This window comes from Schistocerca gregaria, chromosome X (assembly GCF_023897955.1).
Source record: "Schistocerca gregaria isolate iqSchGreg1 chromosome X, iqSchGreg1.2, whole genome shotgun sequence".
NCBI lineage: Eukaryota > Metazoa > Arthropoda > Insecta > Orthoptera > Acrididae > Schistocerca > Schistocerca gregaria.
The window spans coordinates 709,653,557-709,725,645 of NC_064931.1; positions in this window are offsets into that span (position 1 = coordinate 709,653,557).

The following is a 72,089-nucleotide window of genomic DNA, read 5'->3' on the forward strand; positions in this document are numbered from 1 at the left end:
CTCACAGTGCTGTATTCCTGGACTTACTGCCAGCAGGCCCTTCTTCACAATTGGTCTTTTGTATTTTGGAATCTTTGCTCAAATGATTTGATGCTCTACAGCTAGTCACAGCTTTATGGGTGTCTGACTTACGGTGTGACTAACACACGATATAACGCTTTAGGAAATTTCTGAGGTAGGAAACAATGAGAAAAGTTCGAAAACATTTCACTGCGTCATCAAGGAATGGTCTGAAATTAAAATTAGTGATGGCCGCAAGCGAAACGCTTCCTAACGTGACCAGGTATTCTATCAATTACACGCTGCAAGTACTTCCCATATGAGTACGCTGATGCTTTTATATCAAGATCACATTTTGGTCTATCAGGAACTAAATTCGACGGGAGCTGGTCCAACTTCACGGCACTACATCAAACCCTCCACAAGCTCGCTATGGTCAACTTGCTCCTCTGAATATTATTTTCTTTCATTCGGTCTGGAGTTTGCTGCAAATTGAAAGGCTCGTTCTGAACTCTTTTATACGCACAGTTTCCTTATTGCATCACGGTGAACAGTACTTGTAGATGTTATTTCTCTTTCCTTGGTGTATAGCCTTTAATAAAAGGGTAATGAGCAGTAGCAAAATTAAGTAAGGCTATGTAGAGGGTATTAGGTCAGGAAATGAGACGATGGTAGTCATAGGCGTGGTTTCCCAAGTGGGCAGCAAAATAACTGCTGCGGCAGAAGTAAGAAGGACATGCAATGCTCAAAAAATGGTTCAAATGGCTCTGAACACTATGGGACTTAACTTCTTTGGTCATCAGTCCTCTAGAACTTAGAACTACTCAAACCTAACTAACCTAAGGACATCGCACACATCCATGCCCGCGGCAGTATTCGAACCTGCGACCATAGTGGTCGCGCGGTTCCAGACTGTAGCGCCTAGAACCGCTCTGTCACTCCGGCCGGCTATGAAATGTTGTCTGGAAATAGAAACAATAGCTTTATTGAAAAAGAAAATCTGCTACATCCGAAAAACAATTCAGATATCAAGGCGTCTACTCCGAAAGTATTACTCTCCGTTCCTGTTGTTATTTAATGATGTAGGTAATAGTCGGTAAGCACGAACAGTGGTAATAAATGGGCATTAACCATGATACGAGTTACAGACGTGGTAATATTACTGAAAGGATTAGCAATTAGTTTTTTTGCTCTTTTTAGACATAGAGAAATACCGCCATATCTGTCATTCGGATTGCATTGCATCCGCATCCGTTCCTGAAGAATTCCTGGTAAGAAAACGGAATCTTCTTGCCACTAACGTCGTGCGCCTTATTTGGCAACTGTTTTGGTATGAGAATGATTTGCGGCTGTGGCACTGTGTTGTATCTGCTACATCTATTTAATATTTTCTTGTCAAAAAATGGCTCTTAGAACTATGGGACTTAACTTCTGAGTTCATCAGTCCTCATGAACTTAGAACTACTTAAACCTAACCAACCTAAGGACATCAAACACATCCATGCCCGAGGCAGGATTCGAACCTGCGACCGTAGCGGTCGCGCAGCTCCATACTGTAGCGCCTAGAACCGCTCGGACACTCCAGCCGGCTCTTGTCATCTCGATAAAATATTGTGAATAGTCACCACAGAAGGAGTGATTTTGAGTTAGGAAACGTATTTCAGTTCAAAATGGTCGCTTCATGCAGAAGGTGGCCGTATTCTCATGCTTCACGTTGCGAGCTGTAAACGTCAGCTACGATTATGGTAAGGGCAGCATTTACTACTGTGCGAACAAGGCACTGCTGCAGTAAAGTGTTCAATTTACATAACTATAACTGTTTTTTTTTCATTGATTCCAGTTTTTCTGCAAAAGCTTTATGTTATCAATTCCTTCCGCTACTGCTCTTTTTCAAGTTCTAACTGCTAGGGTCATCAGTCCTTAGATGTAGAAAGTACTTACACTAACTTATTCTACGGAAAACACACACATCCATGCCCGGGGGAGGACTAGAACCTCTAGCGGATGCGGCCGCTAGCTCTGTGACACCCCGCGCGGCAACTGCTGTTCTAAAGGTCAAAACTAAGGGACTATTCTTAACCCTCCGTATCATATTTGTTTTGGAAACCTCTCAAGATTTGCGACAATAGTATTCTTTAAGAATACCAATTTACATCCACAATAAAACAAGACTTAGTCTGTGAAGACACTAGAATTAACTGAAAGTGAAACAAATTTGTATTGTTTACATCATCTAGGTGTGAAACAAGACGGCAAAAGTTACTGAAGCAATAAACGAGATTATTATTGATGTATTAACTATGGCAACTAAAAACGTATGAAAATGCACATCGGCGCATTTTCCCATTATTTCCTTTCTTCTTCATTAGTTTCACATTACATTTTTCTTTGTGTATCCACCATATGAGTTCGATGTGTTGCACTACTATCCATAATAACACCTGATGTTCTAGTAATGTATAACACAGATTTCACTGAAGCTGATCAGTATAAGTACACAATTCGTTCGTAGATTTCAGTAGTGTAATGTGTAATCGGGTTGGCGTGTGGCAGCACAGCTCCACTAGGACTGACAGGAAAAGGCTGTGGACAGCAGTGAGGCCTTCCTGGTCTGTCCAATGCTTTCTTCATATTGCTACTGTTTTTGGTACTTGGCAGACGTTTTGAAAGTGTTTGGCACTCCTGTGGTCATTCACCCTCTTTCAGTACTGGCGCCGAGGGACCTTGCTCAATTCCCATTATATTGTATTTTTATATTGACGAGTAATCTGGATAGTCGTCACGTTCGAGTGTCATCTAAATCGCACACTTAATATTAAGATCCTAGGAACTAACCTGGAAATACTTTTTGTATTTCACAATCGGAATTGCCTGCATTAACCGTCATCAGAGCAATGTCAGGGAATAGAATGCAGCAGTGCGTTGTTAGCTACTTGGGGACCTGCTTGATTCGTGTTGTAAGGAAAGGGTAGTTACTGGTTCACATTATATTACACTAGCTAGAAGTATGTAATTTTCCTTTCTCTCTGCAAACATCCAGTACTAAATTCAGTAACAAAATGCTAAGAAGATATTTGCATTGTGCCAACTCATCAATCAACCTATTTTATAGATTTTTATTTTCACAGCCATTCTCGTTCTGCATTGCAATGAACTGCGTTCTTTATATGCTTGTTCTTTTACGATTATTATTGTCATTCTCTCACTCGCAAGAGTTTTCACATCCCTATTTGGTATTGATGCACATGAAGAGTGGCTACGAAAGAGGGGAATACTGAATGTTACGTCATATAGAATACACTCATTTACTCCGGCACCTCGTCATCAACGCTACAGGATAAGTGAGATACATAAAGACGACAGTGGGAGGCCAGATACGCTGGCAAAAGTCTGCAAATACTCCTTTTGATCTAACACAGTGTTACCTGATAAACTGGTGCTGTGGAATCGAAAATCTACTACAGACTTTCCGAGAGTATCAGAGAGCTGCTAATTTCGGACCATGACCCTGAAGTACCCTTGGGTCAGCTGTTGGTTAGAGTGTTGCAGCTGTAGATGGAAGGCTTTGTTTGATAGTCTTGTACTGATGCTGTCTGAACAAATTATGCCACTGAATAGAAAACGGTTTAGTTTCGAGACATATCCCTCGACGGGGGGAGGTACAGCGGATTGCTTCATGAATTCCAAGCGAAAAAACACAAAAGAACGTAGGATCGTTTCAAACAACCATATTCATCCAGAGACCTGCATTTGGAATCTGTTCATCGTTTAGTGTCCAAACAAGAGGGTAACATTACGGAAACAATGACCATGTTGCTTAGTATGTATTAGAGCATACTGATTTCTAGGAGGAAATGTATGAAGATGCAGGCTTCCTCGTTATCCAAATGTGCGGCACATCTTTCGAGTTAACGAAAGTAATACCCCGCTTTACCTCTTCTTAAATTTCAAATGAAATGAACGACATGAGGAATCGAATATTTTTTGACTGCGTCTCTTCTTGGTTCCATCACTACTAACATATTTCTTCATTCTCGTGGTATACATGACGTTCCATATGTATGCTGCAAAAGATTGCACGTGGAAACATTCGACATCGAGGTGCAAAGCGTTTGATATTTTACATTATATTCAATTCAAATAAGCTCTCGATGTATTTTTCGTTCGTTTGTATTTTGAGACGATTATGAACATTACGGAAAATTATCTCACATGAATGAGAAACACTGAAACATCCGTTTTGCTCCCCTACGTTGAAATGATATGATGTCGGCGTCAACAGCCTTCTTCCACGCCGGTTTTTTAAACTTGTATCATTCTGGACTAATGATAATTGAACGCCTCAAATGTATACATAGCCCACAAGGCGACGGCAGAAACTATGCCGGGAGAACGCCGTATAAAGACAAACATGCTCGCGCGTCTCCCATCTGGACAACCATATTGTACAACCACTACAAGCATTTCGCTGAAGAGCTGCCTTGTAATACAGATGAGAATTAGTAGCATCGTAACAGGTATTTGTCAACACTGTGATAGTGCATTTACTTCCGGATGCCGCCCGGCGTTACCTCGCTAAATACAATTGGCATTCGTTTTTCAAATCGAAGACTCATACGATATAATCAACTGTAAGATGTGACACTTTGAAAGTATATTTAATTTCTGGACTCCAAGAACGGCGTTCTTCACTTACGTAACGCCTGTTCGTGTGTTTAATGTTGCGTTTTGAGCCTCAGGCAACATTTCAGTCGTTACAGTCTGTCTGCTGCCGCCAGTGTGTCGTTAGTTCACAGTCTGTTGGCAGCAGTGCTGCAAGGCGGTCACGCGCCAGAGTGTTGCAGGCGAGGCAAGCACCGTGTGGTTGTCTTCGGCCACTGTAAGTGTCATTTTCCTTGTAGACCACTATGGTGCACAACTATCGGAAGAAGTGATTACGTTTCAACTTTTGTTCAGACTTCGCCCGACCCAAGGCCCTGGAGGTAGAACGATTTATTCACGACGAAGTTAGAGTACCACCCACGGATCCCATTGGTATCCACTTATTCATAGTTAGCAGTACCGCATACGTCAAAATGATCAACGATGGGGCGTGCGAAAAGGTGCTTCTTGACGCAAAACGTGGATTGCGCTTCTGTCATTCCGAAGGCAACGTCCGTCCCGTTAACGTCGATCACGCAGGTCTCGGCACACGAACGATAAGGATCTTCAAACTACTAGCAGACGTCGTTATCGCTGCGCTTCGTCCCTATGGCTACGTTCTGGAGCATGTCGCCGAACGACGGGTACAATTTCAAACCTATCCCGTTTTAAAAGGTGTCAAACAGGTCCGCATCGAGTTGCAGAAACACGTGCCGTCCTATCTACGTATTGGAGTCTGCCGTGCCATTATAATGTACGACGGCCAACCATGGACCTCTTCCGGTTGCGGGAAAGAAGGTCATCTACGGTCTCAATACATTCAACGACATATCGCGCAGCTCGTGGTCGAAAGGGTCCGTCTCATCCATGATGACCGCCCTACCAGTCACTTACGCAGCGGCTCTTGCCACGTCTACAGTTTTGTCCAGTCCGTCGCCCGGTCCTTCCGATCGGCACGTCCCACCGTCCCAGTCACCTATGGACGGTGCGGACGTCCCACCTGACATCCTTACCGCCGAACAGGCTCCCGCACCGGAAGCTGAGGAGAACAGTACTTCTTCACAACAACTGTTTGACAATTTCATTGTACCCACCGAGGCCTTCGAACCATGTCGACGCTCCTCCTTGCCGTCGTCCGACACTGAGAAACAAGTGCGCAAACAACGCTCGCCACGTAGGCACAAACGCCGCGGCCGTTCATCCACGGGCTCTCAAAGCGTCACCACCCAAGTCCACGAAGACGACACCCAACCAGCCGACATTTCCACGCAGAGGTCAACGGAAGGACGGGACCACCATGGCGGTCACCACGCACAGTGTAACGATCGGTGCGCAGATTGAGACGCCTGTCTCCCCGCCGTCATTTCCAGATCTCTCTCACCACGATGCAATTCCCATGCACACTGGACAGACCCACGGCACAGGAGCATGGGCCGACGACGTTGAGGAAGGTACGCCCCCTGCTCAGGATGAGTTGCCTCCCCCGGACGAGGCAGCCTGTTAACATCAAAAGCGAGGCACTGCAGCAGATGGCACTGGACTTCCTGTCGGTACCCTCCTCATACTTCCATTGTTGATGGTAGATACGCATTCACCACCACTAAAACAAATGGACCGTTTCGCCACACTAAGCATCAAAATGGTCAGCACTGCACCCAAAGTCCGATGGACGTAGCAGTCTGGTCCCTTCAATCCCACAGCCACTGCACTGAAGTTGCAGCTTCTGTGTGACATGCTACGGGCCGCTGACGTCAACGTCGCTCTTCTGCAAGAAGTACGCGTCGCCACACTGCCACCGGTCTACGGCCACGACTCATACACGTCCACATGTGATCAGTCAGGACGTGTGGCTTTCTACATACGCGAAGGAATCCCACTCACGGACACGACAATCCTTCCCTCTAGTACGGGCATGGCTGTTACCATCTCCGTCACGAGCGTCATCAGTATCTACCCTCCGTCTGGCTCCACGAACCGTCGGCAGCGGTCAAGTTTTTTCTGATATGACGTGGCGACCCTGTTTTCTGGGCGCTATGATCGCCTTCTCATGGGAGGCGATTTCAGCTGCGTCCTCCATCCGCAGAACCAAATGCCTGCTTATTCGTCATGCCCGGAGCTGCTCACCTTAATCGAATATTTTCATCTAATGGACGTTTGGGAGAAAATTCATGGCAATTCCCCCGGTTTTAGCCATTATACAGCACATTTTAAGAGCCGACGGGACCGGTGTTATGTGTCTCCCCAGCAGAACAATGGCCTCTCACATTTTCGGACCATTGCGCCGTCATTTGCTCCCTGGCTTTGCCACCTCCGCCAGTATGGCGCAGCAGAGGTTTCTTGAAGCTTAATACTTCCCTCCTTAGTGATCCACACTGCCACTAGGTGCGTTCCCAACGACAGGACCTCCTCCATGACGAAACCAAATCCACAATCCATGCCGCATCCGACCATCGTCGTCGACGTCGACTTTTCGTCCCCAACATCACGACCTCCGACGGTGTTCACCACACAACACAGGCGGCAGTGGTTTCTGCCTTTGCTGAGCATTATCGCCAATTTTTTGACGACGAACTGATGACAACACCAATTCCTGATGATCTCAGGCCTTCCCCTGATCGGACCCTCACCGTTGCGGAATCAGCGTCTATGATGTCTGCAGTCACCGCAGAAGAGGTGGTTGAAGCTATCAACAAGGGGGCCAAGAACAAATCAGCCGGACCAGATTGTCTCCCAGTGGAGTTTTACCGGGCATTCACCACGTTAATACTTCCTCGTTGGACGGACATGATTCAGGAACTCATTACCTCGGCCTTCCCAATTCCACCTGAATTCGTCACTGGCATTCTTCTACCTGTGCCTTAGCCGAAGGGAGGGTCTCATGTCTCTGCATATCGGCCCCTTACATTAATGAATGCAGACTATAAAATTTGTGCATGCCTCTTAGCAGCGCACATACGCACCGTCTTACCTACGGTCCTTTCACCGTACCAGACTGCACGTGGTTGTGGGGCCACCTTACAAACAGCCCTAGGAGAATGTCGTGACCTCATCTCGCTGACGGCAGTGTGTCACCTTAGTGCAGCACTGGTATCCACCGATTTCACGAGTGCCTTTGATCGCGTTCGACACCTATTCCTTCTCATGGTAGCGACACGTATGGGGTTCCCATTACTCTTTGTCGATGCCATTCGTCGGTTACTACTTCCTGCGGTCTCGATGGTATAAATCAATGGGGGGCTTGCCGCTCTGTGTGTCAAGGATGCCCTATGTCTACTTTACTATATGCCATCGCACTTGAGCCCCTCATCACTAGTCTTACCTCTAGACTGCAGGGTCTCACTTTGCGTCATTACACCTTTCACTGCCGAGTTTATGCGGACGACCTCCTCTTTCTCACGTCCTACTCCACGGAACTCAATGACGCTATCTAATGGATCCACCAGTATAAACGTCTTTCTGATAGCATTCTTAATGTCCGTAAATCGACTATGATGCACATTGGGCGCGGCCTCCCGGTTATGGTGCCGACACCACTCCCAGTCAGCAGCACATTTCGTTACTTGGGTATCGAATTTACGAGCTCCACACACCGCACAGTGGGGCTTGTTTACCGGTGGCTTTTGCAGTCGATTCGGCACCATTTCTGCGGTCAAGTGCACCGTAACTTAAACCAACTCCAACGTGTGTCCTATGTCAAAATGTAAGTCGCCCCTAAAGTGGTACACATCGCCCAGATCCTCCCAATGCCGTTACTCCTTGGCCGCCACATCCAATCAGCCTTTGGATATTTCGTGTCAGCAGGGGCACATGTCAAAGTCCGCTATAACACTCTAACACTGCCTCCTGCAAAAGGTGGCCTACGACTCGTCAACGTGCGGGCACGATCTTCTACACTCTTTGTCCATACTATATTTTTCTAATATTTTTGTTTATCTAAGAATCATTTGCCGGCCGGTGTGGCCGATCGGTTCTAGGCGCTTCAGCCAGGAACCGCGCGACCGCTACGGTCACAGGTTCGAATCCTGCCTCAGGTATGAATGTGTCCTTAGGTTAGTTAGGTTTAAGTAGTTCTAAGTTCTAGGGGACTGATGACCTCAGATGTTAAGTCCCATAGTGCTCAGAGCCATTTAATTTTTAACAACCATTTGTATATGTTTAAATGGTACCTTGAAGAACTGTTACATTGTTTATTTACAACTACTGTTAGTTTGTTCAATAAAGTTTATTTGATCCAAAAGAAAAGAGAGAAGGAAGAAGACAGATTATGTTATATTTTGTTGTATTTACTGTTTTCTACCATTTTTAACTAACAATCATTTGTATATGTTTAAAAAATAGTGGTTACCTTATGTACTAGATGGCAGTTCCAATCTCAGCGAAAGCTGCCGAACACAACCTTTTACTTTCCATTTTAATTAATGGAGTTGCAAACTGCTAGTAAAAATTGCTTATACGAAACCTGAAGAATGCCTTTACAATACATCTTCGTGCAATTTCGACTTAGTAAATCGTGGTAATATCATGGATGTCTGCCTTGCAAATGCCAAGGTGCTTCACTGTAAAATAGTTTCTGAAAAGATTCAGACCGACTGTCAACCATACGAATTTGAACTTTGTGCGTCATATAGATCTAACATGTCAGGAGGTGGTTTATGAAGTGAACATGTTGATTAATATAGTTCCTCTCTTCTAAATTTAGCAATAGCATTTAACTGTAGACGTTTTCTGACACCGGCGTTATCAAATCCGTTCCGTTCGCTGAAACCTCAAAGACAATAACATTTGTCTCGTTTAAATCTGATGACCTTAACTATCGCTTCCGATTCAACATTAAATACGTCATGTTCCATACATGGAACTCCAAATTCGCGGTGTTCCTCCATTGCTACAGAGCTTGCATTGCAAGGTATTCACACAGTTTATAGCATAGATTTACCATAAGAAATGAAACAAAAACTGTAATACACTTTACACCACAGACGCTCGATCTGGCTTGACGAAAAGATCCGAATACTGACCAAAAGTTGCACAAATAATTGACTTTGAAAGCAAAAGAAACAGGTGTAAAGCACTTTTAAATTCATCGAATGAAGTGAGGTGGTTTAATTTCGTCCCAGTATATGAAATTAATTTCGGGCCATACTCAGCTGTTGCCGATTAATGTAATACAGTACCCTACTACTAATCAGGGCGCCTGTCTCCGTTACTGTAGAACGCGAATGGAAATCATAGACATTTTCTGTGGAGCAAAAATTAATAATAATAAAGCGTTTAAAGTATCAAAAGCGATGAGCGGTAGCAGGCGCTTTCGAATAAGAACAGGGAGGGCAGCGCCGCTGCTGTCTCCACGGCCGCTGATAGTAGCCAGCAAATGGATCCCGGGGCTTTGCTGCATATGGCGTCCAGAGAAAGACAGTCTGCAAGAAATCTGCCGCAAAATGGTTGTTGTTGTGGTCTTCAGTCCTGAGACTGGTTTGATGCAGCCCTCCATGCTACTCTATCCTGTGCAAGCTTGTTCATCTCCCAGTACGTACTGCAGCCTACATCCTTCTGAACCTGCTTAGTGTATTCATCTCTTGGTCTCCCTCTACAATTTTTACCCTCCACGCTGCCCTCCAATACTAAATTGGTGATCCCTTGATGCCTCAGAACATGTCCTACCTGCCGGTCCCTTCTCCTTGTCAAGTTGTGCCACAAACTTCTCTTCTCCCCAATCCTATTCAATACCTCCTCATTAGTTATGTGGTCTACCCATTTAATCTTCAGCGTTCTTCTGTAGCACCACATTTCGAAAGCTTCTATTATCTTCTTGTCCAAACTATTTATCATCCATGTTTCACTTCCATACGTGGCTGCACTCCATAGAAATACTTTCAGAAACGACTTCCCGACACTGAAATCTATACTCGATGTTAACAAATTTCTCTTCTTCAGAAACGATTCCCTTGCCATTGTCAGTCTACATTTTATATACTCTCTACTTCGACCATCATCAGTTATTTTGCTCCCAAAATAGCAAAACTTCTTTTCTACTTTAAGTGTCTCATTTCCAAATCTAATTCCCTCAGCATCACCCAACATAATTCGGCTACATTCCATTATCCTCGTTTTGCTTTTGTTGATGTTCATCTTATATCCTCCCTTCAGGACACTGTCCATTCCGTTCAACTGCTCTTCTAAGTCTTTTGCTGTCTCTGACAGAATTACAATGTCATCGGCAAACCTTAAAGTTTTTATTTCTTCTCCATGGATTTTAATACCTAGTCCGAATTTTTCTTTTCTTTCTTTTACTGCTTGTTCAATATACAGATTGAATAACATCGGGGAGAGGCTACAAACCTGTCTCACTCCCTTCCCAACCCCTGCTTCCCTTTCATGTCCCTCGATTTTTTTAACTGCCACTTGAATTCCGTTAAAATTGTAAATAGTCTTTCGCTCCCTGTATTTTACCCCTACCACCTACAGGATTTGAAAGAGAGTATTCCAGCCAACATTATCAAAAGCTTTCTCTAAGCCTACAAATGCTAGAAACGTAGGTTTGCCTTTTCTGAATCTATTTTCTAAGATAAGTCGTAGGGTCAGTATTGCCTCACGTGTTCCCATATTTTTACGAAATTCAAACTCATCTTCCCCGAGGTCAACTTCTACCAGTTTTTCCATTCTTCTGTAAAGAATTCGCGTTAGTATTTTGCAGCCGTGAATTATTAAGCTGATAGACCGCATCTCGTGGTCGTGCGGTAGCGTTCTCTCTTCCCACGCCTGGGCTCCCGGGTTCGATTTTCGGCGGGGTCATGGATTTTCTCTGTCTCGTGATGGCTGGGTGTTGTGTGCTGTCCTTAGGTTAGTTAGGTTTAAGTAGTTCTATGTTCTAGGGGACTCATGACCATAGATGTCAAGTCCCATAGTGCTCAGAGCCATTTTTTTTTATCAAGCTGATAGTTCGGTAATTTTCACATCTGTCAACGCCTGCTTTCTTTGGGATTGGAATTATTATATTCTTCTTGACGTCTGAGGGTATCTCGCCTGTCTGATACATTTTGCTGACCAGACGGTAGAGTTTTGTCAGGACTGGCTCGCCCAAGGCTGTCAGTAGTTCTAATGGAATATTGTCTACTCCCGGGGCCTTGTTTCGACTTAGGTCTTTCAGTACTCTATCAAACTCTTCACGCATTATCATATCCCCCACTTCATCTTCATCTACATCCTCTTCCCTTTCTATAACACTGCCCTCAAGTACATCGCCCTTGTATAGTCCCTCTATATCCTCCTTCCGCCTTTCTGCTTTCCCTTCTTCGCTCAGAACTGGGTTTCCATCTAAGCTCATGATATTCATGGAAGTAGTTCTCTTTTCTACAAAGGTCTCTTAGCCATTTTGCACTTCCTATCCATCTCATTTTTGAGACGTTTGTATTCCTTTTTGCCTGCTTCATTTATTGCATTTTTATATTTTCTCCTTCCATCAGTTAAATTCAGTATTTCTTCGGTCATCTAAGGATTTGTACTAGCCCTCGTCTTTTTACCTACTTGATCCTCTGCTGCGTTCACTACTTCATACCTCAAAGCTACCCATTCTTCTTCTAGTGTATTGCTTTCCCCCATTCCTGTCAATTGTTCCCTTATTCTCTCCCTGAAACTCTGTACAACCTCTGGTTCTTTCAGTTTATCCATATCCCAGCTTCTTAAATCCCCAACTTTTTGCAGTTTCTCCAGTTTTAATTGACAGTTCGTAACCAATAGATTGTGGTCAGAGTCCACATGTGCCTCAGGAAATGTCTTACAATTTAAAACCTGATTCCTAAATCTCTGTCTTACCATTTTGTAATCTATCTGAAACCTGTCAATATCTCCAGGCTTCTTCCATGTATACAACTTTCTTTTATGACTCTTGAACCAGGTGTTAGCTATGATTAAGTTTTGCTCTGTGCAAAATTCTACCAGGCGGCTTCCTCTTTCATTTCTTACCCCCAATCCATATTCACCTACTACGTTTCCTTCTCTTCCTTTTCCTACTATCGAATTCCAGTCACCCATGACTATTAAATTTTCATCTCCTTTCACTATCTGAATGATTTCTTTTATCTCATCATACATTTCTTCAATTTCTTCATCATCTGGAGAGCCAGTTGGCATATAAACTTGTACTACTGTCGTAGGCATGGGCTTCGTGTCTATCTTGTCCACAATAATGCGTTAACTATATTGTTTGTAGTAGCTTACCCGAACTCCTATTTTTTTATTGATTATTAAACCTACTCCTGCATTACCCCTATTTAATTTTGTATTTATAACCCTGTATTCACCTGACTAAAAGTCTTGTTCCTCCTGCCACCGAAATTCGCTATTTCCCACTATATCTAACTTTAACCTATTCATTTCCCTTTTTAAATTTTCTAATCTACGTGTCCGATTAAGGAATCTGACATTCCACGCTCCGATCCGTAGAACGCCAGTTTTCTAGTTCCTGGTAACGACGTCCTCTTGAGTAGTCCACGCTTGCGATCCGAATGGGAGACTACTTTACCTCCGGAATATTTTACCCAAAAGGACGTCATCATCATTGATCGATACAGTAAAGCTGCATGCCCTAGGGAAAAATTACGGCCGTAGTTCCCCCTTGCTTTCAGACGTTGGCAGTACCAGCAGAGCAAGGCCGTTTTCGTTAGTGTTACAAGGCCACATTAGTCAATCATCCAGGCCGGCCGCGGTGGTCTCGCGGTTCTAGGCGCGCAGTCCGGAGCCGTGCGACTGCTACGGTCGCAGGTTCGAATCCTGCCTCGGGCATGGATGTGTGTGATGTCCTTAGGTTAGTTAGGTTTAAGTAGTTCTAAGTTGTAGGGGGCTAATGACCACAGCAGTTGAGTCCCATAGTGCTCAGAGCCATTTGAACCATTTTGTCAATCATCCAGACTGTTACCCCTGCAACTACTGATAAGGCTGCTGCCTCTCTTCAGGAACCATTTTTTGTGCCAGCTGGTCTCGATTCACAGACATTGTAGACAGAAACAACACACACCTCAGCTTTTTTAACTCATTTTGTTCGCTTTCGTTGCATCTGCTTGGGGCGGATGTCGTAAGACACCCGTTTAAATTCGTTGTTGATTGATTAACTCAGTTTTGTTATTAAAGAGTTCGGCTAAGCCTTTGACCTTCTTTTATCCCGTTTTGCTCTCTTTTGTTCGTTGTATATGTTCGGGGCGGTCGTCTCATGACATCCGTTCAGGTTGTTCGTTGATCCGTTCACTCAATTTGTTTATTACAGAGGGTAGCTAATCCTCTGATCGAACATGCTGAGATACCGTGCCCGCAGCTCACCGAACTCGCTGAGCTTCCATGCCGGCACCGCTGCGCCACGGGCGTAAACAGTCTAGGTTTGTGTAACATGGGACAACACATCCTCCAGGAAGTGCCGCAGTCTACGGTGTTGCCCGATTGTTCAGATAGTCGGACTTACCGAATTAGCTAGTTGCTCAATTTATTTGTTCCATTTCGCGATCGGTGCGGATTTAGCCTCTGCAGCGGCCGGACGCCGGTCGAGTTTTATGTCAAACAGTGTACGTAAGCATCCTATCTTATCACCTGTATCCATTTATATCAATTGAGCATTCCGACAGACTTGGGAATTTCCAGTAGGACAATGCTGCTCCCCATGCGTCCAGAATTGATACAGAGAAGCTCCAGGAACACTGTGCTTTGCTTTTAACACTTCCGCTGACCATCAGACTCCCCAGACATGAACGTCATTGAGCGTATCTGGGATGCCTTGCAACGTGCTGCTCGGAAGAGATCTCCATCCCGTCGTACCCGTACTGATTTTAATTATAGCTCTGCAGGATGCATGGTGTCAATTCCCTCCAGCAGTACTTCAGACATTGGTGGAGTTCATGCCATATCTTGTTGCAACACTTCGGCGTGCTCGCGGGGACCCTACACGATATTAGGCAGGTGTATCAGCTTCTTTGGCTCTTCAGTGTTTCTTAACAATTGTACCACCTTGAACACTAGATCAAATAGTTAACATAGATGCAAATTGATTTTTAGACGCAAATTTTACGAAACGTAACTAATAAACTGCGAAACGTCTACACTTGAGTAATTCTGAACACGGATACTCCGAGATGGGCAGTTCATATGAACAGTATTTTGGTTGTATTTCAGGAGCAAAACAATGTAAATCACACTTTTATTTATCTGTAATACCAGTTTCAACCGAACTATGTCGGCTGCACATCTTAAACTAAATTGTAGAAAAGCTGGCATCATCTACGGACGGCCATTGCAAATGAGTTGTTAAGTTAGCTCTGAAGAAATTATTATTAATTTTGGAAGATGTCTATTATGGAGGGAGCTACTCAGTAAGCTCTTGGAATCTGATTCTTTTTATGGTCAAAAACAGGATCGTCAGATGCCTGAGTGTCAATGATTGTACAAATAGAGATAGACTGATTGGAAGCTATTTATTATTTAAAAGCAGATTTTCACTACAGAACTATCACAGGAAACAATGTCTCTCACATATAAGTTGGTCTTGGGAAATCCATATTCAAATGACATGTGATCAATTGACTACTCAAATTGATATTAAGAATAATTCAGTTACCACAAATACATTTTACAAGACCCGTATTCACGGGAAAAGCTAAACATGGCGAACGTCTTCGTCAAAGTAACTACAGAGCCATTAAGTATTAAACTGTCTCAGTAAAAAGTAAAGAATATGTGGAGAGTCAACAAGTTACTGTGAAATACAGTGTAAGAGAAGTTATACTTCCATAGATCGCGTTTGAATGGGCTTTATTTGGTATGACTGGAATTGTTGCGGTATCCATGGTATGAAGAAGAGATTAGACATGCACCAGAATTATTATGTGCACCAGGAGAGTTAAGGAGAAAGTCAAAGGTAAACAAACATTCACAGCAACAAATGTTACCTCCTGAAAAGCGAATGAGTTGAAACAAAATGTTAAAAATGGTTGATGACTTGGTTTTGTGTGATGTCCTTAGGTTAGTTAGGTTTAAGTAGTTCTAAGTTCGAGGGAACTGATGACTATAGATGTTAAGTCCCATAGTGCTCAGAGCCATTTTTTTTAAATTGTTTGTGAAACGACTTCAAATTGTTCATAAGGCTCCTAAACTTCACACAATACCGATATAAGTTAAATCCTAAAACTGCAGCATCAATACTGACCATTCTCGCTGCCGTCTCGGATATCGAACAGAGCCAACAGTCCCCCAACGATCTGGAATCAAGAAGGCCGTTGAAGCTTCCTGGCAGATTAAAACTGTGTGCCCGACCGAGACTCGAATTCTGGACCTCCGCTGCAGAGTGAAAATCTCATTCTGGAAACATCCCCCAGGCTGTGGTTAAGCCATGTCTCCGCAGTATCCTTTCTTTCAGGAGTGCTAGTTCTGCAAGTTTCGCAGGAGAACTTGGAAGGTAGGAGACGAGATACTGTCAGAAGTAAGGCTGTGAGGAGCGGGCGTGAGTCGTGTTCCGGTAGCTCAGATTCAGTCCGGCTTTCGCCGCCGTGCAGTGCGGACGTGTTGTTGTTTCCGCCTGCGGAGCGCGCGCGCTCGCTGTTGTTTACATTTCAGCGGCCGTCACTTACGTGTCGCTTACGTGCACTAGAGCCATGGCCAATCGTTTTCGAAAATCAACTTTACGATTCAACTTCTGCAACGGTTACGCACGACCAAAGGCCTTGGAAGTGGAACGCTTCCTACGCGACGTTGCTAAGATCCCAGCTTCCGACATCTTGGGCATCCATTTGTCCATATTAAGCAGTACTGTGTACGTGAAAGTTGTCAACGACGCGGTGTGTGAAAGAATACTTCGTGACACCAACCATGGATTACGCTTTTGCCACGCCGACGGCAATGTCGGAGCGGTCACTGTCGACCATGCCGGCTTAGGAATGCGCACCATACGAGTTTTCGAACTCCCATTCGAGCTACCGGCGGAAGACGTTATCGCGGCTTTCCGCCCCTATGGTACTGTACATGGCCACACTGCCGAACGCTGGGCGCAATTCCAAACGTACCCCGTTCTTAACGGTGTACGGCAGATCACCATCGACCTCCATCGCCACGTGCCATCCTACCTGCAAATTAGCGGGTGCCGAGCAGTTGTCATATACGACGGCCAACCCAAGACCTGTTCCGGGTGCGGAAAAGAAGGCCACCTCAGATCTGAGTGTCTTCAGCGACGGATCACCCAATTGCCAAGCGCTACCGTGGCACCTACGGCTCCGACGACGATTTTACCGATCACCTACGCATCGGCACTCTCTTCTCCTCCCACCGGCCGCCGCTCATCGGACCATGTACCGGTGACCCTTCCAGCTGCTATGGATACCGCCGGGGCCGACACGTCGCGCTCAAAGCCAGACGCTACTACGGCGCCACTACCAACAGCGACGACTTCCGACACCCACCAGCCTGAACATATGGACACCCCTTCATTTGACGTTCCCGCGACGGCCTTCCTCTCAGAGCGACGAGACTCCCTTCCGTCTTCCGACACAGAGGGACGAACCCGCAAACAACGTTCACCTAAGAGGCGCAAGAGGAGGCGTCGTACGGTCTCGGAACGAGACGGATCACCTCCCCCTGATGCTCCAGAGGCCGTCCGACACGACGAGGCCTCAGAGAACCTACACGACGATACGAATGACGACAACATGACGCCGACTGTGGATGTTTCGATGCCAACTCTACTGGCTCGCTCAGGTGCTCCTGAACCAATGGACTCCACCGATGCTACTGCCGCCGAGACGTCCTCCGCCTCTACGACCGAAGTGGAACGTACGACCATCACAACGACAGCGCCCTCAATGGTGTGGAGTGAGGACGTCGATGAGGACCCGGACCACACGCTGGGGACAGAGTTACCCCAGACGGAAGCATCGTTACGCCGCTGATAACGCCGTCAGGTGGCGCACGGCACGACTCGCCGTTGCCTCGCCCCTCTTCATCCTCCGCCGGTGGAGTTCCCCTTCACGGCGGGGGACGGCTCCAAACCTACCGAATAGCGACGATCAACACTAACACCATCAGCTCACCCGTGAAACTTCAACTGCTGCGAGAGATGATATGGGCGTCAGACGTCGATATAGCACTACTACAGGAAGTACACTTGGCCACACTTCCAGACGTCGTGGGATATAACACTTATCCTTCTCCTGGTGACCACCTGGGACGCGGCGTAGCCATCTACGCCAGAGAAGGCATTCCAGTGGCCGATATCACATACCTTCCATCTGCCAGAGGCATGGCCGTCACCGTCATGGGGACGTGTATCGTCAACATTTACGCTCCGTCGGGCTCCACCCGCAGACGCGACAGGGCACTCTTCTATTCAGAAGAAATCGCTCCTCTGTTTCTTGGACGCAGCGACCATTACTTGTTTGGGGGTGATTTTAATTGTGTCTTGCACCCTAAAGATCAAGTGCCCCACTACAACACCTGTCAAGAACTGCGTCTTGTCGTCCGAGATCTGTTGCTCCGCGACACTTGGGAAGTTCAGCACGGCGACGCCCCTGGACATACTTACCAGACGAGTCACTCCGCGAGCCGCCTGGACAGAATTTACGTCTCTCGGGAACTCACACCTGCAGTCCAAGGTGCAGAACTTTGGCCCCTGGCCTTTTCGGACCACTGTGCCTACATCTGCAACATTCTCTTCCCCAAGCAAGTGGTCTGGCGTAGTCGTGCACCGTGGAAGCTAAACACCTCCCATCTTCATGATCCCGAATGTCTTCAACGTGTCACCGAGACATGGGCCACCTGTGAACGTCGCTTACCTAAATACTGCACGACCTTGACCTGGTGGCTGGAATATGCCAAACCTGCCATTCGACGTACTTTGATTCAGTATGGAAAGGAAGTTGCTATGTGGCGCCGGCACACTACCGACTATTTCTACGCCGTTCTCCGCGACCTGGACGCCCAACCGCCCACACCCGACACCCAGAGGGAACGCAGCAGGATTAAGGCCCAAATTGTAACTTTGACACGCCGTCGACTGCAGGGGGCTATGGTGCGAACCCGATATCAAGATTCGGCGGAACAGGAACATCCGACCATGCATCATATCGCCTCCGATAGGAAACATCGGCGACAACAACTCATCACCGAGATCACAACCTGTCGCGGCCATCACGTCACTTGCCAGGCCGAAATCGTCAGTGCCTTTGTTGACCACTACCGCACAATGTACCAGGAGGAGACTACCAACAACCACGCTGAGGAGTCTGTGTTACCACACGTAACTCGCACCCTCACCAGCGACGAAACGGATGAGCTGATGGAGCCCATTCCGCGTGACGAAATCCACGATGCAATCAAAAAAGGTGCTCTGAATAAGTCACCTGGCGTCGACGGATTGCCGATAGAATTTTATCGCGCTTTCTTCACACTAATGGCGTCACGGTGGACAACGATGTTTCATGAACTGCTGACGATGGGGAACGGCGTACCGCCGTCCTTCGTCACGGGAATTATTATACCCATCCACAAACCGACACCAGGTGTGACGACAGCACATTACCGTCCCCTGACTCTGCTTAACGCAGACTGTAAAATTTTTACACGCCTCCTGGCAACGCGATGCCGCAAGGTCCTGCCTAGCATTCTATCCCCGGAACAGACAACTCCGGGCGGGTCAGTTAATGTACAAACGGCCACAGGAGAATGTCGCGATTTAATTGCACTGGCAGCGGCGTGCAGACTCCGCGCCGCAGTGGTTGCCATTGATTTTGACAGCGCATTCGACAAAGTGCGGCATCCTTTTCTGTTCTCCGTGATGAACCGAATGGGTTTTCCACCAGCCTTTATCGACGTAATCCGGCGCCTGTACGGCACCGCCGAATCGCTGATTCAGGTTAATGGCCGTGTGGCGGGACCAGTGGCGATCCGACGTTCCGTACGGCAAGGCTGCCCACTTTCGACCCTACTCTATGCCATCAGCCTGGAGCCACTCATCGGGAGTCTGACGAGCCACCTTTCTGGTCTCACTTTGCGACAGCACAGTTTTCGATGTCGTGCGTATGCGGACGACCTCCTCCTCTTGATCCGCTCACGGAGTGAAACACACACGGTACTTGATTTGATATCAACGTACGGCACTGCAGCGGGCAGTAACATGAATGTGACTAAATCCGCGGCGATGCCCATTGGACGCGGCCTCTCACACGACGACTTAGCACCTCTCCCGTGTGTACAGAAACTACGATACCTTGGTATCATTTTCACCTCCACCGTGCGCCGCTCCGCTGCCATCAATTTTCGGCGTGCTCTTCAAACCATCCGCAAGACGGTGCGACAAAATCTTCTCCGACGACTCGATTCTTTACAACGTGTCCAATACCTCAATCAACATGTGGCGTCCAGAATGGTCCACATTGCACAGGTCCTCCCGCTGCCATCAACTATTGGACGTAGCCTCCAGGCTGCCTTCGGATACTTCCTTACGGCTGGTACGCTCTTTAAGGTCCGCTACGACACGCTCACCCTTCCCCCGCGAGCGGGTGGCCTCGGTCTTGTCAATGTGCGACTCCGCGCGGCGTCCTTGTACATGTCCACCATGCACAAGCAGTGGCACGGGGGCACCTCCCTTACGCGCAGCTTGCTGGAAATTCTTGTGCCCGCGACCATAACACCACCAGTACCAGTCGGACACATCAAGCAACATCTGACGCACATTTCTGATTTCATCGTCGACTTCAGTTATGCTCACACACACTTACCGACCACGCGTTCTCCTCCACCTAAAGATTTTTACACCCCACTCCTTCGTTCCATATCCAGCAACAATATCGAACTGCGACATCCGTCCACGCGGTGGCCCACGGTTTGGCGTCACATCCACCAGCCTTTTCTTCCCTCCAAAGTCCGGACAACATGGTACCAGGTCGCAAATGAAAAATTCGCCACAAATCATCGTCTTCACGCCATAGGACTAAAGGACTCTCCACTCTGCTCCATGTGCCACCTCATGGATGACGATGTCCATCAACTGACTTGTGCTGCCACCAGTGACGTCTGGAAACTTGCCCGACAGTTCGTTGCCCGTTACCTCCGTGTTCCGCCGGACTCGATTGACCCATGGACTTTTATCCATCCTGAGAATACTTATTTCCCCGCCATCAAAAATCATGCGATTGTATGGGTCAAGGGATGGACCATCACCTACATGTATAATGATGGCGACAAATCACGCCTTGATTTCTGGCAGTACTTACAAACCGCCCACAGCGAAGTCGAACAGCGACCGCGCTACCGCGCTTTCTTCGTTAATTACCTACACGCGATCTTTACGTCACCCCCGCTCATTTGGATGGTACCACACGCCGACAGCACTCCCGCCCCCCCTGCTGACATCTGAGACCCCTCGCGCTGCTTTCTACATTGTAACCCATAGTGGAGTAGGCGCATGGACACACGCCTCCTTTCTTTTATGCACTACACCAGATAAACACTGGCTTTTCCCTCACTCCACTGTAAATTGCTTTACACCTCTTAGCTTCCATCAGTATTATTAGTTTTTTTTCCTACACCTTGTTCATACTAAAAAAAGCTTGCTCACCTTATACGAATATCATGTCTTGTGTTATTTTCGCCGGAAGGATGGCATTTTTCTTGTATTTAAGTTTGTACCAATAAAGATCTTTTGTTCATTTACCCTGTTCCTGGTGAAGAAAAAAAATAATAAAAATAATAAAATAAAACAACCATAAATAACAAAGCTTGTTTGAGGGAGTGATTCAGGGACGGGACGGGGGAGACATTGCGGCCAGGCCTCGGGTTCCGACCCCTGCCCGCCTTGTCTCCACCTACTCATAACTGAACACTCTTTCATTAAAAAAAAAAAAGAGTGGTAAAAAAAAGAAAAAAAAAGTTGGTAGAAAAAAAAAGTGGTAGAGCACTGGTGTAGTAAACCAGGGGTCGTAAGTTCCATCCTCACAGGAGGAAGACGAATTTTGGAAATCAGTTTCGCGTCGTGGCCGTATAGCAAACAGTATCTGTGATGACGAACAATTAGCGACAGGCGTTTTATTAAGAATTACTCTCAGATGTGATTAAGGCGAATGGCGCAGATAAAGCATTTGCCAAACGGTACAGCATAAGGTGGGACGAGGCAGTCTGAATTACATTTTATAGATGTATTTCTCACATAAAAAAAAGATGGTATAGCAATTGCCCGCGAAAGGCAAAGGTACCGAGTTCGAGTCTCGGTCGGGCACACAGTTTTAATCTGCCAGGAAGTTTCATGTCAGCGCACACTCCGCTGCAGAGTGAAAGTCTCATTCAAGAAGGCTATTGTTCTCCGGCGCTCTCCGAAACAGGATCCTCTCTCTGCGATCTCTGAACCCGAATGTTGTTTGTACTGCCCTCTGGACGCGAATGTACGCTACTTCTTCTTTTTATAACCCCCGCCTTTCCACAGAAAGAATTTGTCCAAAAATTTGCGTCAGCTACTCAGAGCTCGTGCATACTTTTTTGATCTAACGCAAGAGAAAAAATTTTTCACACGAGTCCCCACTTCTCGTCTCATGACCTCAATAAGATGTACGCTACATATTAGTGGCCAATGAGAGCTCTACTTTAGCGTTAGCCTATATTCCATGATCAAACGCTTGTTTCTCTCCCATCGTCCTGAATATTTTTCGAAAGCGACTTAATTCTTACCACGGTTTTGGTAAACAACTTTGGTATCGTTTGTCTGCCGTTAGTTTATGTTTGTCTGCCGTCTGCTGTTAGTTTATGAGGAGCATTAAAATAGCTACCCAAATTCTGTTACAATGAGCTGATCATGACGGTCACAGTAAATGTATCTGTTCAGTTCACACTGAAATTACTGGTAGAAACCAATGTTAACTGACTATTGATTGCATCAGTCGGATGTCTCTGTCAAAGTAGAAGTAGTGGACAAACGCCAGCATGTTCCCCCGTTCCTTTTATAAATCTATATCTTTGTCGTCTGTTGTCCGATTTTGTTTTTCATATTAATGGTTCAAATGGCTCTGAGCACTATGGGACTCAACTGCTGTGGTTATCAGTCCCCTAGATCTTAGAACTCCTTAAACCTAACTAACCTAAGGACATCACACACATCCATGCCCGAGGCAGGATTCGAACCAGCGACCGTAGCAGACGCACGGTTCCGGACTGCGCGCCTAGAACCGCGAGACCACCGCGGCTGGCATTTTAATGGGATATGAAAGATAGTGAGGAGTATGGACCTAGATTATCATTTGTGAAGCATGCAAACCTAAAGAAACCCATGGCACTCTTTCTTCCAAGAGGTTTGTTGTTTTTGAAAACATTTAGAAAGTCGCATACGCCAATGGACAGTTTATAATAGCAAAAATACGTGAGAGGGATCTGACACATCCAATCACACTGAAGTCCTGAAAAGAAACAACGTGCCGGAACTACCTTTGTAATGGAAAGTTAGTACAGGCATTTTTTCTTACATGTGTTACTATTTTTTCTCGCCTCGCGCGCTCAAAATCATGTCCGATTTAAAGAAAACGTCTTAACAGTTAATCAGTCTATGCTACTTAAATAGCGACGAACCATTAATATATCTATAACAATCATAATTCAGTTACGCGAGAAAAACATCTCCAAACACAGTTCAGAATAAATATAAAATCAGTTCACCTCGTCTGGTTTCATTAAATTGGTGAACTGGCCAAGGATTGGCCCAGTGGAAACGAAATGAAATCACTAGATGTTACTACAAAAAGAAAACTGCTATTCATGTAATCATTTTAATAAACCCGCATCACAAAAAGATTATTAAGCAGGCAACAACAAAGTGAACGATGAAACTGAAAAGCATGTACAAGAAACAAGTAAAACAATGATTCCTAAAAGGTCATTGTGAGACTACAGGTACAGTAAAAGATGTTCATCTACTCATTGTTACATACCGAAGATAATTTACAAAGTAAATTAACGTGCATACAACAAAATTTATAGAAGTACTTTATACACAAGTACCGATCAGGAACATTTAAAAAACAATGATAAAATATTGTGCATAACACAGAGTAACTACAAACATACAAGAAAGTAGGATCATGTAAAACAAACTACAGTACGTATAATCATATAAAACAATCTGAACTTGTAACGAGGTAACAAATATGCAACAAAAAATGGCCAATGAAAATAAAAAGAGACGTAATAATTCTTTAGAGGTCATATTGTGAGGACAAGAAGTATCAATACATTCGTGTACTCAGGGTCTCATACTGAAGCTAATTGGCGGTGGAATTGTGCTCATCAAAAAGTTAGAGAAACCCTGAACATACAAGATCAATAATATACAACAAAAATAATGATAGTAAACTGTGTGCAAAATAGTTAACAACAAATCTAAAAGTAAAAAAGTGGTCTAAGTCAAGTTAAAAAGTGGACAGCGAAGCAGAGACTGCTTGTAGGCCACCTTAAGATTCACCACCCTGTGCAGTTTAGCAAGAAAACATTAGAGAAAAGAGACGTGACATAGTCACAAGAAAAGCACAATTACAGATGCATACAATCTAACATAATGAAGCAGAAACACAGACTTTGCAAGCAACATTAACACATGATCGCATGTTCATCGTGCTAAATTGATCTATTACACTTAACTGTTCCCTTATACCAGGCGGTGGGAGAGATTCAGTGGAGCAACTGGAGGTTAACTTGTTCAATAGATGACTTGGAGGAATATTTAGGAGGGTTTTTTGTGACTGCATCTCGGTGCTGATGGGCTATTGGTCAGCGGTGAGAGCGATCAGCTTCACCTCTCACGTTGTACCTCTAGCCAACTAGTTCACCTCGTCTGCCATCTAGCAAGCGACACCAGTGTATCGGAATAGGGTGTGTGTCGACAGGCACATGTGATATGTCATCCGCCATGATTTCAGCTCAGAAATGCCTATGACGGGCACGAGGAAGATGTCGTCTCCCTGTGAACAGGTTAGTGTCGGAGACTAATGGACCAACATTAATCTTTATACTTGTATCAGAATTCTTATGACCCTGCATGTACCACTTGAGTCGCGCCTACAGCTACCAATCTAGTTTGTAGGTAGATGCAAAATGAGGTGTGAAGCATCACCCTGAGTGATGAGTACACAACCACAGCTCTTAAAGGTGTGCTGTTTGGCTAATAGATTGCCCCGCATCTCGGTGAGTGTCCTGGGACATATGCATTGCATCCGCCCATGAGTCAGTCACACAGAGGTTTCCGGATCGTCCAGCTGTTCTTAAAATCGTCAGGTGCCACGCTTCTGGCAATGACGCAGATGCTGGCGAGGGTAAATAGTTTCCCTATGAAAAGAGCAGACAATAGTCCTCTCTCTCTCTCTCTCTCTCTCTCTCTCTCTCTCTCTCTCTCTCTCTCTGTCTGTCTCTCTTCCCAGCGAAAGTGTGACGTCTGGTGGCATGGTCATTTCAGTCGCCGGCCAGCTGGACCACCTTCATGGACCGCATGCAAGGTCGCCCCAGCTCATGCTCGTCGACCAAGGAAACAGAGAAAGGCGTTCTCGACCCACATTACTGTTTCATTCGCTTCGTCTGTTCCTGCTTAACACAAAAAATCAATCCTATTAACACATACATAAACATAGAAAAATACAGAATTCTTTTATTTGTAATTTTCCCCTGTGAACGTTATAAAACAATTTTCGCACCTATCTTAACTAACGAAATTCAATACAAATTAACTTCGCAAATAAAACCACATTAATGTCGTAAATAACTGTAAATCTGTACAGTAACTGTTATCCCGTACATCATTTATTTTAGACACACGATACAAGCAAAATTATCACACATCATTCACTCAAATTACATTCGTAGCTCACATGTTCCTGCAGTTATTGTACATCTACCTGCTATCTTATTACGGTCTATAAACTACAACACTGTTTTTCAACCTGTGGGTCATGAAGCCCATAGGGGGGTTGCAAAGTCTTGCTAGGACTGGGAAGAAGGGGGGGGGGGGGCAGGGGTTCAGGGTCAGAGGTGTAACTTCAATTGAATAACTTTAACGGTGCACCCGGAATCTGCAGCATGGCATCATGGCATATGTTTCGTGACGATCATCTGCTATGGTGTCCAGTAGCTGAGTGGTCAGTGTTACCTTGCGCGTCGATCGGACAGGTCGTAGTTAACTTCCGCCTGTGCCGCAGCGCCGCTTGTGTGGAAGTTATTCAGTCTTGTTAGTGTTTCGGCCTGAGTCATAACGTAGTTGCGTAGCGGAGTTTGTTGTTTTTCTCTCGGCGGTGGTGTTTTGTGCCTGCGCCATGGTGCCTGTGAAGTCTCCTAAGTCTGTTCCTGGTCGAGCTACTGTTCGTTGCACTTTTGACAAGAGTACGCGTCGTGTTCAGCCCGGCTATTTAGAAATTCACGATTGTTTGGCTAATGTTATCCGTGTTACACCTGATCACGTAGATACTGCTTACAAGGAGAACGGCTTCTCTCTCCGGTGGGATCTAAAGTGTTGTTTACGAAGTAGAAAAATGTGGCACTCGAGTATACTTCGATTAGAGTTTATAGCCTTCCTCCTGAAGCGGTCGCCCGCATCTCGTGGTCGTGCGGTAGCGTTCTCGCTTCCCACGTCCGGGTTCCCGGGTTCGATTCCCGGCGGGATCAGGGATTTTCTCTGCCTCGTGATGGCTGGGTGGTGTGTGATGTTCTTAGGTTAGTTAGGTTTAAGTAGTTCTATGTTCGAGGGGACTGATGACGATAGATGTTAAGTCCCATAGTGCTCAAAGCCATTTGAACCATCCTGAAGCGGTCGACTCATTTCTTAAAACAGCATTGCTTCCGTTTGGAGTAATACGGATTATCCGATGAGAACGCTGGTCAGCACAACATCGCTTCCAGTGTTATAATGGTACCCGGACTGTGGGCCGGCCGCGGTGGTCTCGCGGTTCTAGGCACGCACACCGGAACCGTACGACTGCTACGGTCGCAGGTTCGAATCCTGCCTCGGGCATGGATGTGTGTGATGTCCTTGGGTTAGTAAGGTTTAAGTAGTTCTAAGTTCTAGGGGACTAATGACCACAGCAGTTGAGTCCCATAGTGCTCAGAGCCATTTGAACCATTTGAACCGGACTGTGGACATGTGCGTTAAAAAGAATATTCCTTCGCACTTAACTGTTTGTGTTTACCGGATCCATGTTACGTATGCAGGGCAAGAAGGAACCGGTTTTCTCTGTAACGAAAGCGGTCATCTCAGTTCCGAATGTCCGCGTCGTACTACTGTTTTGACGTCGTCTTATCAAAAACATCTTGCTTTAAGATTAGCAGACATGGTGTCTTCACAGTCTACTGACGGTCAGTCCCCAGCTTTAAGTGATGTTGGGACAACATTACCACCTACTCCTCGCGAATTTCCATCGTTACCAGCGCGTCCCAGTGCTGCCTCTGCCCATGAGGGGACGACGGCTCCTGCAGCGCAAGTCAAACGCCGGCGGGCTGAGGACGGTACAGATTACGAGAGCGTTCCTCTCGTCTCGTTCTTCTAATACGGCGTTGACAGAGGGTGCTCCTTTTGGCGTTAATGACTTGTCCACTGATGTTAATTGTGATTCAAGTATTACCAGAGATGATGTATCTGCTTCTGTTGAGGTTCAAATGTGTGTTATATTTGCGTCCCCCTCTTCACCTGTAGACGCGACAGTTTCCGTGAGTTCAGATGTTCCCGCAGAGACGTTGCCTACTGGCCTGTCTTTACGGTGTTCCAGTGAAATACCACCACTTCTCCACGCTGATACGGTGGGGCAACGGAACTCTACGGGTTCTCATCCTGATGATCAGGTGATTCAATCCGACACCGGCACTGCATTACCTGTCTCTTCTGTTCGTGCTGTTGCTGTAATTCCTCCGGAGTTGTGCTCCCCGATTTTCGATGAGTGCAATGGAGATGGCTCCTCTATCAAATCGGAGCTTGACGTGCCCCCAACCTCTCCATATCAAGAGTATCTTTTTTACGGAGTGGTGTAAAACAGCGTTTTCAACCTCCACGTGCAGCGGCGTGGCGTAAAATGAAAAACGATGATTCCTCGCTTCCGGTTGGGAGGATTAGAATTATACCTTCTTTCCACAGCCTCCGAACGTTGAGGGGAGATGGACGTGATGAGTTCATTTTCCTGAATGTTGTTTCATTGACCTTGCATGTGCTAAAGGATGCAGGCATATACATTCCTAACCCTCAATGTTAATAGGATATGTTCGCAATTACAGCTTGCTGCGTTACGCAAGTTTATTTACGATTCCCAAGCTGTTATCGTGTATTTCCAAGAGGTGTTTATTTGATGTGTTTTGTCTTCCTGGATGTTTTCCAATGTCGCGCCTGAAAATTCTACCGGTATGGTTTTGCTTTATCGAGATGGAATCCCACGGACTTCGAAACGCTAGATGATGGTTGCGGTATGGGCAGTAGTTTTGATGACTTCACCTTAATTTTTCTTTACGCTCAGTCCAGATCCTGTCGTTCATACGACTGCGAGCGATTTTATAAGGAAGAAGTTGTTTATTTACTCCGACGGACTCCGCACAAGGTTTTGTTGGGGGCCATTTTAACTGCGTATTACGTCTTGTAGATCATACCCCCAGTTATACATATTGTCGTGCACTTAATGATACGGTGATGTCTTTTCATCTCCAAGATGCTTGGGTTTGCAGATGTCCCACATCGGTGCGGTTTACGTTTTTTATAGCTACTTCAAGCAGCCAATTGGACAGTTTTTATTTATCTACCCCCATCTGTAGTCAGCTTATATCGACTAATGTAATTCCTGCCAGATTCACTGATCACTGTGCTGTTTCAATGACTTTTGACCACGTCCCGCAGCGGGCCCATATTTCACTCCATTTATGGAATCTAAACACTCTTCATCTCTAGGAACCCTCTCTGGAAAGTATTCTCGCAGACGTATGGCGGCGGACAATCCAGTCCCAGGCGGGTTATCCCTCAATTCTAGAATGGTGCCTTTGCTAAACCTTGGATTCGAAATACACTCAAGCATTTTAGCGTTGAAAAGTCGTCTGAAAGACGGCGAACTAGGGAGTTTTATTATGCTGTCCTTCGCGATCTTTACGATAATGCTCGTGATGCCCCCTTGAGAGTTGTAGACGTCCACCGTGTGAAGGCAAACCTTCTACAACTGAAACGTAGGCAAATGGATGGTGTCCGCTTGCGTTCGCAGCCTCGTTCAATCGCACAGGATAAGTTGGCCTCTCTCTATCATATTCTTCGGCTTCACAAACGATCTCAAAGGACATGTCACACTACCATTCGTTCTCTAGGTGTGCGTGAGTCGTCCTCTCAATCTGATGCGTGAACTGTACCAGTACTTTTCCGAACTTTATACTGAGGTGGATTTGTACGGTCTACCGTCTGTTGATTTTACCTCCCTTCTTGATAGTGTTGTTACGCCAGCTCTCCAGAAAGAGTTTCTCTCTGTATTCTATCGCGATGATATACTTGATATTGTGGCTCGTTCTCCCTCCCACAAATCGCCTGGCCCCGATGGCCTTCCCAAAGATTTTTATATTCGATTTTGGCCCCTGATAGGAGATACGATATGTTCTGTGGTGAATGAAGTACTCCACGCAGGTCTTATTCCACCCAGCTTCAAGGTTGCTAAAATTACCCTGATCCCCAAGAAGCCGTGACGTTTGCATGTGGATCAGGTCCACCCGATAACTACATCTACATGACTACTCTGCAATTCACATTTAAGTGCTTGGCAGAGGGTTCATCGAACCACAATCATACTATCTCTCTACTATTCCACTCCCGAACAGCGAGCGGGAAAAACGAACACCTAAACCTTTCTGTTCGAGCTCTGATTTCTCTTATTTTATTTTGATGATCATTCCTACCTATGTAGGTTGGGCTCAACAAAATATTTTCGCATTCGGAAGAGAAAGTTGGTGACTGAAATTTCGTAAAAAGGTCTCGCCGCGACGAAAAACGTCTATGCTGTAATGACTTCCATCCCAACTCGTGTATCATATCTGCCACACTCTCTCCCCTATAACGCGATAATACAAAACGAGCTGCCCTTCTTTGCACCCTCTCGATGTCCTCCGTCAATCCCACCTGGTAAGGATCCCACACCGCGCAGCAATATTCTAACAGAGGACGAACGAGTGTAGTGTAAGCTGTCTCTTTAGTGGACTTGTTGCATCTTCTAAGTGTCCTGCCAATGAAACGCAACCTTTGGCTCGCCTTCCCGACAATATTATCTATGTGGTCCTTCCAACTGAAGTTGTTTGTAATTTTAACACCCAGGTACTTAGTTGAATTGACAGCCTTGAGAATTGTACTATTTATCGAGTAATCGAATTCCAACGGATTTCTTTTGGAACTCATGTGGATCATCTCACACTTTTCGTTATTTAGCGTCAACTGCCACCTGACACACCATACAGCAATCTTTTCTAAATCGCTTTGCAGCTGATACTGGTCTTCGGATGACCTTACTAGACGGTAAATTACAGCATCATCTGCGAACAACCTAAGAGAACTGCTCAGATTGTCACCCAGGTCATTTATATAGATCAGGAACAGTAGAGGTCCCAGGACGCTTCCCTGGGGAACACCTGATATCACTTCAGTTTTACTCGATGATTTGCCGTCTATTACTACGAACTGCGACCTTCCTGACAGGAAATCACGAATCCAGTCGCACAACTGAGACGATACCCCATAGCTCCGCAGCTTGATTAGAAGTCGCTTGTGAGGAACGGTGTCAAAAGCTTTCCGGAAATCTAGAAATACGGAATCAACTTGAGATCCCCTGTCGATAGCGGCTACGATTATAAAATAGTGGCGCGAGCGGTATATAGCAGACTATCCGTGTTGTTGGCTACCATCATCGCGAGTCATCAAAGTTGTCTTCCAGGTCGGACTCTCCTTACTACCGTTTCTGAATGTCGTGATCTAATTTCGATTGCTTCCACCAATTCCGTGCCATGCGCTTTTCTTTTCATTGATTTTCGCCAAGCGTTCGACCACGTTAAGCATGGATTTCTCATGCGAGTATTGACGAGTATTGACGACGGTTGGTTTTAACAATGCTGCACGACGGTTGTTTAGCTCTCTAATTACTGGTATTCGGGCGTCCATTGGCGTAAATGGCCGTCTTACTTCACCCATCGTAGTGTGTCAGGGCGTCCTTCAAGGGAGACAATTATCTATGTCACTCTACGTTCTGTTTCTTGAACCCTTATTGAGATCTATAGCTGCTGGTTTATGTGGCTGGTCGCTGTTGGGATAAAGGTTTACCGTTAGTGCATATGCTGATGACGTTATGGTTCTTCTCCGTACCCCTGATGATATACCACAGATGAAGGAAGTTTTGGATGCTTTTTGTCGGGTTACGGGAGCGCGGGTTAATAACCAGAAATGTCACTTACTCAGTTTCCGAGGATTTGACGCTGTTGAAATTCCATCGGCTTTGAAGGTCAGCCGACTTCGATCGTTAGGTGTTATAATTGACAGTTGTCAGCTAAAGATGGCTACGATAAACTGGAAGTCTGTTGCGGATAAGAGTCAGGGAGCAATCAATGAACACGAGCGTCGCTCTCTCTCACTTCTTCATAAGGTCCGGGCCATGGAACCCTGTGTGTTCAGTAAGGCTTATGTTGTTGCACGAATCTTTCCACTCACTGAGATGACGTACCGCAAGTTACAAAGTTTAACTGGCTATGTTTACCTGCCGCAACTCTATATTTCACGTGCGTTAAGGGGTAATGGCGCATCACCGTGTGCTGGGAGGTTTGGGCCTCCCTGACATTCGAGTTAAGGCTTCTACCTTATTCATCCGTCGCACAGTTTTAACATGTCTCCGCGCCTCCCAGTCACTTACAGCTCGCCTTTATGACTGTATCCGACCGGCGAGTAGATATTGGTAGGATTAGTTATAACCTAAGGCCCGTTAAGGAATTTTTTCTTGAAGTCAGTTTTTTAGAAGTAAATATTCTTTCCCAAGCGAATCTTTCCCTAAAAATGCTGTTATGCCGCTGGCCAATTCCTCATAGCATTCCCTCTGTGGAAGCCCTGTCACCAGAAACGAATTGGAGGATTGTTTTGTCTAACGTTAGCCTCCCGACTTTGCCGATGGAAGTGGCGTCCTCGTGGTACCAAGTTGTTCATGATATTGTACCTGCCAACGTGCGTATTTTTCGTATTGGCCTCAGTGTTACGGATCACTGAAATCGCTGCCATGAAACTGATACGCTATATCATCGGTTGATCTGCGGTCATGGCCATCGGAGGTGGCTTCCCCGATTCAACCTTCTTTCTCCGATCGAAGAACAATGCCATCATGTGGCTTGTTGGACATTATGTCCACTACGTGATGGTGAGTGGGTATGACGCAGATCCGAGTGCCTTTTCCCAATATATGACCACAGCCCATTGGACGTGGCTCAGGATGCCACGTTATGGAGAGTTTGTTTCTAATATGCTGTATCTCGTTTTTAATCGACAATGAGTTAAATGAGTTGAAACCCCTCCCCCCCCTTTTTGTGGGCAATCTTGTTTGGATTGAAATGTTACACCATGTAGACGGGACGGAGGTAAAAAAGGGTGGGCACGTTAAAATTAACACCATATTCTTTCATAAAGTTAAAAAAAAGTTAAAAAGTGGTCAGCGCGACAGAACGTCAATCCTAACGACCCGGGTTCGATTCCCGGCTAGGTCGGAGATTTTCTCCGCTCAGGGACTGGCTGTTGTGTTGTCCTAATTATCTTCATTTCATCCCTATCGACGCGCAAGTCGCCGAAGTGGCGTCAAATGGAAAGACTGGCACCAGGCGAACGGTCTACCCGACAGGAGGCCCTTGTCATACGGTATCAATGAGAAATCTGCAATGGTAGAAAAGTCACACGGGAGTGACAAGGTTTTGCGAAAGTAGCTCACTTTCAGAAGTGATACCTATTAGTATTAGCCAACATGAATTTAATTTTAACCTGTTGAACACTTCAAATACGCGAAGACTTACAGCGATGTGAAGTGACATTGGCTGTGGAACTCTTCCGACACCTGCGGGAATGGTGAGTAAGTCCTGTACAGACTGTATTCGCGGATTCACCCCTGAGAGATTTGCGGGGTGGGAGGAAGGGCCACATTAACTTCCGCGTGGGAAAGGCGGGGCGCGGGCAGCGTCCTGTGGAGTATCCACAACATATTTTTCGTGCTTATCATCTGCTGTGTTGAAAACATCACACGGAAAGAAAGCCATTCGTCAACGCCCAGTTAAAAGATGCTCACTTTGAAATATACAAAATGCAAGATCACAAACGTAGCTCACATGTAAGACTTTACACCACGGTTACTAGAATGCATTTCAGCAACCGTGTTTTGAACGGAACAATAGTTTGCTAGGACTGGCAGCAGTAAGAGAAGGCAGAAAGTATAGCAATTCCTACCAATCGGATCTCGGATGCTTGAACTCAGTTCAGACTAACTGACACACCGTGTGTTGAGGTTGTTTATATTTTAGTAGCTCTGTGACTTGACCGGGATTCCCACCCTCCTTTATTGTCGTCTAATTCATTTTTCATTGCTTCCGTGTAGTAAATTGTCTTTGCTGTGAAGTGGATCATTGTAACTGATTTCTAAAAGGGTTGAAAAATTTATGCTATAAATTTACTAAAATAATTTTTAATAAAATACACCAAATATTTTCGCAAATAATTAAAATGAAATCTTGTCTTCTTTTGAAACTGTACAAAAGTAAATGAAACAACCAGCCCAGTGAATGTCCGAGTACTAGGGGTTCTGTAATACAAGATAATAGTACTAAGAAAAGTTAAATATATTTTTTATTAAAATTACGTAATTTCTTGTTTAATATTGATTCTGAATTGAATATATCGTACATTGTTCTATAATAATTACGCTGTGTTAATGATGAATAAATACAAAACGTGAAAACTGTTTTCAGGATTTATAAGTAAATTCAGATGGTTCAGATCGCTCTACGCACTATGGGACTTAACATCTCAGGTCATCAGTGCCCTAGACTTAGAACTATTTAAACCTAACTAACCTATGGACGACACACACACATCCATGACCGAAGCAGGATTCGAACCTGCGACCATAGCATCATATAACTAAATCAACAAGATCCAATAAGTAACTTTGACAAACCTGAAAAAAGTTATACTTTTTCACAAATATACTATATTATGAGACCTCGCATATCGAGAATATTGCATTGTATTGTATTGTATGTTAACCGGGGGCTAGAAACGACAGAGAGGCTCCGTCCCCGCCACAGCCACAGTGTTCCACAACCCCACGACGACTACCTCGCTTCACTTCACCCCTCCGCCGCCCCACACCGAACCACTCTTTTAGGGTTGTTGTGTGATTCGGCCCCCGGTGGACTTCCCACCCCCAAGGGAACGTCTCACACCAAACGAAGGTAACCCCTAGCTTTGGGCGGTAGATTAATGGTTGTGTACGAGTACGTGGAGAACTTGTTTCTTTGCGCGGCAATCGCCGGCATAGTGCAGTTGAGACGGAATCAGGGGAACCAGCCCGCATTAGCCGAGGCAGATGGAAAACCGGCTAAAAACCATCCACAGATCGGCCAGCCCACCGGACCTCGACCCAAGTCAGCATGGCGGATTCGTGCCGGGGACCAGGCGCTCCTTCCCAGCCTGGAAAGCCGTGCGTTAGTCCACACGGCTAAGCGGGAGGGCTAGAGAGGATATACTTCGATTAAAATTACTTTGTAATTGGCTTTTCAGTAATCCGAGCACTAGGGGTGGTCGTCAGCCAATAGCAGCTACTTCTAGGGCTCCGCGTGCACTCCATGTAGCCTGCTCTGCGGACACGAGTGTTGCAGATTGACACGGTCTGCGGGTGCTGGGCGGGGCATGGCGGGAGGGAAGGGGAAGTTGCGCCAACGAAAAACCATGTCGTCAATTTTGGATCTTTGTTGCACTGCTATAAAAATATTTTTGTGCTAGTAACGCAAAATTTCATCGACTGCAAAAGTTATTACTTGGCTAGGTGTTGTACCAGTTTCTACAAAAAAAAATTGAGAAGAACATAAGTAATTTATTGCTTATAACAGTTATTATTCAGGGAGTGAACCCAACGAAAACTTTTACGGGTGACACTTAGCCAAATAAAAGCAATCTACGTTGGTAGGTCATATACTTCAGTAAAAGTACAGCAATTTCAGTTAGAAGGCTGTGCATATTTATTTATTATGCATTTATCAAATAGAGGTTCCATTTTTGAGGCACAAATCAACAAATAATTTCTAATTGAAGCTTATTTCTCCTCTTAGTCTTTATGTCCACTATTGAAGAGAACACTAAGTCACTTAGGCAGAAAACGGTGGATGGCACAAATTAATTAAAAGATTCCCTTGCCAGTTATGAATATTATTCTTTTCACTTCAGTCAGCAGACGTAATTCTTTTGCGAATTAAATTCCGTCTTAACCGTGTCATAGTATGCAACCATGCCCTTTGTCAGCTTCTGAATTCAGATCTGGAAAGTAGCATGACAGATTCTCTTCCAAAATGTGCAAGCTTTGTATCCTGCAAGGAATGTAAAAACTTACTGTCACCGACTGGCCCGTTGAAATTTCTTTGTCAATATTCTGAACGCATCTTTTGCAAAGACGTTGCTGCAAACGACGTTTTTCTGCCGTCCGGTGTAGCCGAGCGGTTCTAGGCGCTACAGTCTGGAACCGCTTGACCGCTACGGTCGCAGGTTCGAATCCTGCCTCGGGCATGGATGTGTGTGATGTTCTTAAGTTAGTTGGGTTTAAGTAGTTCTAAGTTCTATGGGACTGATGACCTCAGAAGTTAAGTCCCATAGTGCTCAGAGCCATTTTTGAGGTTTTTCGAGGGATCCTTTGATTTATCCTTGGCCGTTTCAGTTTTCTCTACTCTTCCCTAGAGGCTCTTCTTTAAAATCTTTAGGTAGTTAAATAGATCAGCGAGAAATACTAATTTAATAGCCACGCAGGGTTACAAAAGTAATTCATATATGCGGATTCTGAATCTTGGTAAGCCACCTGATTTCTGTGTCATAAATCAGATTTTGAGGGAGCGAATCCATTTCTTCACAAATGATAGCCTACAGTCCAGTTTGCAATGCTCTACCTTTAATAGAGTTTTGATCACCCCTTTAAGGACATAATTTAAATCAGAAGGTAAAACCATGACTGCCATAGCTTGTCTCTGGAGAAAGCAGTGTGTCCATGGAAAATCTGACATTATTGATTGTAATTTGGCAACGAGCCCACGTTTATTGTCAGTCATATATTTTGTTCAATCATTCTCGTAATTGCGGGTCCTTTATTACAACATGTCGTAGAAACCCTGCCCAGTAGTGTTTGCAGGAAGAGCTTTCCAAAATATTTCTTTCGATGTTACTTTCATCTGCTTCAAACTGCAGAAACACCGTGAATTACGCACACTCTGAAACATCAGTAGATTCATCAAACTGCAACACTAAACGTGGGTTCTTCTTTAGTCTTTCGCGTACATGTTCTCTAATGTCATGAGCCATATCGTTTATTCTGCGGCCAGTGGTAATATCGGAAGGTGGTACGCTTTTTAGACTGTTTGCCACATGCTTACCTAACATAATTTCAATCATTACATGTCTGTTGGAAAATGAGATTCACAGCATCTGTATACGACTTCCCTGCTTCAGCGACTTTGTAGGTAGCTAATTACGCATTCTCGTTGGCTCTGGATACCTAAAACGAGATAAAAGATATTGTTAAAACAGAAAAAGAAATACTCTAAATTTTTCTATTTTAAGTCGCTTCCCGCATGTTTTTAAGGAAGTTCTCCATTTTATGCTCGCCCTCAGCGAACCTCAAAGGCACAATAATGACATCCATACTCACTGGCGTACTCGGAAAGCTGACTGAAGCAAGTGAAAACGCTCGCCTATACGGCCGTTCACCTCTTCTCCCTCCTAAACCATGATATCACTGATACCACCGGCTGCAAAGCGCTGTGGCCATCTTGCACAGAGCACTTTATTTCTCGATCAGTATAGCATCAAAAGAAAGAAATTTAAATACGTTGCTCTTTAAATAACTGACGTAGTTTTATTATGATTCGAGGGGTTCGCCAGAACACATTATTATTTGGGTAGGGGTCTTGTACTCAAAAATGTTGGAAAACACTCCGCTATAGCATGTATAAGTGATTCTCAAGCTGTCACAATCCATTAATTACTCTGGGGAATCCAAACGCTACTTTTATTAACATCAAAGGCACACGTGATTAAACAAAACATCCAATACTCTTTGCACAAACAGCTAACCTCTGGACAAACAAACGTACAACATAGATATGTCATGAAAGTATTAACGTAATAAAATAAAATCAACTACACACAAACTGTTCCTTTCCACAGAAATTTTGATCGTTCTTCATCCGTTTGTTGTTTTATGGTCATCTTTCCCGCAGTAGTATCACATTGCCGCTTCACACCAGGAATTCGCTGACATCACCGTCAGCGCTTTCTTATCTGTGGAATTGGCGGGAAAAGGACTCAGCCTGTGCTGGATAGGATGGACGTAAGTCTTTATTTAAAGAGTCTTTATTTAAACAATGAAAGCAGTACAGATGAGACAACTGTGCATCTTACATTTTGCAGACGACACCATCAGTATTTCCTTATCTCCTAGATCATACCATGAATCATGATGTCCTGTCACGTTCGAAGCTCAAGGAGGCCTAGGGGATATCTGTCCCGCCTACCTAGCACTTCTGCAATTTGCATGAAGCACCTCCATACCGAACTCATCCCACTCCACAGCCAACTGCATGGAAAATCAGTTTCCTACCACTTGAATAGTTTTTTTTATAATAATGTGATTGCATGAACATCATCATTTGCTGTCCTGACCGAAGTGCCACCACCACCACCAGCATCTATGATCAGCTGGGACAAAGGAGGAGGCTACTGATACATATTATTATTATTTGGTATGCATTATTGTACTTAGTATTTTGCCATAATAATCACAGACGCACAGCAGCAGTGTAGCCCACATGCTATCTGACGTTGTTACATTATGTTGTAGCTTGAGCTGAGCAGCAGCAACGAGTGCATGATCTAGTGCTGAGTGAGAACAGTCAGGTCTTCTTACAGACACAGCTCACAGGATGCCTTCCCAACTTCTCGTATCTGGTATCACCTGACTGTGCTGTAGCACAATCACAGCATCCAAGTTCCATAAGAGTGCTGTTATACGTCAACACATACAATGTAACTGTCAGGGTTTCTAAGCATATGAATTTTGATCTAGCACCTGACAATGACTTTCATGCACTTATAGAGGTATAAAATGCACTATGTGCGAGCACTAAACTGCAGTATTCACGATATGAGTGGGACTGCCTCTGCAGTTTTATGGAATTTATAGATGGGAAGATGACAGGTAGATATGACTCGTGTTACACCTCTACTGATGTTAACATGTTTGGTCACAAAGTGTCAGTAGCAGATACGTATGGTGCGGCAATGCTAGAATTAACCTCATGAGACATGGAAAAATATCTAAAGCATCCAAGTGCTCTTAAGCTGAAAGACCCGTATTGTGCATTATCAGCTGCCACTGATAGTCTGCGCCACTGACGTCAGTAGTGGAGCACAGAAAGCATCACCCCAGTCTTCATTATTGCCAAATTTATTCTATATGGCAGATACAAGATGGCGGCGATAGATACGGCAACGTCGAAATGACGTCATGGCGGGAAGTTCAAATTTTGGCGGGAAGATAGATCAATTTGGCTACCTCCGCTAACCTAACCCCCTCTCCTCCCCCTCCCCTCCACCTCCCCTCCCACCCCCAGAAATTAGCAGGTAGCTCAAATTCTGTCAGGACAATGCAACACACCATGGCCACCTCTACTAACCTAAGAAAATAGCAGGAAAAAAGGGCACATGGGCTACCTACGCTAACCTATGTCATCCAACTGTCACCTCTTCCTAGAAATTGGCGGGAAAAGGATTCAGCCTGTGCTGGATAGGATGGGTAGGAGTCTTCATTTAAACAAGGAAAGCAGTGCTACCATCAATTGTATTCACTAGGGGGTCTGGAGTCCAACTGACCTAGTACACAGTACTGTCACCAGAGGGCGCCGTCGTCCCTTCCATGATGTAATCCAAGATAGCGGTCTGGAGATGGAAAAATTGTGGGAACCAGTAGGAGCCCTTAAGCCAGTAACGCGTTAGACTTCAGCTAGTAGGATGGCGGTATCTGGCAACGTCATTGGAGGAGATATAGGGCAGGCTCAGCAGCTCTGCGACCTCAGTCTTAGTCAGCCAGCTGCGGCAGAAGAAGAAGAACCATGAAGCATCAACAACAGATGCAATCCAACACCGCCATGCAAAACAGGAGGAAATGGAAAGGTAAGTACCCCCTATTACATCTTTGCCTATGATTATTATTATTATTATTATTATTAATGCTTCCTCGTCTTAGTTCAGCAGTAGCCATCAACACGTCCTAGCCCACAGGGTCGAGGGCCAACATGCCAAGCTCTAACCAGTCCGGACCTGTAGCAACCCCAGCTGGCACCTTGTCGAGACCTGCACCGACCTCTGGACCTATGGCATGTACAACTTCCAGCTTGTCTGAATTTGTAACGACCATGTGGGATCCTGTAGCCCACATAGCCCACTTGCTGGAGCAGGACAATGAGCTGTTGCTGTTTGTCCCACTCATCGATTTTTCTGATGAGGACATGCAATCTGCTCCCAGCACATCGAACGCTGCTGGTAGTCCTAAGTAACAGCAAGACGGAGGACAGTACTGGTCACCAACATACGACCCATACCAGCAGAACATCCCTGTTCTAGTGCAACCACAGAGTGCAGATGTTGTAGATAAGAAGGCATCAAGTGTACCCATGCTTTTCAGTTCCACGTACAATTTAACTCCCAGTGGAACAAAATGTACAGATGTTGGTATAGAAGCACATCATGTCTGGGGCTTGCACGCGAGAAGAGAAATTGAAAGTGCATCTAAGGGTGTTAAAGTGCCTATTTCCGAGTTCGCCTGGGACTAAATCAATTTGCAGATGACTGCAGAGAATTATCCAACCCATTCTCCCCTTGACACTTGCATTACTGGTGTGACACTATCTATTACAACAGTGTATGATGACTGCACTGTTTGTGAAATCGTGTGACAACTGTGTTTATCTAAGGAACGCCTCAGTTATGGAGTTATACGATCTGGATACTGCACTACGTCTTGCTTTGGACAGTTGGCGAGCATAGACGCTGCATACAATGAAGTTGTAAACTTCCTACGTGTGCATGGAGCACATGTTGATGATTTGAAGCTGAGCCGAAGGAGAAACAGATTAAATATGTGTGTTAAAAACCTGAGTAGTGTGAGGCATCCATTGGTATGAGTGAGTTACGCGGGGAATTTATTGCATGTCAATAAGCTTTGCTTGGGAAATACTGTACAGGTGCGAAGGAGAAGATAAAGAATGAGTCTAATGATTTTCTTGAAGTACTGGGTCCTATGTATGGTATTTATATAAATAAATAATGTATGTATACAGGGTGGTTCATTGATCGTGACCGGACCAAATATCTCACGAAATAAGCGTCAAACGAAAAACCTACAAAGAACGAAACTTGTCTAGCCTGAAGTGGTAAACCAGATGGAGCTAAACTGTATTTAATGTCAGTCTGTGGTCATTTATCGTGAGTGCACTTGCCCAAGAATACTGGCTTAATTATGGTTAAACCAGAGGCTCAGACGATTCTGCGGAGATCTGGGGTGCAAATTTATCGACCTCCGCATCAGGTGGAGAAATGTAGGGGGGTCCCCCTGAATAGATCAGGCGTGCACTACACGCAAGAAGCGGCTACAAGGGTGGCGGAATACGTGTGGAGTGCACATGTGGATTTTTTAGGTTAGAGAATTACCTCCCTAGCTCCAACAGGACGCCTCCAGAGACGCGGAAAGGTAGTAGTAGGTAAAACGCAACAGGAAATAACGATATTAATGTGGTAATAGTAAACTGCAGAAGCGTCTATAGAAAGGTCCCAGAAATGCTCTCATTAATAAACGGTCACAATGCCCACATAGTACTAGGGACAAAAAGTTGGCTGAAACCAGATTTAAACAGTAATGAAATTCTAAATGCAGATTGGAATGTATACAGCAGAGACAGGCTGGACAGTGAAGGGGGAGGCGTGTTTATAGCGATAAAAAGTGCAGTAGTATCGAAGGAAATTGGCGGAGCTACGAAATGTGAAATAATTTGGGTGAAGATCACGGTTAAAGCAGGCTCAAACATGGTAATTTGATGTCTCTATAGGCCCCCTGGCTCAGCAGCTGTTGTGGCAGAGCACTTTAAGGAATATTTGCAAAATATTTCAAGTAGATTTCCTCACCATGTTGTAGTTGAAGGTGGAGATTTTATTTTGCCGAATATAGACTGAGAGACTGAAACGTTCATAACGGGTGGCAGGGACAAAGAATACAGCGAAATTTTTTTAAGTGCTTTATCTGGAAGCTACCTTGAGTAGTTAAACAGAGAACCGACTCGGGGTGATAACATATTAGACCTTCTGGTGACAAACAGACCCGAAATATTTGAAACAGTTAATGCAGAACAGGGAATCAGCGATCATAAAGCGGTCACTGCATCGATGATTTCAGCCGTAAATAGAAATATTAAAAAATGGAGGAAACTTTTTCTGTTTGGCAAAAGTGACAAAAGCAGATTTCAGAGTACCTGACGACTCAACACAAAAGTTTCGTCTCAAGTACAGATAGTGTTGAGGATCAGTGTACAAAGTTAAAAACCATAAGTATGTACCAAACAAGATCGTAAGAGATGGAAAAGAGGCACTGTGGTACAACAACAGAGTTAGAAAACTGCTGCGGAAGCAAAGGGAACTTCACAGTAAACATAAATATAGCCAAAGCCTTGAAGGTAAACAAAAATTAGACGAAGCGAAATGTAGTGTGAGGAGGGCTGTGCGAGAGGCGTTCAATGAATTCGAAAGTAAAGCTCTATGTACTGACTTGGCAGAAAATTCTAAGAAATTTAGGTCTTATGTCAAAGCGGTAGGTGGACCAAAATAAAATATTCAGACACTCTGTGACCAAAATGGTACTGAAACAGAGGATGACAGACTAAATGTCTATTTGCAAAGATGTTTCACAGAGGAAGACGGCACTGTAGTTTCTTCTGTAGATTGTCGCACAGATGACAAAATGGTAGATATCTAAATAGACGACAGAGGGATAGAGAATCAATTAAAATCGCTCAAAAGAGGAAAGGCCGCTGGACCTGATGGGATACCAGTTCGATTTTACACAGTGAACGCGAAGGAACTTGCCCCCCTTCTTGCAGCGGTGTACCGTAGGTCTCTATAAGAGCGTAGCGTTCCAATGGATTGTAAAAGGGCACAGGTCATCCCCGTTTTCAAGAAGGGACGTCGAACAGATGTGCAGAACTATAGACTATCTCTCTAACGTCTATCAGTTGTAGAATTTTGGAACACGTATTATGTTCGAGTTTAATGACTTTTCTGGAGACTAGAAAGGTACTCTATACGAATCAGCATGGGTTTCGAAAAAGACGATCGTGTGATATCCAGCTCGCGCTACTCGTCTACGAGACTCAGAAGGCCATAAACACGGGTTGCCAGGTAGATGCCGTGTTTCTTGACTTCTGCAAGGCGTTTGATACGCTTCCCCACAGTCGTTTAATGGACAAACGAAGAGCATATGGACTATCAGACCAATTGTGTGATTGGACTGAAGAGTTCCTAGATAACAGAACGCAGCATGTCATTCCCAATGGAGAGAAGTCTTCCGAACTAAGAGTGATTTCAGCTCTGCCGCAGGGGAGTGTCATAGGACCGTTGCTATTCACAATATACATAAATGACCTGGTGGAAGACATCGGAAGTTCACTGAGGTTTTTTGCGGATGACGCTGTGGTATATGGAGAGGTTGTAACAGTGGAAAATTGTACTAAAATGCAGTAGGATCTGCAGCAAATTGAAGCATGGTGCAGGGAATGGCAATTGAATCTCAATGTAGACAAGTGTAATGTGCTGCGAATAAATAGAAAGAAAGATCCCTTATCATTTAGCTACACTATAGCAGGTCAGCAACTGGAAGCAGTTAATTCCATAAATTAGCTGGGAGTACGCATTAGGAGTGATTTAAAATGGGATGATCATATAAAGTTGATCGTTGGTAAAGCAGATGCCAGACAGATTCATTGGAAGAATCCTAAGGAAATGCAATCCGAAAACAATGGAAGTAGGTTACAGTACACTTGTTCTTCCACTGCTTGAATACTGCTCACCAGTGTGGGATCCGTACCAGGTAGGGTTGATAGAAGAGATAGAGAAGATCCAACGGAGAGCAGTGCGCTTCGTTACAGGATCATTTAGTAATCGCGAAAGCGTTACGGAGATGATTGATAAACTCCAGTGGAAGACTGCAGGAGAGACGCCCAATAGCTCGGTACGTGCTTTTATTGAAGTTTCGAGAACACACCTTCACCGAGCAGTCAAGCAGTATATTGCTCCCTCTTACATATATCTCGCTAAGAGACCATGAGGATAAAATCAGAGAGATTAGAGTCCACACAGAGGCATACCGACAATCTTTCTTTCCACGAACAATACGAGAGTGGAATAGAAGGGAGAACCGATATAGGTACTCAAGGTACCCTCCGCCACACACCGTCAGGTGGCTTGCGGTGTATGAATGTAGATGTAGACATATTTATTGCGAATGGTATAAGTGTGACTGAATGTTCTATTGTTGCAACATGTTATTTTAGTTCAGAAAGAGGTCATGTTGAGTCAGATCGTGACTGTAGAGTCTAGGAACGATGTGTTTTTGTTGTGGACGAGCCTCAGCTAATAGAAATTAGACAGTAGTCGAACACCACGGGAGTAACTGGAGACTAGGAATTTTTCGGATGAAGAGCTCGAGGTACCAATTCTGTAGATTTTATATTTGTAGTTGAAGGAGGCAGACCTGCCTGTGCTAACGAGCGGTCTTTAATCATGTACGAGATTGATTCTGTCTAGTGAAAGGGCTCTACCATGCTTTGACTTCTTAAGGGACTTCATATTTCGAGAGGCCAGAGAAATACACACATACTAACAGAAACTTTACACATACTCAAATAACAGAAGCATACACAACACCGAAGAGCTGATACAAAAAATCAAAGACATCAATGTACCCACAACAGCCACAGTCACATCATTTAACATCAGATCCATGTACACCAATATCCCCACCACAGAAACCATCAACATCATCAAATAACAATTAAAAGGACAGGCGGAAATTGCCAAACCCCAAATAAAAGAAATAGCTAGCATTCTAAAACAAGTCACAAAGCAAAACTTTTTCTCATTTGACAATTCGTTTTACTCACAATAAGACGGACTTCCAATGGGGTCACCAATCACTGGACTCCTAGCCAATATTTTTCTTAATAACAATGAAAATAAAATATTTGAAACAACAGTAGGACACAAAAAATACAAGATGATATATTGGTATGGTTGTGTAGATGACGTTATATGCCTTATAGATGAAACACACAGTCTCATCCTACAACTCCACGGTGATATGAACAAAGCCCACCCAAAAATAAAATTCGCCTTAGAAACAGAAAATAGCAAAAGGTTAAATTTCCTTGACCTCACAATACACAGACACAACAACCAACACCAGTTCTCCATATTCAGAGAAGTAACCACCTCAGCACAGCCATTTACAAACATTCCAATCATCTGACTACACATAAACTAGCTGGTTTCCAATATATACTACAAAGACTGAACAAAACACCACTCACTGAAAACAACTATAACAATGAATTACAGACAATCAGACAAATAGCTGTAGAGAATGGATGTGACAGTAACACTATAGATAAACTGAACCAAAACATTAAAACAAAATTAAAAAAGACATCCAACACACAAAAGCCTTCTTACCAACTTACAAACACACAGAACTCACAAACGAACATACATGAACAAGAAACACCCACAACAACAAACAGGTGGTTCACTCTCACCTACGACAACAAAGCAGTCCACAGAATAGGCAACATACTCAAAAAACAAAGTCTAAAAATAGCCTACAGGACAGACAACTCAACACAGAGGAAATTAAGGACAACCAACACAACCACAGCAAGCACAACACATCTGGTATGTACCAACTTACGTGTCAGAACTGCAAATGAATTTATATAGGACAGACAAGCAGAAACTTTAATACCAGATACACAGAACACAGAAGAGCATTAAAAAGTAACAGCTGTCATTCCACATTTGCTGAACACCTTATGGACAATAAACATAGCCCAACAGACATCAAAACTGATTTGAAAATTCTCAAATCCAGCAACAGCCCAACCCCCTCCACAAAAGCTAATAATTGAAGAAAATTATCAAATACAAAAAGCCATAGCTCTCTGCAATGGAACTCTGTTCTCTGACCTCAAGGAATTGTTAGATAAAACCACTCTATAGAACTCCCCCCCCACATGTACACACACACACACACACACACACACACACACATACACACACACACACACACACACAAAACTAAATTAAATAAATATAATTATAATGATAAATTCTGAAACCTACTCTCTCTTTCTCTCTCTATCTCTCTCTCTCTCTCTCTCTCTCTCTCTCTCTCTCTCTCTCTCTCTCCCTCCCTCCCCTCCCTCCCTCTCTCCCTCTTTCTTCGAACACACACACACACACACACACACACACACACACACACACACACACACACGCACACACATGCACACGCACACCACTCTGAGAAATTAAAAACAACCGCCAATGACGTCTTCAACTGTTTCACTGTCTGCCATCTTGTTTTCACACCTTCTACTGTTCCACTGTCCGCCATATTGTATTACAGCTGGTAAACAGTGGCAGTGACAGTGACAACTCAATACCTAGAAACTGACAATGAATTAGATCTCAAAACAAAACAAAAAAAGAAAGAAACCGTGACTGAAACATAATGTAAATAGGCACACACACACACACACACACACAAACACACACACACACACACACACACACACACACATTCACATTCACACACACACCTTTCACTTGAGTTATTAATCTCAGGCATAGCCATAACAGTTCAGAAATCGTAATTTTTGCGTAAATGTTGTACCTACATTAAGTTGTATATAGTTGCAGGTGACAAATTGTGAAGAAAAACAGTCCCTGTAAAAACGTAATGCAGCAGGAAAACCACACCATGTGGTAAGAAGGAATGAATACAAAATTTTATGTGCTCTTCAGAAACCTGTAATTACGATTTAGAAACTAATATTAATATATATTTAAACAGTAAAGAACATTCCTTATGTTCAACAGCCATAATAGTAAAAAATCCACTGATGACGCTGCAACTGCAGTGAAACATATCTGGGTAAAAAAGAAAATTGTGTTTTACTAATGGCGGACCCCACTCAAAACATATGTTATTGTTAAAGCAAACATAGACAAAAGAGTTTCAACATCAAGATAACAGGTCTGAATGTAATCCACAAGAGGATTCTTAATTTTTTTCCGCATGCATTAGAGAATTGAGGGTAGATAGAGTATGAGTTACTAGGCTTTTTATCACGTGGGATAATTTGCATATCATCGTGTTGAGCTCCAAACTGTTTCGAGCTGGTGAATATTTCGTGTATTGTGATTATGAAATGGACTTAGTTTTTACGCATCTTTGATGACTATTTAGTTTTGGATCTTGCTACCATCAGTGTAACTTCACTGCATTTCATGAGGGTTTTTCTGTCTGTATTTTAACTGAATATAGTACGACCAGTTCCCGTTTATTTGTGATGTGCTTTTGTGTTTTAAAATTTTTCCTGGGAGTTGAATGTTCAAACTAATTTCGAGCTTGCAGCCGGTCATCAATTAATTCATCTCACGATTTATCGACTGGGCACCTGCCAGTCATCTTAACATGAGCCATCGAAGACTGTAGAACAGCTGCTCTGTACCGCGATATATAGCGCGCTACGAGTATTCCCTAGCTCGTGGGGCCAAGGAACCATGGAGACACAGAAAAGAAGGGAGGTGGAACTACAGATTTACGCTGTACATTATTTTCAAGCCAGAGTGGGCGAGGCCTGCCATTTTCAGTAGACAAAACATCAGGAGACTACCGTTTACGACTGCTTCTTGTTCATTATTTCTGTCGTGTGCGTGCAATAGTTATTTCAAATACTAAAAATTATGATGCTTACATGACCATCATAGTGCCAGGAAGGCAGTTTCGAACTCTTCCTGTACTTGAATGTGTATTTGTTCTAGTAATACGACACAGTCAGAGTGACGTCACAGGGAAATGCCACCGCAGTGAACTACGGGGGTACGAATGCGGTGAACCTAATGTTTTGGCGTAGATAAGTTGGCGGAAATACACTCCAAGTTTGTGGCGTAATGCCACCACCCCTGTTTCTTCACCTCAATGCGCGGAACTGAGCTGTCCTCTCCATTACTGTTTGCCGCGGCAGTTGGCGCACTCTGTCGTCTTCGATTAAAACAGATCTTGTAGTTCATGGGTTTCCTTGTACTCTCCAACTGGTGGTTATTATTGCGACTCATCAGATTTTCCAGGAGTCGTATCTCAACACATTCTTTAATAATGGAGACCCAAAAAGAGTTGTACTGTGGTCAGAATCATTGTTCTTTCATACTCCAGTGAATGTCCAATAGAAATACAGTGTTCGGCAAAGCGGAACTGCTTGTTTGTAAAAGGCGAGTGCAAATGATGTTGAGTGCATAGTTGTTTCATAGTTCGTGTGGTGTGCCCTTCGTAAGCCATAACACACTGACAAGGAATTTTGTAAATTCTGGTCTTCCCCAAAAAAAAGTCGTCCTTCACTTATCCCCAAAAATATCTGCAATCTTTCACCTGATATTTACAGAGGAGTCATGCTATTTTAAACGATATGTTGCCCAGGAAAGGAAGAAAAGCTTAATATCTTGCCGGTGTGTTATCCTCTGTCTCCACTTACTGGTTCTTGGTTTTAACTGACAGTGTCCCATTAAACTGCTGGGCTTAATATAATTTTTTCTGCTGACTATCTTTAGGTGGCAAATTCTCTATATCGGAAATAGTGTGATCTCTGCATAGGAGTGTTCTAAGCTCGCCCTTAGTTTGCGATGGGCATCATGATAACTTGGAGCTTGCAAATATAATTACGTGTGAGTGGGCTTAATGCAAACTGACTGCCCCAGAGAACCGTTGTATTCTCACCTAACCAAGACTCCTAAGAAAGGCAGACAACCATCGTCCTCAGTTTCCATAGTGAACCGAATGTCGTTATGAACGAAACTGAAGTGGAAAACAAACTTCATCAATTTGTTTTCGTCATGAGGCAACACTATGGAAGTATCGTCCACATACCTCCAAACTACAGTTGGATTAACGGCAGCTGATTCAAGCGCTCTCTACTCAAAATCCCCCATGAAAAGTTGGCCGCCAAGGGAGAGAAAGGGCTGTCCATGCCGACGTCGTCAGTGTGTTCAAAACATTCTTGGTTGAACATAAAATAGATTGACGATAGAGCACGCCGAAACAAAGCAGTTATGTCTACCTGAAACTTTTAGCCAATTAGTACCAAAGAATCTGCCAGAGGAAACTTTGTAAAAAGTGATACCACATAAAAACTACCTAAACGGTCAGAATTGCTTAGGTGGAGCGCACCCAGTCTGCCCTTAAAGTCAGTTTAGGTACGCACGTGATGCGAGTATTTTTCCACTAGCGGTCTCAGCAAAGAGGCGAGATGTTTGTCTAGACCATATGTACGAGCTCCGATGTTGCTCACTACTGTACGTAATGGAACAATTTCCTTATGACCTTCTGGGAGGCCATACATTCTTCATGGTACAGAACCACGTCATTTTAAGCTCTTGATGATATCTTGACGTAAGGAGGAGGAATATAATAGTGCATAAGTCTTCAGCTGCACACGTCGCATGAGGCCGTACTCATTTTTCATATAGGCAAAGCCACTTAGCAGACCATTCATCTTATCATCATACACACTACGAGGTAACAAAATGGTTGTATTAATTTTATAAGCCTTCAGTACCACTACAATAGTATCCTCTCATTGATTTCGTAGTGCAGCCCTTACTGCGGATGTTAAGTAACTACGTTGAGGTAAAGATTTCAAAAGAGAACGGCAAGTATCCTCCTTTCTTTCGTATCATTCGAAGGAAGGCGCTGTAGGCTTGTTCAACACCACTCACAAACCTAACTAAAGGCCGTGCTCTAAGTGTATGTGTAAAATTGGGTCCATTGGTTAATACATACAGCTCTGAATCGTCAAAATTTTTCTCCGTGAAACCAGCAACAGAACGTTGTGCACTTACCTCATGTTGCGACGACTGCTGTGGTAACAGACAATCACATTTTGACAACTACCGAAAACCTGTGTCATCATGGATCCAATGAAACGAGACTAAAGTCACTCCATCAACCATTGCCATGATATAGCAGAGAAATATGTTGATACCTTTAGACGTAAAGGGGATAATTCTACGGAAGTTGCATCCAGTCGTCGTCCTGCATAGCAAATCCTCTCTTTGCCAATAGCATGACGAGCCTTCTTAGTAATCTTATGTGTAGTGGCGGTGTGAATAAAATGCGTCATTCGGGAAAATGTTGGTATTATGCCATGGTACCAAAGTCTCAATAAAAAGGTTAAAGAACTTGACAGTTTTGCTTTCTTACCACATAGCTTGTCGAAACATGTGAGGGCATCTTCTGCCCCGTAAAGGCGTCGGATGTGAGATTTAGTCCGCAGCTCGTGGTCGTGGGGTAGCGTTCTCGCTTCTCGTGCCTCGTGATGACTGGGTGTTTTGTTATGTCCTTAGGTTAGTTAGGTTTAAGTAGTTCTAAGTTCTAGGGGACTGATGACCATAGCTGTTAAGTCCCATAGTGTTCAGAGCTATTTGAACAATTTTTTTGTGAGTTTTAATATTTTGAGACGTCCTTTTACATTATTCAACATAACTCTCTATCGCCTACATCAGTCACAAACTTTAGAATTCCATCCTTGTAATAAAATTATTCATTTAACTTTTGTTTTAAATTTCTGTCTATTTCATCAATTCGCAATTCTTGCCAGTGCACAGACTATTTGACTGCAGGATATTATTTGCAGCAAATTACCTACGGAGATGAAACCATCTGCTCGAGTCTATCACTAAATCGAGCTGTTGTTTTTAAACAGACCCGTATATAGCCCATACACCTAAAATACGACTGACCGCAGATTAAGACAGAGCTGGTTTTCTCGAATGGGATGCTGTTCCGAAGAGCAACTGTACATCAGTAAACGGTTAGGTACCGTCGCAATTTGGGGCTTGGCCGTGGTATGAATCAAATCCCTTTAGAATTGCAACTGTAATTTTAACACTTTACCATATTGTTTTATTCAGGTCCTGAAGCTGTTACTTGATGGACAGTTTGTGTGGGGGCTCCGAGCTTAAGATTTTGCAGCAGTTGCGTGTGTGAGGATCTGTATCAAAAGTTAGGTGAGAGGAAGTTAGGGACGGAACTTCAAGAAAGAAAAAGAAGAAGGCTTCGCAGAGGCGTGGTGAGTTCGAGTCCGCAGCGGCCAGCAGCAGTTGGAGACTTCGATGGCGCGAGAGCAGCAACAGCGACATCGTCAGCGCGGCAGCTGGTGGCGATTTTGAGTTATCAGCATCGACACTTCGGCCAGCAGCAGAACAGCAGAAGCAGCCAGTTTGACCGACAAATGAAGTACATGTACAATGTGTGAATGTGTGAATCAGTAGAGTTGCCGTCAGTGGTGGAGCTTCCAAAGATTAAACCATCAGCCAGCATGCGTAGTTCGGATAATGCTAGTGGGCCAGTTAGCCCAAAATCTTAACGTGGTGATGTTGATAGGGCGCTATAAGTCCCGCAGATAGTCCAAAATCATAGAGTGAAAATGGGCTTTCAGACAATACGTCGTCACAATTAATGAGAATCTTGTTACAGTTGCAGTATAGTATAGGGGCGTTAAGTGCTGAGATACGGCAGTGGGTAGATGTGGGATTGCTGTATGCGTGAACTGGGTAATTTGACGCATATAAATCGTCCTCGGGGAGTGCTGACGGAGATTAAGACTTCCAAAAGATACTTACCAGAACATCTGCAATGGGATCTTGTCCACAGTCGGAGAAATGCCGTGGACGAATTGTTAGATACCGTTGAGAAACTTGTCTAGGAACTGAAATTCAAGCAACGTAATGAGAACAGTAGAGAGGGAAATAGATACCAGAACGGGAACAACAGAAATGTTCTTGTAATAATAATAATAATCATAACAGAGATAATTATCACCGTAACAACAATTTTCAAAGGAGAAATGGGAATTTTCGTAATGGAAATCAAAACTGGAAACGAAGTATTGAGGGGCAGGGGATATGAAACGTCAGAAAAGGAGGTCGGGAAACTAGAGATCGTCACATTTCAGGTCGGGTGTGGCGAAATAAATCGGCGTTGAAGAAGACACGTTATTTTAAAAATTCTGTGGGTGTCAAAAATTTGGCAAAGAAGCCAAAAATGTTTGAACTGGAGGTTACAAAAAATGGTTCAAATGGCTCTGAGCAATATGGGACTTAACAGCTGTGGTCGTCAGTCCCCTAGAACTTAGAACTAATTAAACCTAACTAACCTAAGGATATCACACACATCCATGCCCGAGGCAGGATTCGAACCTGCGACCGTAGCAGTCACACGATTCCGGACTGCGCGCCTAGAACCGCGAGACCACCGCGGCCGGCGAGGTTACAATAAATAAAAATAAAATACAGAATAATTTTAAGCAGTGCAACCATAAAGAGGGTAAATGAAATATTGAAAAACGGGTAAAGAAGGTTTATGATGATGACGTGGCCTTCAAATATTTATTTTGCGAAGGGAAATGGATTATGAAATGAATGTAATTTTGGTGAAAAATTCTGTGACCAGAAGTGAGGATGAGGTGGATCTGAATGTTGTGGAAGTGGAACGTATGACGAATTCTGATGAGGCACTAGAGTGTAGCTAAAATTGTAGTTATGTAGGTGATGGGAATGTAGATAACTTTTTTATCTGAGGAAATAGGTGAAGCTACCTGTGGTAGCTACCTGTAGTATCGTCAGCTGCAGATGAATTTTGTGGTGTACTGTCGGAAGCATGTGAAGTTATTTGTGAAGGAGGCGCAGCAATATTCTCGTCAGCTGGCGATGAATTTTATTATGTATCAGCGAATGTGGGTGATTTATTGTTAAAGAGAGGTAAAGATGATGTTTTAGGTGCTGAAGTTACGAGTGTGGAAGCTACTAATCTAAATATCTCGGAGGAAGGAATATGTGAATTTATTTATATTGACGGACGTGAACCGATAGCTCTTGAAGGAAGCATGAATCATGAGTGAATGTGGAAGGATCAATGGATGAATGTGAAACTAATGTGTTAGGTAGTATATCAGAATGCAAAGTGTCAGAGTAGTCTGAAAGTAGAGAAAATGTAACGGAGACAAACGTAGATCTGAGATGGGCGCAACTCGAGAGTACCGTGAAGTCTACTGTGGAGCGATACAGTAGAGGCAGAGGTTGACAAAATTATTGGCGGTTATTTCTATAATGTATCGACGAATCTAATGGATGTTTTACGTAATGAATGTGATGAGTTATTGACGAATGTTAATGGAGTTAATTTTGATACGTTTCTAGTGATTTGGTGGAAATGAGTGAGGTTTTGTGTAAGTTGTGTGGTTAATTTTATGTTGTGTGGTTAATTGTGAAAATATTGAAGCTACTGATGCTGTTCCTTCAGAAGAAGGTAACAGTATATTTGATGCTTACGGGGACGAAAAGTCGAAGGATTTTTAAGGTGATTTAATACTTCCAGGTGATTTGGAGGTGGATCGGGAGAATATAGAAGTGGATAGGAAGAAAGTATTTGTTTAGGAGTCGTTACTCTCCCTAGGAAGAAAGTGACTACTACATAAATGTTTGGAAATGCTACGGGGAAATTTTGAAGTCATTAGTACCTACTGGTGGGCACAGGAGAAATATAAAGTAGAGAAAGTATTTAATGAATTATTTAATTGTGATACTGAAACTGGAGGTCGGTGTGATGTTGTAATGCGTACAATAGATATGGAGGAGAAAGGAAGGGATACTGAAAATGATCTTTTGAGGGAGCAGCGTTTAGGGAAGGAAATCATCAACGTGCTACGTATATTAGGAATCGAAGTGAGTAATGAAAATACAAGTGCACACTTTAGATTCGGCTACTAATGTGTCGGCCGTGTCAGAGCAATTTTAAATAGAATAAGAAATTTGTAATTTTTTGGTTTAACGGTGTTAATATTAAGACTGCAATTGGTCGACTAAGTAAACCCATAAGACATGAAATGCATTTAGTGCTGAAGTGTTGTGGTTATTGTTTTAGTATGAAATATTTTATAGTGAATGGCTTAGTTAAATATATCATACTGGATACGGATTTCCTGTGTTGTTAACCGGGAGGTAGTGCGGGCTAGATTGAAGGGGATGTTAGAATGGAATATTGTGGAACAATGTAGGCGTGATTACTGCAATCCGAATGTAATTACGGAAAGAAGGATAAGTCTGTTAGAGCAGTTTCAGACGCACGCAAATTGTATAAGGTCATCACAGGAGAACTAGACCATCTAGACAACATGCAAGAACAGTCTTACAGAATTTTTGTAACATAAAACTGTTGTCTAGTGTCGGTTTGGCTTTTGGCAAATTCCGTCGGTTGAAGGGTGTAGGCGATACACTGCTTTCCTATTCGAAGGGCAAAGTTATCGCTTCAAAGTAGCGCCTTCCCGATTAACAATTTCAGTTGCGGTCTTCGTGAGAGCGGTTAATGAGAAAACTTGTTGCATATACGGATAATGTTTTGATTGTCACAGAATCATGGCGCGAGCGTTGGGAGTTGTTGGAGGAAGTGCTCTAGAGATTAAGAAATGAAGGAATAACCTTAAAACTCGCTAACGATGAATTTGTTAAAGCGAAATTTACTTCTTATTTCGTAAACTCTCATCCGTAGGTATTTTGCCAAGCAGTGAGAAACATAAAACAATTGCAGAGTGCAAGAAGCTACTACTAGGAAACAAATAAATTCATACCTAGGTTTGTGCCGTTTTCACCGAAAATATCTGGGTAATGGAGCGATGAATACTTCAAACCTATACAAACTGTTAAGAAAAAACTCGACCTGGATATGGAGCGACGACTGTGAGAGAGAATTCTTGACCATAAAGAACAGCTTTAGCAGAAGTTAAATGTTATACTAGCACGTCATGTCGCTGTCGCTCTGTCTACCTACGAACAGGTCAGATTGCGGCATTGAATGAGAGATGTTAAAGGAAAAGTTGATGGAAGAAGAGATAGAACACAGGAGTTTAGCTTTTGCCATACGTATGTTAAATAAATGTTAGCGTGGCTAAAACATTTCTGAAAAAGAGATACCGCTGTTGTGTAAGGGTTCAGAAAGTTCCGGCTGTATCTGCAGGGTAGCGAGGTGGCATTGTTGTCGGATCACAAAGCGTTTAGTTTTCTGCGGAATAGTATGTCGCTAAATGACCGTATTATGCGATAGCATTGTCTTTGCAGCAATTCAACTATAGAATGAGATACATAAAAGGAGTCGAAAACTTCATAGTTGACGCACTGTCACGGCTATCTGTTTGGAAGGAACAAGTATGTAAACAATTTAGACACATATACATGATGGTAGTAGAAGTTGAAATACAGATTCGTGCTGCCTGAAAGGACATGTGACGAGCCCAAAATCACGTCCCTGAACATAAAAACAGATATTGGCACCAATGATTACGAAAAGATATCTCGATACTATAAAATTCATAAGGGCGTTTTATTTCGTAGGAAAGACAAGAAAGCGGAGTGGTGGAGACAGTTCTTTCCGAAGAAGAGTGTTGCGCAGCTGATAGACTACATTCACAGAAGTTACGGGCATTGCGGAGCACAAATGTGTGTAGGAGTCATTGAGGGTATGAGCACGTAAGCAATCTAGCCAGACGGGTGCGCGCTCAGTTGGCTGCTTGTGACAAATGCCAGCGGGTGAAAACTGAATTATCTCGTACGAGGATGAAATGCAAATTATTATGCTTAGCAAAGTTAGAGCAAATGGCTGTAGACAATTTCGGACCACTCCCAAATGGTCGTGGTATGAAGTTGTTGTCGTCGTTGTTGATGTGGTTTGAAAATTCATCAAATTGTATCTGATACGGAAAGTTGACAGCAAAACTCTGATCGCCAACTGGAAAGGATTTTAATAATAAAGGGATAAAACCAGAGGGGCTGTTGTCTGTCAACGGATCAAAATACAGATCTAAAATGCGGAATTATTTCATGAATAATCAAGGCATCAAGCACATAAATATATCAGTATACCACCGGGCAAGTAACCCATGTTAGCGCTATAAACGAGAAACTGGATGCTTGTGTAGAACGTTTCCAAGCAACAAACATTCAAGTGGACGGAGTGTATCAAATCATTTGAAGACGTATCAAACAGTGTTAAGAGCACTACAGGATGCTAGCCATTAGAAGTACCGACAGGAAACAAGCCGAAGTTCTTAATTAATGAGATTGTGAATTTTCCGCTAGGTCAACCAGTAAAGGCAGCCGAAAGAGAGGACGCAGTTAATATTCAAATGGAGAAGATGGCAGACGGAGGAAAAGGCAAAATGCTGGGCGTTATAAGACGATAAAGTACAAGATTGGTGACTGCGTCTTGGTGGAGACCAAAGAAAAATATATTGAAGTAGATGGAGAGAAAAAAAAAAGACTTCAAGCTATACTATGGCCCATTTGTTGTCGCTGGATGTCCACACACATTGTGTACAGGTTATAAATCCTGTATAGGGAAAATTACTGTCGCTACGAAACGTGCCAGAGCTGCGATTATACATAGAAAGAAGAAAGTAGCAGGTGTTGCATGTATATCTAATTTCATGTGTAGTTTTCATAATTTAGAGCGCTTCTACTGTTTTCTAATTGGGTAAATTTAAGGTGTAAGTGATGAAGTATGGGGGTCGAACTTAATGCAATGAGAATGTCAACATTGTCCACACGATTCTTGGTGCAAGGAGGACGGCAGAACAAAATTAATTTCCTTATTTCCGAAAGAAAGGAATAAAATGTACTGCAGGTAATATTTGGCGGGATATTTCATGGCGGTATCTAAATGTGTTATCTGTATTATTTTGGATTGGTTTCTAGTGTAATACTTGTAACTTATTTGTAATGAAGCTTTTTGGAGTATGTTACGTAGGTTAATCACACGATGTACGTTTGGAAGGATTTTGAATAGGTTTATGTATGTGAAACTGTGGGGATAAATTCACTATACGTTTATGAGATAATGTCTGAGGACAAGTAGTATTTTAGTGTTACTAAGAATGAAAATTTGCTGAATCTGTGATCCACCTGTCCGCTGAGCTAAAAACGAAATTTAAAAGTAGGCTACGATTTCTGCACAGAGTAATATTTGTTCTAAGGATTCTAATTAGACACAGTGAAGTTGTAGAGAGATGATAAAACGTTAGTTGATTCATGGTGTAGTACGAAATACATGTTTTCTGGTGGACAATACATTTGAAATGTCGAGCTGAAAAAAGTGTTTTGCGTATGCTATAACTCAAGGTTTCTTTGCTATCCTTTTTCTGAATGTTTTGACTCCACTGGGAAGGACATTCAGTGCCTGATGTATGGGCATTTGGTAAGTCATTTGATTGTTGGTATCTATACAACAGTCTTATTTCGACAGCTACCATCCTTCATCACTGACAGTGTTTGCGGATTGATACATTTTCGGCGAAGTACGTGATCAAGGGGCTCATGGAATTCTGCAGAGGCGGCTAGACTGCGTGCGAACTGAACTTGAACGTCAGAAACTCGATTGTGTACTGCCTTTGTGTTAGTGAAGTGCTACGAAGAAGTGCTCAAAGAAAAACGAGATTTGCCGGCCGTTGTGGCCGAACGGTTCTAGGCGCTTCAGTCTGGAGCCGCGCGACCGCTACAGTCGCAGGTTCGAATCCTGCCTCGGGCATGGATGTGTGTGATGTCCTTAGGTTATTTAGGTTTAAGTAGTTTTAAGTTCTAGGGGTCTGATGACCTCAGACATTAAGTCCCATAGTGCTCACGACCATTTGAAACATTTCTTGAAAGCGTGATGTCAAAACAGCAAAAATCAACTTTTGCACATATTCATATGATTTAAGTTTAGTGGGGTATTTCATTAACATGCCATAATTTTTATAATTTGTGATAGATTCAGTAAATTTGGCCTTACAATAATATGTTACGACAACAAAAATACCTACACTAGTGTTCTGACATGAATGTGGTGCACTCTGTTTATCAATGTTGTGAATGTATTTATCACTTAAGTACGTCAAATTTACTGTGACTTAATATGCCAAATTAGCGTGCTAATGGGCCACGGTAAGTGGAGCTGTACGTATAAGATTCGACGTGTTTAGGTGAACTAATCAGTCGCCTAGTATTGGTGCAAGGTAAGCTGAGATTGTTGAATGGCTGAACGGTAGCTGGCCCATGGCTCATGGTCCGTCGCAGCAGCTCCGGCTGGGTGACTGTTGGGGGCTGGTCGAGGTAAAAAGACGAGCAGCGTCGTATTTAAACTCCAAATCAGGAAATTTGGCCCGGGAGGGGTGGCCGAGCGGTTCTAGGCGCTACAGTCTGGAACCGCGCGACCGCTACGGTCGCAGGTTCGAATCCTGCCTCGTTCATGGGTGTGTGTGATGTCTTTAGGTTAGTTAGGTTTAAGTAGTTATAAGTTCTAGGGGACTGATGACCTTAGAAGTTAAGTCCCATAGTGCTCAGAGCCATTTGAGCCGTTTTCTTTTTTTTTTGGAAATTTGAACGGCTGTTGCTCACAAGGACTTTGCAAAAAAGAGGTACCAAAAATGGCGGAGTGTAAGACAAACTGAAAGATGACCTCTTCGAGAACTTATTATAATTCACACTCTAGGATTGACGGAAATCTGAATATATCTGCAATCTCAGAAAAATGAGGTGCATCGAATGACAACATTTCAATACACTTAAACCGATAGAGATTAATATTTCACAGCCATTAAACAGTTTCATAATGAATCTCTGAATTAAAAACTTTTAAATGCTTAATGTGACTTCAACATACATTATCTCAGAGGGTAGCATTGCACTATAGCTTTTATCACCAACGCTATGTATGCGTTCGAGGCCTGTTCGGAAAGAAAGGTCCGATCAGTCGCAAGATGGAAACCACTTTGAAAATTGACAACGTTTTACTTGTGTCAGTTAGCTACACCTTCCATTCACTTCTCTACATTTTCGCCGCTCCGATATAGACATTTGTCGTCTCGTTGTAACAACTTTCTAATATCCTCGTCGTAGAAGCAAGCCGCCTGTTCTTCCTGCCAATTCTCCATACGCTGGTCTACAGCTTGTTGTCTGTGGCAGAACGTTGTCTTCGTAGCTAGCGGTTGTTGTGAACAGAGATGAAACTCAAGGAGAGTCAAATAAGGGCTCTATTGTGGTTGATCAAACATTTCCCATCGAATTCGCTGCTGGTGCATCCTCATTGCCCCTTCAGAGTGCGGCCGAGAATTGTCATATACATAGAAGGAAACGTATGACAGTTACGTTATGTGGGCTGCAAGACATCAGGCGCACTATCACGCCAGGCCCTCATACTAGGCTGGGGACACTTGTTCTAAGCGTCTTTACGTGCTCACTGTGCATTCAGAACTGCAAAGAGTGACATGATGCTATCGAGGAACATACTAGAAACACTGTCCAACACATCTGTGCAAAGCCTCATCGGATTTTCACTGTGGTTTCCATTTTGCACCCCATCGGACCTTACTTTCCGAATAGCCCTTGTATCTATTTTATTTCTTGATTTACTAGGTTTTTATCTTTCCATTATGCAGATATTTGTCCGAACACCATATCCTCCATAATCACACAGAGAATGAATACATCATGAGTACCTCTCGTATGTCAGACTTGTGGAATTATTTAATGAACAATTTACAATTTTGCCAGTGACTTTATTTAAATATTATCTATAGTTGTTAATACAAAATCATGGTAATTTAAGAAGTGGTCTGTTGTATGTGTTAGCTGACACCATGTTTGTGCAAAAAGTGCCAAGAGACGCTTTTGACAAGCGGGCGAAAGTAAATAGTTAAACCTTATTTAATGTCTATCTGTGGTCATTCATCGTAAGCGCATTAATTATTTACGGAGACTGGGAATATTTGGAATTTAGGAAGCAATTCTGGAGAGTTTTACATTTCTACTTGAAGGAGGACGACATCTTTGTGGAACGAGTGTTATTTTATCATGTGAAAGATTGATTCTGAGCAGTGAACGGGCCGCTACTATACATTAACTTCTGAAGGGACTTTATATTTCGAGTGTTCTGAACGTGCTCCAGAGTAAGACTCCAATTTTTTCAGCTTGTGTTATAGAACTGAGGATAGACACAGTATGAGTTACTATTATTTGTATTACGTGTCATAATTTTTAAATCATTATGCTGAACTCCAAACTGTTTTCGGCTGGTGACTCTTTCGTGTATTGCGATTACGAAACTTAGTTTTCGCCTTCTTTGACAACTAGCTGGTTTGGGGATTTTGCTATCAGTCTCTTAACGTTCTCAACGTAACTTTTCTGCATTCGGTAAGAGTATTTTCATCATATGGATCAATTACAGACGTTAGAATATAACCTTTGTTATTGAATTACTCATTTAACTTCTATTTTGTGTTTCTGTGTATTTCATTAACTCCCATCCCTAGCCAATGCGGATACTATTTACTACAGGGTCACACCTACGGGTCATTATTTGCAGCGTGTTGCAGACATACACTGCTCGAGTCTATGACTACATCGAGCTACCCTTTTTAAACAGAGTCGCGCATAGTCCAAATACCTAAAATGCGAATAACCGCAGGTAGAGACGCAGCCGGTTTGCTCTTGTGGTATGTTGTTTGGAAGAGCAACTACACAGCGGTAACCTTACTTACCGTTGCTAAATTAATTTGTCCTTGAAATTTCTGATTCATAAAAGATTTTAATTAGAAAAGCCACTCTTTTACAACATTCTAAGCACTCACATAGTCACACAATTTCCTACTGGACGACGACCTGCTCACCACTTTGACAAAGACCACATTGACAATAAAAGATCCACACTCACACATATACGGCAGGATAAGAATAGGAAGCATTATAACAAATAAAAATACGTAAAATACGAGGTGAAGGAGAAATGCCCTGCTTGGCGATAGGCACGTGATTTCTCATTAAAGTTCAAGACAAAATTGTATCTTGTGACACCTTGTCCCCCAAATACGTTGAATGGAAATGCGGTTTAAAAAAAGAGGCTCTGCAACGTTGTAACTGTGTGCAGCGTAGCCAAGAACAGGTAGCACGAGCTTTGGGCTGTGCTGGAACTGTCCCATGGGCTCAGTGAGACGAGGCAGTGGTGGGGGGAGCCGATATTCAGACTCGCTGGTGTTCATTCACTGTCGCGCCTTTTTTCAGTTAAAGCATCAAATTTTAAGCGTCGTTTTCTTGTTTACCTCTCGCCGCAGTTTCAAATACTGCGTACCTCTTACTAACGAGCTCTTACGGCCGGGCAACGATCAAGATAACATTCCAAACAGAATATGCACGACCACGACCTACTGAAGTTGAGAACATTATAGGGGATTCTCCTCACCACGATCCACAGTATTTAACTGGCATTTACTTTTAAATTACTGGAAACGTTCCCTGAATGAGATTTTCACTCGGCAGCGGAGTGTGCGCTAATATGAAACTTCCTGGCAGATTAAAACTGTATGCCGGACCCAAACTCGAACTCGGGAACTTTGCCTTTGACGGGCAAGTGCTCTACCATCTGAACTACCCACGCACGACTCACGAGCCGTCCCCACAGCTTCACCACCGCCAGTACCTCGTCTCCTACCTTCCAAACGTGCAGAGGGAAAATTTCATTCTGGCAACTTCCCCCAGGCTGTGGCTAAGCCATGTGTCCGTAATATACTTTCTTTCAGGAGCGCTGGTCCTGCAAGGTTCGCAGGAGAACTTCTGTAAAGTTCGGTAAGTAGGACACAAGTTACTGGCGGAAGTAAGGCTGTGATGGCGGGGCGTGAGTCGTGCTTGGGTAGCTCAGATGCCCGTGAAAGGCAAAGGTCGGGAAGGTTCGAGTCTTGGTCCGGCACACAGTTTTAATCTGCCAGGAAGTTTCACTGGAAACGTTGTATACGTACCAAAGGACTGTGTACCAAAATTACAGCCGCCATCACGGGAGACCTCATGTTTAAGCACAACGACGGACCCGTAGGTACCGTTGAGATTGATCATGCCGGTTTCGTCCTGCGTACAGTTAAGTTCTTCGAGCTCCCTTTCGCGGTCATACTAGGAGTCGTCATGTCGGCTCTCACGCCGTATGGCACTGTACTCAGGCACCAGGCTGGAAAAAGTGAAACCTTTAACATGTACCCAAGTCTCAACGGCATTCGTCAACTCAAAATTGAATTGGTGAAGTACACTACTGGCCATTAAAATTGCTATACCAAGAAGAAATGAAGATGATAAACGCTTATTCATTAGACAAATATATTATACTAGAACTGACATGTGATTACATTTTCACGCAATTTGGGTGCATAGACCCTGAGAAATCAGTACCCAGAACAACCACCTCTGGCCCTAATAACGGCCTTGATACGCCTGGGCTTTGAGTAAAACAGAGCGTGGATAGCATGTACAGGTACAGCTGCCTATGCAGCTTCAAGACGTTACCACATTTCATCAACAGTAGTGGCTGGCGTATTGTGACGAGCCAGTTGCTCAGCCACCATTGACCAGACGTTTTCAATTGGTGTGAGATATGAAGAATAGGCTGGCCAGGGCAGCAGTCGAACATTTTCTGTATCCTGAAAGGCCCGTACAGGACCTGCAACATGCGGTCGTGCATTATCCTGCTGAAATGTAGGGTTTCACAGGGATCGAGTGAAGGGTAAAGCCACGGGTCGTAACACGTCTGATATGTAACATCCACTGTTCAAAGTTCCATCATTGCGAACAAGAGGTGACCGCGACGTGTTACCAATGGCACCCCATACCATCACGCCGGGTGATACGCCAGTATGGCAATGACGAGTACACGCTTCCAATGTGCGTTCACCGCGATGTCTCCAAACACGAATGAGACCATCATGATGCTGTAAACAGAATTTCTCCTCCTTACACGAGGCATCACATCAATGTTTCACCAGGCAACGCCAGTCAACTGCTTTTTGTCTATGAGAAATCGGTTGGAAATCTTCATCATATCAGCACGTTGTAGGTGTCGCCACCGGCGTCAACCTTGTGTGAATGCTCTGAAAAGCTGATCATTTGCATATCGCAGTATCTTCTTCCTGTCGGTTAAATTTCGCGTCTGTAGCAAGTCATCTTCGTGGTGTAGCAATTTTAATGGCAAGTAGTGTATGTGCCGTCTTACCTGGTTATAGGAGGATGCAGGGTCACCATCATGTTCGACGTGCATCCCTTTACCTGTGTTTGCTGCAGCGAGGAAGGATGTTTCCACCGAAACTGTCTCTGGCTCCGGCTTGTACACCCACCGCTCGACGACGCAGCACCCACTGTGCCGCCCGCAGTGCTTCCTGTCAGGTACGTAGCGCTCACCGCACCAAATGCCGATCTTCCGCACGACCCAGGGAACATTACAGACGAATACTGATGTCGCAAAAACTGATCCAGCACTGCAATCAGAGGCCTTCTCAGGGGAGACACTCGTCTGCCTAGCACCAATAGCCGTGAAACTGAGATGGAAATGGCACCTGGTGTTGTACTGGCTTCTGCCTTCTTCTCATCTGACAAGAATACGAGGGACAGCAGCTACCATTCTCATTGTGAACAGAATGTATCTAAACAAAAATCACCGCGGAAGCGCCAGTGGCAGCACCGTGCTCCCTCAGATGATTACCTTGAGGGAATGGGGCCGCATGATCACTGCCAAATGTGCGACGACGACAAGTCCTCTGAAATTCTGATGTAGACGGTAATGTTCCACCAATTCATTCCACAACTGCTTCACGTTGTAGTGACGTGGCGTAATAGATCCCTCGCGCGTGCGTCTCGAATAGTGACCCTCCTGCTGTGTCGACTCCACCTGCGTGAGCTGTGGACAGCCGCATCTGTACTGACATCTCCTATGTCGCGAAGAAGATATCTGGCTCGGCAACGACACAGTAGTTGTGACTTGATGGATGCTGCGGCTGCTCCACTCCAGACGGCCTCCGTAGGAGAAGATGTCACTTTCACGGAGGGCCTGCAGACTCAATAATACCGACAGGCTCCTTTCAGAGTCAATAACTCCCTTGCGCTTCATAAACTCACGATGTTACAAGATACGGTAAACGCGGCGGATGTAGACACAGACTTCCTCCAAGAGGACTATGTAGCGGATTTCGTCGGTCCTTTTGGATACATAGATCGTATCTCCGACGCGTCTGCCAGTGGGAGTGGCGTAACAGTCCTTCTCCGTGATGGCTTAACTGATGAAGACGTCATTTTCGTCCCTGGCCCGATAACCATCGATTGAGTCTTGGATGCATGCTGGCACGTACATTACGATAGGGAGGGATTCACACACGGTGAAATACGGCCAGCTGGCTTTTCTCACTGTCTGGGCTATATACGCACTGTCTCCTTGGGCCGCCGGATGGTATGGTATGGGCGAAACTCCTAGAAATTCAGCGTCTCACTCCTACATTCGCCTTACTGTCGAAAGCTCGTGGAGGCAACGCTGATTTCCTGCGTCCGCCAGCGATAGGCTTACCCGACCACACTCTCTTGGTGGCTGCTGTGCCCCAAGATGGGTCTTCTGAAGGCGCTGATTGCTCACGGCAGGGAGGTCACAGTTTGGAGGCGGCACACACTAGATTTTTATTACCGGATTCTGCTTGATTATGCCTCAGTGTTCTGCCCGTCAATGAGCAATGAACCGTGCAAAAGCCCGGATCACGACACTCACGAGGTGGCACCTCAAAGGGATGATAGTTTGCGCGCGAACCGTGCTTAGAATAGACTATAAAGAGTCGTCAATGTATCATATCATCACTGAATGCCAACATCGAGGACGGCGCTGATCCATGCTGTAGCTTTGGCCGACGGTCACTACGTCACTACGCAACGTGAGACTGGATATTCTCTCCATACTCACTTCATTTAACTGTTCGCAATACCACCTCATCCCATGGACGCGATTGAGGAAACGTCTCGACGTATATGCGGCATGCTGCCGCGGGACATGCAAATGGAATTACTTGAGGACGTGATGGAGGAGGAGGTCGCTGCAGCTATACTGGTCGGCGAACCTCACAAGTCGCCAGGTTCCGATGGCGTCCCATTAGAGCTCTACAGGACCTACCGCAGGTTACCAGCGCCGATGTGGACGGACGTATGCCGCGCCCTGATGTCCCCTGCGGTGGAGCTTAGTGGTGTCCTCCTCAAAGGGTTGTTCGTTCCTGTCGATGAACCAGATGTTAGAATCTGCATCAGTAACTACCGCCCCTATCATTCCTAAAAGCTGACACGAACATCGTTACCGGGACGCCTGTTTTGTAGTCTCCATGGCTAATGACTGGGATCTTGGCCTCTCTTGATTTCAGCCAGGCCTTCTATAGGGTTGAACTCTCCTTGATGATGCCGAATATAGGATTTCTAGACAGCTTTGTGGAAGTAATACTGCGTCTACTCTGGGGCGCGACGTCTAGGTTCCTGTACAATGGTCGCTCATTCTATTATGTCTCTCTGTTCTTCGTCAAATAAGGGGTGGTAGAAAACCTGTTTACTCGGATCTTTAGGCAACATTCAAACAAAGCGTATTAATGAGTTTTATTGGTTCAAATGGCTCTGAGCACTATGGGACTTAACCTGCTGCGGTCATCAGTCCCCTAGAACTTAGAACTACTTAAACCTAACTAACCTAAGGACAGCACACAACCTGCGACCGTAGCGGTAGCGCGGCTCCAGACTGTAGCGCCTAGAACCGCACGACCACTCCGGCCGGCAATGAGTTTTATTACAAAGTGTAAAGCGACAATACTTAACTTTGAAATTACAAAGATGTGTCGCAAGCAAAGGGCGACGAATTCGAAAGTAAAGCATATGCCAGACTGACATTCATTGGAAAAATCCTAAGGAAATGCAATCCGAAAACAAAGGAAGTAAGTTACAGTACACTTGTCGTCCCAGTGCTTGAATATCGTTCACCAGTGTGGGATCAGTACCAGATAGGTTTGATAGAAGAGGTAGAGAAGATCCAACGGAGAGCAGCGTGCTTCGTTACAGGATCATTTAGTAATCGCGAAAGCGTTACGGAGATGATAGATAAACTCCAGTGGAAGAGTCTGCAGGAGAGACGCTCAGTAGCTCGGTACTGGCTTTTGTTGAAGTTTCGAGAACATACCTTCACCGAGGAGTCAAGCAGTATATTGCTCCCTTCTACGTATATCTCTCGAAGAGACCATGAGGATAAAATCAGAGATTAGAGCCCACACAGACGCAAACGGACACTCTTTCTTTCCACGAACAATACGAGACTGGACTAGAAGGGAGAAGCGATAGAGGCACTTAAGGTACCCTCCGCCACACACCGTTAGGTGGCTTGCGGAGTATGGACGTAAATGTAGACATACAAGATAAGCAGTCTCTTCAGTATAAAAAAATCTGAAGTCGGGATTCATAGAGTGAACAAGCAAAGTAACGGGCGTTGACGCTTCTGTCCAAGTCACTAGTCTTGAAGCTACTTCTGAGCTGCGCCGCGACAAGTCCGGCGCGACGCTTATGTTCTCTTCGTTGTCATTCTGGAAAGGGGTCGGTCAGCGTGCAATTTTCTGACGTCTTCTCACAACCATCTCTTCTCTGTCGTTCCCAACTGGCGTGCCGACGGTTGACTGTATGCCATGACACATCCTAGTACAACGATCGTTGGGGCAAGGATGTCCTCTTTCCGCGATGCTGTACGCTCTCGCAATGGAACCGTTACTTTGTGGCCTCCACGAACGCCTCACCGGTATGATACTTGACTGCCACAGTTTTTGCAGCACGGCCTACTCGGACGACCTGGTCCTCGTCCTATGCAACAGCAACGATGTTCAGGCAGCATTAGAGTGCGTGGTATAGGACGTGGGCACATTGAGCATTGATTTTACGGCTGACTTGCGGTTATCTGTTTCCCTTAACAGCAGGCGCTTGTTACCCCAGATCCTGGAGGAGCTGCTTGTCCATCGACTAGGAAATCTGGACTTTTGCAACGGACCTTGTGTACAGACGTTGATGTCGCGTCGCGAATCCCACACGTGGGAAAGACTTCCTCATCCAGCCGTCAATGGCCAGACGCATGTTGGCCGTAGTGGGTTCCTTTCTGAGCCAAGGCATGTTATTTAAAGTCTGTTATGGACCCCTCACCTTCCTGTATGACAAAGGGGCGTTAGTCTTAGCAATGTCCTACATCGAACAACAGCTCTCTTGGTAAGCACGCAAGTCAAGATGTGGCGACGTACTCCAACTTAGCTCAGCAGCCTATTGATGAGAGCCTATAATCCGACCTCGCTCGTGACCCAGTTCCACTGAAAGATATTCCAGTACCCTTTTGTTCACTTGCCCTATTTCTTTCTTGAATACATCTACATCCGGACTGCACTTCTCCCTCCACGTCTATCAACGGCCAAGATAGTGATACCTCGCTACAGCCACGGCTTCCGCCGAATGCGGTTGAAGCAAACCACTCCCTCGTCTTCTGGAATGTCATGTAGCATTCAGTGCACGCCCCTACTCTTGCACCAGATGTCCAATCCACCTGGTACGTGACGGTTAACGGGAAGCAGGTATTCCAGTTATGTTTCCACCTGATACATCTAGCGGCAATGGCGTTATGTGTCACGTGTGCCGTGCAAGACGACGATGGTCATTGACTTGTCTGAGGCGAGGCAAGAAATATTTGACGTTTGGTCCGCCAGACATTGTCGTTTATAACACTCACGACTCTTCATAGATTCACCGCACAAATGCTTCTCTTCCCGAACGCTGACTATTTCCCGTGGGCGGAGGCCGGCTCAGTGACTTCGATTGGCTGTGACAAATGTGCAGCTGTTAAAAACCGTAAGTGCAAGCAATATTTCTCGAAATTTCTCCAGCGTGTTTTCCGCAATCCCCGTTTCTGCTGTATCATCCATGCTAGGAGCAGCTGACATACGTTCCTTCTTCCATTTTACAGATTCTGTCCCGTCAATAGCTATTCATACACACATGCAAGAAGACGCGCGTCGACGATATGCCACGCCGGTTTTCTCTCGCTGATGTGAAGGCGATCGCCAGTCTTCGCGAGGAGTTGCTAATGCGACGGAGATGGATTTAAAAAGAAAATTAAAAAAAATATTCCTTGCATCCTCCTTTCCTGCTTTTGGTAGGCGCTTTTGGGAATCTTTATTGACAGAAGCCAACGCCTGAAGTGTTGGAGCTTTTCTTTGGAGACGGGCTTCTTCTTAAAGGTAAAAGTGTCGATGGCATTAGCTTCTCCTCTTTTTTGTGAGCTTAGGTGTGTTCAGGATTGTGAAGAACTTAATAATAAAAGAGGAAAGAAGTTCTAAAAAGTTGGTAGAGCTCTTGCCGACGAAAGTCAAAGGTCTCAGCTTCTATTCCCGGTGCGGCACACAGTTTTAATCTCAAAAAAAGTTGTATCCTATTTACTCCTCCATAGTGAGGTATCTTGTGCATTTACATCTGTTACAGTTACCTTTATTTAAAGATTAATACATAGCATGAACGTCTTACATACATAAATGACCTCTTTGTTTCGTCCATCACACAAACAAAGTACACAGAACACAAAAGTTGATGTAGGAACAGCGACTGTTTCAAATTTGGGACAAAAAATACAGTATGGAGGCTACACTGGACTAAACATATTATACTTTCATATCACATAATACGGTATTTTGATAAAACTATTACGCACAATAATTCCATTCTATTTGTTAGACATCCAGGCTTTTCTACACAGAACCACTAGGTAAACACTCAAGAAACGTTCGCCTTAGAGATGTTGAAAGTGACCATCTTGCATTTCGAACTCTTCGTCACTCGCTGTATCATACTTTTCTTGGCCCTATGCAACATACCTCCATGCGTCCTGCATTTGACGATACCGTGCAGAATACGCACGAGCAGCAGCAGTAGCAATTTGATTATCGGATACACACACCACCAAAAGAATTTCTACGTATTCATCGTTCCTTTACGCCATCGAGAAGCAGCCCAGCTTGAACTTTATAGGACCAGTTATGGTTGGGCACTGCGCGGTTAATGGAAAAATGTATGCAGTTTAATGGATCACACTGTCATGTGATATGTTACTAACATGTGACTAAGTGATGCCCTGCTTATAAACGGCGAGAGTTAGGGAACGGACGTCTAAAAAATAAGAAAAAGAACCTGGGGAGGATTCCTACCACAATGGGATGGAAGAAAAGCGTTTGATGTCGCAACAGTCTATTCAGATTGGTACGGCTGTACAGTCTGATATGCGTTCCTTTGAACACTCAATGAGCTTCACGATGTAGCAGTGTTGCCAGATCCTCTGTTTCATACTTGTGTTTTCAAAATGGATGTGATCTGATTTTGTTCCATAAACTTTTTCTTCAGTCTGGATGAGGAATAGCATACCGACCTCCAAGTGCAACATTTTTTCTTTTGCCATATATACTGTTCCAGTCACGTTACCTTCTGTTATCTATGCACGTGACGTATAATGGAACATATGCCCCTGGTCAATTATCTGACCACACTTTCACGTCAAGCATATGAATAGTTAAAGGTATCCACAAACATCTAGAAATAGGAAAGAAGTGAGGATAGAAAACACGATAGAAAAATAAAACGAAATACGTACTGTTTAAGGTAGGGACACCGGGTTTTCCATACCCATAACAAAAATCAGTTTCTCCCTCTCGCCGGCCGGAGTGGCCGTGCGGTTGTAGGGCCTAGAGTTTCGAATCCTGCCTCGGGCATGGACGTGTGTGATGTCCTTAGGTTAGTTAGATTTAATTAGTTCTAAGTTCTAGGCGACTGATGACCTCAGAAGTTAAGTCGCATAGTTCGCAGAGCCCTTTAAAGCATTTTTTCCCCCTCCGTCTCACTTGCTTGTATCACACCAACAAAACAAAACAAAAAAAGAAAGAAAACAAGCGACAACTGAAGTGTCTTCCTGGTTAAATTCAAAAGCAGAATAAGAATCTCACTTATAGCAGAAAAACTGTAAGAAAATCTTAAGCGCAATTACCAACCTCTAGACTTCACTCATTCCGCTGTCAGACCATGTCATCCGTACCCATTCGATCATAAATACAAAGCAAAACATATAAAAGAAAACATATTATACTTTCATATCACATAATACGGTATTTTGATAAAACTATTACCGCTGTATCTAAAAACATTCGGTATACAGGAAACACTTGTGGCAAATATATAAGCCCTTAGCTATCAAATTAAAAATAATATATTATATACATTCCTTAATTGCTGCGTCTCCCGGCTTCTGACACATGTTACTGCTATGGTGCTGGTCTCTCCTCTGTCGAATTACTACGAGGCTCCCTCGAACGTATGTACACACCTTGCTGGATCACAAATTGGTTAGCGTTTCTAACCTCGCCACTGTACCGATTTTCGTTCACGGAAGTCTGCCTTTTCAAGTTCCATATATCGGGGATCTCCCGGTGACTATTATCCCTGCATTCGTAGCACTCGTTTGTTTGTCTAATCCGCCCACTCGAAACGATAGGGGCGTTGCCTATCAATTCTGTTACGCCCCCGCGTCCTATCGCACTGTTGCGTATGTTCCTACTTCCTTCTCTATAAAGCGTGGATTCATTATAATTGTTTGGACATGCCGTTTCTCCTGCATCATAGTCCAATTCCTGCAATACGCTTTTAAAAGTTTCAGCATCACCATTGTATTTCCCAAATAAGATAATATGCCTCAGATGTACCGTCAGTTTGGCGATACAAATCCTGATTAGCTCTGCAGGGCTCTACGGACTGTACACAGAATGATTCTTTTCAACAGTGTGCTCAAATAATCTCGCCCGACTGGTGAATCCTAACTGGTGATATTTCGGTAAAATGACGATGTCCTGTTTAGCGCAATCTTGCGCAGCCATGCTCCAGTATGTTGATATGAATGCGTGGCATTACTTTCGGTATGTACGATATTCTCACGCAAATGATCTCACTTCGAGGGCCACTTCCTTTTATAAATAACCGCGCATGAATTCGGTTCTGTACCCACTAGGCATGAATAGGCGAATTGGTGAAACCAAGCGCTGCGGTGGATACCATCTGGGGCATTACGGAATACTTATAACTTTCGTACGGACAAGAAATGGTTATAATCGAAGCCGTCCATTTCTTCACATTGCGAGAAACCTTGGACACTTCTGTTATTTTCGCGACATGTATGGGCGCATACGTTTCTGTTCTGCAGTCCCATTCATCTTCGTGTCCGTAATCATTGGGATCTACCCCTCCGGTAGTTATCACTACCTGGAATTTCTCTCTTTGGTGGATGTGGTCTAATTTTCATTCTACCTGCGTTAAGCGATCGTGAATTTCGCGCATCCATCCCCCATGTCCCGATTAATTTCACATTACCCTTCTTTGAACCTTAACAAGAAGGTAACTTTAAAACCGTCACCCACCACAGTAGGTACCGTACCATTGCTGATTTTATCCGCAACCAATAGTGCCTTCACACTTTTAGTTAATTTATCCACCACAACTCCGCCTGATCTAGAATCTGTTTCACTCGTTCTGCTTCAATATCTTGCTGCTCAGTTTCGACATGCCCTTTAACATCTACTCGTAATTAAATCTATTCGGCTTCCATGGTTTCAACCCTTGCCTCACCCTTGTAAATTCTGTGTCTTGTTCGGCACATACTTCTTCCCACAACCGAACGCTAGCGGTGTGGAACCTTTTATCTAAGCTATTACTGATCTCATCGATTTTGTTAGTAACTCCCCCCCCCCCCCTCCCGCCCGTTTCGCGGCAATCCATCGTATTGTGTCTTGCGGTTTACTACGTTTGTTTAGCTTTTCGTCCTGACTATTCATCCTCTTTTGTCATTTAAATCTTGGCTTTGTTTATCTACTTTCTGACTTACGTTGGTTGGTTGATTTCGGTGGAGGGGACCAGTCAGCAAGGCCATCGGTCCCATCGAATTAGAGAAAGATGGGGAAACATGTCTTCCGTGCCATTTCAAAGGAACCATCCCGGCATTTGCCTGAAGCGGTTTAGGGAAATCACGGGAAACCTAAATCAAGATGGCAATACGCAGGTTGAACCGTCGTCCTCCCGAATGCGAGTCCACTTTGCTAACAACTGAGTGACCTTGCGTGGCTAGCTCACTTAAGTCTTTACTTTGCCCACTTAAATCTTTCTCAGTTTCGATAGTTAGTGACTCACCATGTATATCCTATGGCCAGTTGGCTGATCGGACGCTACCTGTTATTGAAAGCGAGATTTGTACGTCGGAGTTGTCGTAGGAAACTGTATCCCTCGCTAATAAGTATGCCTGACGACCTTCGTTAATCTACGATGGTTACCCAGAAAGTAATGCACTCTCTTGTTTTCTTCAACAATTCTTTATTGAACTTAATGACAATTTCAGTCGGGAAACAATGGTGTTTTATCTACGCATTCTATTTTTCCACGTGATCTCCATCCAGTTCTATGACCTTCCTCCAGTGCGAAACAAGGACATGTATTTCCCGTCGGTACCGCCTGGCGGAGGCAGTGCTTCCCTGTGTGGATCACCTCCTCATCGTCCTCAAAATGCCGTCTTCTTATGAACTCACCATCCGTTCCCAGCGACTAACTGCACTTCCGTCGACAGCTGATGCTCCATATACTTTGCACAAGCGTTTGTGCATATTTCCCACAGTTTCTTTCTCTGCAGTTTGAAATTCAACGACGAAACGTTGTTTGTAAAGTACGTCATCTAAAGACGCTCTTTTGAAACTGTCCTGCAGCTACGCTATCTGTCGAAAGTGACGGAAACTTAGCACGCTCACTCAGGAGATTTCCGATAATACATACGTAACGTTTCGCATTCGTAGCATTGTTTTCGGCTGAGAAAAAAAATGCGGTGCGTTACTTTCTGAGCATTCCCCGTATATTCGAACGACATGGGATTAAC